The sequence below is a fragment of the Alligator mississippiensis genome, chromosome 1 (assembly GCF_030867095.1).
Source record: "Alligator mississippiensis isolate rAllMis1 chromosome 1, rAllMis1, whole genome shotgun sequence".
Taxonomy (NCBI): Eukaryota; Metazoa; Chordata; order Crocodylia; family Alligatoridae; genus Alligator; species Alligator mississippiensis.
In genome coordinates this window covers 238,685,660-238,746,607 of record NC_081824.1, presented here as the reverse complement: position 1 = coordinate 238,746,607, position 60,948 = coordinate 238,685,660, and the positions used below count along the sequence as shown (strand labels likewise).

Here is a 60,948-nt window from a genome sequence, read left to right as displayed (position 1 = left end):
TTTAAACTGGGATTTTGCTTTCCTGCTTGTTTTACTAATTTGTTAATGATTTGAAGAATTATTCAGCAGACCTTTTTAATACTCTTATATGCTCTTCTTCTTAAATACTCTGATTTAAATATGGCGATCTTTAGAAAAAATAATCTGCTAGATCCCAGTTGCAAGTCTTTATTGCCAGAAATGATAGAAAAGTAGAAGAACCCAGATGGCTCTGGAAGGTTTTATTACACAAGTTTATACCAGTGTAATCCTATTGGCATTACTGGTATCTTTATACAAATTTCCAAAAAGCACTGGGACCTTTATTCTCATCTTTGGCAGATCTGGATGGCGGGGGGCGGGACTACTTCCTTTAGCCTTTTAAACTTGGATCATCTGCCCTGAGTTTCATGAGGCAATTTTTGCCCTGAAACTGACAGAACTTGGCTCCTTTAACTCCATTTAAGAGTCTCAAATCTTCACTTAATAATTAAGATTTGGTTATTGTAAGAAAAATAAAACATGCGCTGATCAGCAAAGTCCACATTTAACAAGGATTACTAGCTTTGTATTACACACATCCAACTGATTATGACAACAGTTTGTTATACTTTAGTTGGGCAATGACCATGGAACAAACCATTGATATATTTCACAGCTGTTAATACTCATTACTTATGAGTTTAAATAATAGTTTTATTTAATTCACATCATGTATAGGGACAATATATTTAATGTACAATAACTGCTCTAAGTACTCACCATTAAACAGCTTTTTGAGAGTGATGATGAAAGCACCACTCTAGGACAGATTTCTTGTGCTAAAGTGGTCAAAACAGGTTAATAATAAAGTGACAAAGTTGTTCCAGGTAGTCAAATCTAAAGCTGATTGTGAAGAATTGCAAAGTGACCTCGCAAAATTGACTGAAGGGTCAATAAAGTGGCAGGTAAAACAACATGTTATATGTGCAAAGTAATGCATACCGGGGGAAAATTGCCTTAATAATCCATATTCACTGACGGACTTTCAATTAACTAATAGCACCCAGGAAAGAGATCTTGGACTCATTTTGGAGAATTTGGAGAAAACATTGGCTCAGTGAGCAGCAGTGGTCAAAAAGGCAAATAGAATTGTAGAGGAATTGTTAGGAAAAGAATTGAAAATAAAACAGAAAACATCTGTATGCCATTATATAAATCTGTGATGCAGCACAACTTGTATACCAGCTGGATTGCTAGACACCACGTATCAGAAAGGATATACTAGAACTAGAAACATAATTGAGAAGGACAACAAAGTATACTGGAGGTATGAAACAGCTTTCACATGAAGCAAGACTGAAAAGATTGGGACTCTTCATCTTAGAAAAAAGTTATGATTTGAGGGGAAAGGATATGTTATTGTAAAAGATGTGGGAAAAACTGAGCGGGGAACTCTTATTTAGTGTGTCTCGTGATACCAGGACTAGGGGGCACCTGATGAAATTATCAGACTGCAGACTTAAATAAAAGGAAGTGATCCATTATGTAATAATCAATATATGGAACTTCATGCCATAGGATGTTGAGGAAGACAACAGCCTAATTAGATTTAAAAAGCAATTACTGGCAGATAAGTTGGTGGAGAACAAGTCAGTCAAAAGTGATTAAACACAACAGTCAGGGGTACAACCTATTGATAGTGACTAGAAGGGTCAGACAGGGAAATAATCATTCTACATGTGCCCTGTTTCCTATATGCTTCTTCTATCTTTCGCAGTTCTTATATTCTTATGTTGTAAGGATAGGAACATTTGACTATACTGATGCATTTAGCTGGTAGGTATGGCAAATGTGTATTGCGTAGTTCTTGGGATGAAACATGCAGTTACAGTCCTGACCTTTTGCTGTCAGCACAACTAGTGCACCAGGCTGTCACAAAAGAGTGGGGCTGCTAATTCCAATGACATCCTCATTCCCTGGTTATTTATTGTTCCTCCCTAAATTTTCCTTGCATTTTAGATTTTATGGAGTCTTTTCCTTTGGATCCTGTGAACTCTTGCTTTGTGGTTATATACCAGTAAACACTTGCTTTGCTATGTTGCTGAGGTGCCTGCATTTTACTAGTGGGTGAAGAATTCAGTTCACAGAATTGATGGAATGCTGCAAGATTATTAGAGAAAGGTACTACAATATTTAGTTGTTTACTTGTTAACTGTTATTACAAAACCATAAATTGAGAAGGGATTGCCAAGTGTCATATACTCCAGACCACCTGCACAGGTACAGGATGCAGTGTTTGTAAATCATCCCAGACAGATGCCTGTCCAGTTGCTTCTTGAAGACTGCTAATGAAGGAGATTCTACAGTTTCCCTGGACAGCTGGTTCCACTATCTTAGTGTCTTTCTACTGTTCCTACTGTAGGAAGTAGTTCCTGAAATTTTATTTAAATCTGTTTTTTGCTGTAGTTTAAACCCACTGTCTAGTGCTAAGGTGGCAGGGAGAGGGGGGTAATTTTTCTCCAACTTCTTTGTGCCAGTCTTCCAGACAGTAGAAAATTGCTATCATGCCGCCCATCTCTTTTCTTCTTATTAAATGTATCTAGTTCCTTCAACTTTTCCTTGTATGATGCACATTCCAATTCCTTTTCATCTTCATCACTTGCCTCTGGATCATCTACATCTTTATTTTTTTTATAATGCAGTGAGTAACTCTAAGTACTACATCCAGTTCTGAGTGCTGAGTAGAGAGGTACTCTCACTTCATGTCTTGCATCTCATGCTTTTGTTAATACAAGTCAAAATTGCATTTGGTTTTTTGCAACAGCATCACGTTGCTGGCTCATGTTAAATTTGTGGTCAACTGTAATCCTCAGATCCTTCTCACCAATACTACTTTTGAGCCACCTATCCCCTTTATTTTAGCATTTGTTTCTTCTTCATGAAGTGTAGCTCCTTACATTTGTCTGCACTGATTTTTATTTTTTTCTAGTGCCCAGTTCTACTTGTCAAGACCCTTTGAATTCTAGTTCTATCCTTCAGAGTATTTATACCCCCTCCCAGTTTTGTCATTTGAAAATCTGATCAGTAAACTCTACTCCTTCATTCAAATAATTAATATAAATCTTAAACAGCACTAGGCCCTGAGCAGACCCCTGTGAAACCCTGGTCTAGACCTCCTAATGGTCTGACTTCAATCCATTAATACTTGTGCTTTTTTCCCAGTTATTCCAACAAATCCTAGGAATAAAAAATTTGTTTCTATATCCAGACCTTGAGTTAAGGGATGGGTCAGTGTCTAAGGCCTTGTCTTGAGAGGTTCCAGCTAGAATGGAAGGAGATTAAAAGGAAGAAAAATTAAAAATAACTTTGGAAGAAAAAAACCCAACTTCCAAATATAACTCAGATCTATATCTTGTCTTGAAAGGAGGGGCACTAGGAATATTGTATTTTCTTACAACATGTACCTTGTCCCCAAAAAACAGCTGCTGGGAAATGGAATGTGCATTATATGCAAAAATATGGTAAGAGCAGGTTCTGCCACATACAGGTAAAACTAAAATTAAAATCTGCAGCAATCCACAGGGAACAGAACAATGAGGTGCTTGGCTCCCCAGCTGCTACTATTCAATTACCTGCGACAAGGAAAGATCTTTTTTTTTTCCTTCATTTTGCCTGGTGTGTATTATATCCTGGCAAATGTAAACAAATTGTATGCGAGCAAATACAGTACCATACCAATTTATTGAGGTAGTGGTGTTTCCTTGCTAAGTAAATACATTTTGAGATGCAGGTTTCCTGGCAAGGTAAACATTAAGACAAGTCTGTTGTCTGATATTTAGATAATTATATTACTTAGTTTTGGGGGCAGAGTGAATCCTAAACTCTCCAGACTTACCTATATTAGGAAAACGTTCTCAAGCTTTGTCTCTTTTGCTAACACCAGTTCAGCTCAAGCACTGTTAGCCCCATTGGAGCGCTGGACTACAGGCTCCTGACTACAGCAGCCTTTTCAGTACTGGTTTTGCTTAGAACTGCTTTGAGCCGGGTTTCATGACACAGCATTATATAGCCTAAGCCACAGTCTTTTCATTTACTGAAGGCCTCACAACATTGCTACCACCAGTTACGATGAATCAGTATTGACAGCAATGTGGAAATTTTAGAAAATTTCCCTGCTGTAAAGAAGGCAAGGCAATGGGTTACTTGTTTAGCAGTTGCTAGGTTTTGACTTCAGGAGGCATATGATATGCACAAAGAAAATGAATGTAAGTTCCTAGATACCATTAGAAGTTATGGATAGCATTTTCCAAACTACCATAGTAACTTAAGAGCTACAAGATGAAGGCTTGCAGTAGCTGTCTTACAGAAATGATAACTACATCATAACTGAGAACAAAAGAGAAAGGAATAAAGCCAGGCAAAAATAGTTGATAAAGGATTTTTGTTTTTGTTTTTGTTTTTTCTTCAGTGAGACAAGTTCCATAAAGAAATTTAAGTTCAGAAACACTCAACATCTCCATGCCTGTCTTTTATGCGCTTACTCTAGGAGCATATTAACAAATCCCAACTAGATTCCTACAAGACTGAACAGAGAGAGGCACCTAGAATGATTCACAATCCTTAGCTGCAGAGCCAGGTACACATCACACCAACATAAAGTGTAGAAGAGAGGGACATCTGGAATCTCATCTCTCTCCAATGCTTCAGCCTCTGACTCAGAGCTGCGGTTCAGTATGAAAGCTCTGCCTGCACTCCTGCCTATGTCATCCTTTTGGGTACAGAGGACTCGCTCATTCTTTTCTTGCCTTTTAAAATACAGCCAGGAGTTATGGTGGTGCATCTACTCTCTTTTTACATAATGGCCTGGTGGTTAGAGAAGTGGTGCTCAAACTTTTGGCCCTGTAGGCTGGATGAGTAGTGTGGAACCCATCTGCAGCTGGGATAGGTTCAGCATGCATTGTTGGGCCCAGTGTGTCCAGATCAGGCCCCAGTCCCCTGGATGGGGTCCTACACCACTTAGGCTAGGCCCTGAGTGTGCAGATTGGGCACTACATGCCTGGGTCAGGCCCTCCTCTGCCCTGATCTAGTGTACAGGTCCATGCTATCTGGCCTGTGGAGATCCTGCAATTCATGCTGCCACCTGTCCCACACTGCCAAATTTTCAGAGCCCATGGAGACCTGTGAGCCCAGTGACATGGCTCTGTAGGCCAAATCTGGGCTATCGGCTGCAGGTTGAGCACTCCTGTGTTAGAGCACCTGCCCAGGAAATGGCAGACTGGGTTCTACATCCTCCTCAGCCTGAGGGGGTTCAAACCCACACCTCCTATCTCCTATGTGAGTGCCTTAATTATGAAGCCAAAGGCTAAAACTAGGCTAATTGAAGCTGACTCACTGTTTAGAAAGGAATGTAAGACTCATCAGACCAGAGGAGGGAATAAGCAAGAGGGAATATGATTCTGTGGCCTAAAAAATGAGAGCAATCCCCTGGGAGATGCTGGGGTCCTGGTTCTGATCTCTGCGTCATTGATTGTTCATGCATTTTGCATTAAATAGTCATTAGATCAGTGATTCTCAGCCAGGGTGCTGCAGCACCCTTGTCCGCTGCCAGATCCTTTGAAGGGTGTGCTGAGGTGTGAGAAAATAGGCAGATAAATGCAGGTTCAGACTTGTGTCTGCCTGGCCAATCTCCTACCCTATTGCCTAGCCCCTCTGTAAGGAGTTAAGCATTGTAGCATATAAATTCATTTTTCATATTGGGCACCACTCAGTTCACAAAAATTATGGAGGGGAGCACAAGTCCAAAAAGTCTGAGAACTGCTGAATTAGATAATGTGTGTAAAAAGTCCTCACATTGGAACCTAGGATTCCCCCAGCCCTCATCACTGGGTTATAGTCAGGCACTCTTTCTTCTTACCATGTTATGGGCTGCAGAGATGTAAAGTGAGGGAATACGAAGGTAGAAGGAGGGGGATAAGCATTTATCTTGAAAGTACAAATGAAATGCCATAAACAACCATGCTTGTCCTCATTGGCCTCTGCTCCAACCCTCGTTCTAAACAGAGTCCCTGAAGAGTTGTATCTATTAGCAGCACCATGTAAAAGCTGGACAGCTCAGAGAGGGTGAGGGGTAGCACCTCCAGGGGAATCATCTTTCTGCTGTGCAGGTGGGGGTTCCCCACTTTGTAGATCCCCTGTATCTGTGAAGTCAGTGGGGATTCACTCTTTTTCTATTTCCCATCCTACCTGAGAGGATAATTGCCAGGAAACCCTGAAGGATGACCTTTATAATATGTTCCATCCTCTCTGCCCCCACTCCCTCATGCCTCTGAATCCCACTCATACCAAACACCAAATGAAGGGAAAAACCTTTAATCTGGTATTTTTGCCTGCGTTCTTTTCTTTCTCTCATCTGTTTTCAGTTCCTATATTACTGCTGTGAGGCAGTCATTGCAAAACAAGCCTTGCTGGTTGTGGTGCACTGTAGATTTTTTATTATAGGTGCCAGTTGCTGTCTTGATTTGCACCCTTGCACCTCTGCAGAAAAGATCTAAAAATGTATTCATTTACTTTATCAAAAGCTAAGATTCTCCTGTATGGAAAGGGAATATGGCTGTTAATAAGAGACTTTTTTGTAGCTCTCTGAAATTCAGCATTACAGAAAGATTATCAGAGCAGCTTCATTTAATAAGGGAGCTCCAGTCTAAGAGAAGGAAATCCCCTTGATAAAAAAATGATACCCTGCAACTTGGGATTTGCTAGCTTTTTGGTAGGCTGAAGCAGAAAGAGAATGACCTACAAATACAGTGAAACCTAAACAGAATCTTATAGGACCAAGAAAAAGTTTTGGCTGAAGCACTTTTCTGTCTTATAGAGAAAACACAGAGGTGTAACTGGGAATTCTGGCACCCTGAGCAGGGTAGAGAGGGGAGTGAGGAGGGTCACAGAGAATTTTTCTTCTGCTACAACCACCAACGATGGTAATGCACAGGGAGCTTGTGTGGTGGCAGCAGCAGAGTTAAGTCTCTTCCCGGCTCAGCACTCACTCATCCCTCCTGCTGCATTTAACTCCCTCTGTGCTGGACAGTTTGTACCAACCAAGTAAATCACTGGGCTGATAAGATGGTAATCTCTCTCACAGACATACATATACACATACAAGTTTTTTATATTCTTGTATTCTTCAGGTTCTTGGATTCTTAGTGCTTAGTGTTAAGCTTTTTTATATTCAGTACTGTATTCAGTCTGCTTCCTGCTGTAAGTGTAAGGACTGCCTGTATTTTGTATGACCGTCTGTGTTTCCTGATGTTTCTTAGTGTGCGGGTTTCTGCTTAGTGGCTTCCTGATGTTTCTTAGTGCAGGGGTTTCTGCTTCCTGATGTTTCTTATATTCAGTCCTTAAAAATGGCTGATAAAAGGAAAAGGCAGTGCTCTAGTGATGGTGAGTGTTCTAATAAGAAATGGAGAAAAGCCATCACATTAGAAGTGAAAGCCAATGTGATCAAACTTAGCGAGAGTGGCTTGTCACCAACTGAAATCGGTAGGTGATTGGACCTAGCTCATACTACTGTGCAAACTATTATTAGGGAAAAGGAAAAAATAAGTGGTGAAATTAAAAGTGCGGCCTCATTGCAATCCACTATTATAAAGCAACATGCAGAACTTGTGGCTGAGATGGAAAGACTTGATTTTGTGGATTCTGGATCAAATTTAGTGCTGTGTGCCTTTGAGTTCAGCCAACATTCAAGCCAAGGCTTTGAGTCTTTTGACACTGTGAAGCAACAACATGGTGAGGGAATCCAAGGATGAAAAATTGGGTGCGAGTAAGGGTTGGTTCACGTGTTTTAAAGGCAGGTATGCCTTGCATAACATCAAGGTGCAAAGTGAAGCTGCTAGTGCTAATAAGTCTGCAGCTCAAGATTTTCCTAAAAAAATGGCTAAAATCATTGAAGAGGGAGGTTATTGTGCCAGGCAAGTCTTCAATGTCGACAAGACTGGGCTGTTCTGGAAGAACAGGACATACATCACCCAACAAGAAAAAACTATGCCTGGTTTTAAAGCAGCTAAAGATAGGCTTACCCTTTTGCTTGGTTCAAATGCTGCAGGTGATTTCAATTCAAACCCTTGCTTGTTTATCACTCCAAAAATCCAAGAGCACTTAAGGGTTATGCTAAAGGCAGCCTTCCAGTCATCTGGAAATCAAATTGTAAAGCTTGGGTGACTAGGGCCCTTTTTGAAGAATGGTTCACTGACTATTTTGTGCTGACTGTTCAGAATTATTGAGAGAGGAACAACCTTGTGCATAAGGCATTGTTAATTTTAGACAATGTCCCTGGACATCCTGCACACCTTGCAGATTTAGACCCTAACATCAAGGTTGTTTTCTTGCCCCCCCAACACAACATTGCTGACCCAGCCTGTGGACCAGGGGGTCATTTCATCCTTTAAGACTTACTACCTTAGAAGAACCTTTGCCCGGGCCATCAGTATCACAGACCAGGAAGGTGGACCAGCCCTCAAGGAATTCTGGAAGGGCTTTAACATCCTGGATGCAGTGAAGAACACTGGAGAATCTTGGAAGGAGGTTAAGGAATCCAACCTCAATGGTATCTGGAAAAAACTGTGTCCAGAATTTGACTATGATTTCCAAGGATTTGAAGGATTTGAATGAAGTCACTACTGATGTTGTGAACATGGCTGGCCAGCTACAGCTAGTTGAAACAGAAGATGCTGAGGAGCTGCTGGCCTCTCATTCCCAGGAACTGACCAGTGAAGAGCTTGTCCATCTTGAGGAGCAAAGGAAGGCAGAAAATCAGGCCCAAATGCAAGAGAGTCCTGCTCAAAGTACCATGACAACAAAGCAGATGAGTGAGGCCTTCAAGCATTTAGAAGCTGCAATGGCAATTTTTGAAAAAAATGGATCCCAACCTCAAACACAGCTCAAGGACCATCAACTTGATCTGTAATGTCTATGCGTGCTACAGTGAAATTTACAATGAGAAAAAGAGGACAGTAAAACAAGCATCCCTGGATCACTTTCTCAAAAAGCCATCAAGTGACCCTAAGTCTCCCCAAAAATCTCCCCAAAGAAGCTCATTCCATGACCCTGGTGAAGGTGTTCCTTCGCCTTCTGATTAAATAAAATTAAATAGTTGATTTAAATATGGTGTTTATGGTCATTTCTATAAAAAGTTGAGCATCAGGCCCTTGGTCAGGAACATAACTCCCTAGTATAACATTGTTTCTATGGGAAAATCAGATTCTACTTACATCGTTTCGACTTACAGCACCTTTTCCAGGAACATAGCCCATTGTAAGTGCGAGGACTGCCTTTATATAATATTCAGTGCTTTCCAGACCTTCATATGTCTGTTGTATCGCTCTTTTGATACACTTCAGGAATTAAACAGATACCAAAAGGAAGTTTGGTAAATCTTTCCCTTATAGAAGAACATAAGAAATATCATATTGGGTTAGACAAATAGTTCATCTAGCTCAGTATCCTGTCTCTGACAGTGGCAGAAGTAGATACTAGAGGAAGAGCATTGAACTGCATAGATTTAAGTGGTCTGCCTCCTAATCCATTACCCTCCCTGGCATCCACAGTTATTGGTTTAGAGATGCCAGAGGAAATATGTCCAACTGATCCATTCAACAGCTATTAATAGAACCATCATGTATGAATTTGTTTGGTCCCTTTTTTAACCTGACAATGCTATCTACCTCTGCCAATGTTTCTTCTACTGTAGGTAACTGGAAATGTTCCCTCCTTGTTACAGTATTTCCCATTATATTGGTTTATATGCATGTAACAATAATAAATCTCTCTATTTTGCAATCAGTAAGGAGATCCACTCGTTCTTACAAGGCACTGTATTCAACATACTTAGAATGGGCAACTGGTGCTGAGTCAGGAAGGGCATGTGGCCCCCCATTGACCAGTCAGCGACTGGGGGAAAAAGTGTCTCCCTGTGACCGATCGCATCAACCGGGAAATACAAGCAGTGCTCCTGGTGGCAGCCACAGCACTCCCAAAAGTGCCAGCAGCACTTCACCTGGTGCCCCCACTCCCCAGCCAGCACTCGCAGGGGATGTACCAGTGCTCCCGCCTGCTTCCCCTGCCCATCACCTAAGCGGGGAGCACTGCCTGGCAGGGGGTGCACTGGTGCTCTCAGGGGGTTCACATGCACCCCTGTGCACTCCCTATCCTTCGCCACTGATACTTAGCAACACATTTTGTGAATTGCTTATCTGTCTCTTTAAAAGCTAAAATCTGCTTACCCTGGGGCTTTTCCTTTCTCGAATGGCATATTTTGGAAAAATGGTTTTAGTCTTCCCCTTATGCAGTCAGTTATGACATGGCTTTGCCCACATTTAAAACATTCTTGATCTCTGTTTTCTCTTTAATTCTTTTTTCCTTTTTTTTTCTTTTTGCCTTCAAGTCTTTGTTGGTGGGAGACTGCTTTTTGGTCCTTGGCTATACTTTTGACTGTTTATTAGATATGAGTTTACTTTCATAGATTCATAGATTCATAGATGTTAGGATCGGAAGGGACCTCAATAGATCATCAAGTCCGACCCCCTGCATAAGCAGGAAAGAATGCTGGGTCTAGATGACCCCAGCTAGATGCTCATCTAACCTCCTCTTGAAGACCCCCAGGGTAGGTAGGGGAGAGCACCACCTCCCTTGGGAGCCCGTTCCAGACCCTGGCCACTCGAACTGTGAAGAAGTTCTTCCTAATGTCCAATCTAAATCTGCTCTCTGCTAGCTTGCGGCCATTATTTCTTGTAACCCCCGGGGGCACCTTGGTGAATAAATACTCACCAATTCCCTTCTGTGCCCCCGTGATGAACTTATAGGCGGCCACAAGGTCGCCTCTCAACCTTCTCTTGCGGAGGCTGAAAAGGTCCAGTTTCTCTAGTCTCTCCTCATAAGGCTTGGTCTGCAGGCCCTTAACCATACGAGTGGCCCTTCTCTGGACCCTCTCCAGGTTATCCGCATCCTTCTTGAAGTGTGGCGCCCAGAATTGCATGCAGTACTCCAACTGCGGTCTGACCAGTGCCCGATAGAGGGGAAGTATCACCTCCCTGGACCTATTCGTCATGCATCTGCTGATGCACGATAAAGTGCCATTGGCTTTTCTGATGGCTTCGTCACACTGCCGACTCATGTTCATCTTGGAGTCCACTAGGACTCCAAGATCCCTTTCCACTTCCGTGCCACCCAGCAGGTCATTCCCTAGGCTGTAGGTGTGCTGGACATTTTTCCTCCCTAGGTGCAGCACTTTGCATTTCTCCTTGTTGAACTGCATTCTGTTGTTTTCTTCCCACTTGTCCAACCTGTCCAGATCTGCTTGCAGCTGTTCCCTGCCCTCCGGCGTGTCTACATCTCCCCATAGCTTTGTGTCATCTGCAAACTTGGACAGAGTACATTTGACTCCCTTGTCCAAGTTACTGATGAAGACATTAAAGAGTATCGGTCCAAGGACCGAACCCTGCAGGACCCCACTGCCCACACCCTTCCAGGTCGAAACCGACCCATCCACCACGACTCTCTGGGTGCGACCCTCCAGCCAATTCGCCACCCACCAGACTGTGTAGTCATCCAAGTCACAGCCTCTTAACTTGTTCACCAGTATGGGGTGGGATACCATATCGAAGGCCTTCCTGAAGTCTAAGTATACAACATCCACCCCTCCTCCTGTGTCCAGGCGTTTCGTAACCTGGTCATAAAAAGAAACTAGATTGGTCAGGCACGATCTACCTGCCATGAGCCCGCGCTGATTTCCCCTCAGCATAATTTGTCCTGCCAGGCTCTCACAAATGTGAGCCTTGATAATTTTTTCAAAGACTTTGCCAAGGATGGAGGTGAGACTGACTGGCCTATAGTTGCCCAGGTCCTCCTTCACCCCTTCTTGAAAATGGGGACCACGTTGGCCCTTTTCCAGTCCTCCGGGACTTGGCCCGTGCACCACGAGCGTTCAAATATTCCCGCCAGTGGCTCTGCAATGATGTCGGCCAGTGCCTTCAGCACCCTCGGATGGAGATCATCCGGGCCTGCCAACTTAAAGGCATCCAGTTCTTCCAAGTGACTCTGCACCGTCTCAGGGTCTATGCATGGAAGTCTGGCACCTTGCTGCTGCCTTTCTACACCCCCAGTGATAGACTTGTCGTGCCCCTCACTTAGGAACACTGAGGCAAAGAACTCATTGAGGAGTTCAGCCTTGTCCCCCCTGTCTGTCACCAATTGTTTCTGCCCATTTAGCAGGGGTCCTATTCCTCCCTGGGCCTTCCTTTTACTCCCTATATATCTAAAAAACAATTTCTTGTTGTCTTTTACTTGGGTTGCCATCCTCAGCTCGATGGTAGCTTTGGCCTGTCTAACTGCCTCCCTGCAAGCACGAGCAGAGGAGGTATATTCATCTTTGGTGATCTCTCCCTGTTTCCACTTTTTATGTGCTCTCCTTTTGTCCCTTAGGCTGCCCTGGATTTCTCTGGTTAGCCAGGGAAGCCTCCTGGCCCCTTTCCCTCTTTTGCCTCACTCGGGGATCGTCTTACTAGTCAATGTATACATTTTTTCTGGCTCCCGCAGTCCTCCTTTTATTATATTTTCCTCTGCTTAATGCTCAATGATCCAAGCAAGTTCAAATATTAAATTAATTTATTTCAATAATCTTGCGCACAATAAGTATTATGCAATCCCACATACAATGCAATCTTCAATAAAGAATTCATCTAGTTCCCCAAATTAACAAGTTTGTGTTGTCAGTTTTAACCCTGTGATATGTTGTTCTCTGTTTTCCCTTTTTGTGTAACTTACAGTGATAGATAGATAGATAGATAGATAGATAGATAGATAGATAGATAGATAGATAGATAGATAGATATCATATATCTGGACTTTAAAAAAGCCTTTGATTTGGTGTCCCACCAACAGAAGTGAATCATCATGGCACTCCATGACCAGTAGTGTCCCCCAAGGCTTCATCCTTGGACGTGTTCTCTTCAACATCTTTATCAACTATGTGGATACTGGTGTCAGAAGTAAACTGGCCAAGTTTGCTGATAACACTAAATTTTGGGGTAGAGCATCCACACCTGAGGATAGGCTGGTGATCCAGGCTGATTTGGATAGGCTTAAAAAGTGGGTGGATACAAACCTGATGACATTCAATACCAACAAATGCGAGGTGCTCCACCTTGGGAGAAAAAGCCCACAGCACACTTATAGGCTCAGCAGCGCTTCACTCACTAGCACCGTGGCCGAAAGAGACTTGGAGGTCATGACTGACCAAAAGATGAACATAAGCCATCAATGCTATTTCACAGCAGGTAAAGCAAACCAAGCTCTGGCTTGCATCTGTAGATGCTTCTCAAGTAAATCTCAGGATGTCATCCTCCCTCTGTACTCAGCCTTGGTGAGGCCACAGCTGGAGTACTGCATCCAATTCTGGGCTCCACAATTCAAGAAGGATGTAGAGAAGCTTGAGAGAGTCCAGAGGAGAGCCATTCACATGATCAGAGGGCAAGAGAATAGGCCTTATGACAAGAGGCTGAGAGCCATGGGACTCTTCAGCCTGGAAAAGTGCAGGCTCAGGGGTGACCTAGTGGCAGTCTATAAGTACATCAGGGGTGTGCATCAGAATCTGGGGGAATGTCTGTTCACCAGAGCGTCCCAAGGGATGACAAGGTCCGATGGTCACAAACTTCTCCAAGACCATTTTAGGCTGGACATAAGGAAAAACTTCTTTACTGTCCGAGTTCTCAAGGCTTGGAATAGACTCCCTCCAGAGGTGGTGCAAGCACCTACTCTGGACTCTTTTAAGAAATGTTTGGACACTTGCTGGGATCCTTTGACCCTAGCTGACTTTCTACCCCTGGGGCAGGGGGCTGGACTCAATGATCTTCCGAAGTCCCTTCCAGCCCTAATGTCTATGAAATCTATGAAATCTATGATAGATAGATACATAGATAGATTGCTATCTCCATCAGAGATAGATCAGATCGCAACCATAACCATGGTATTGCTCTCCTGTCTATAGCTGGAAGATCCTCATCTGCATTCTCATCAATAGACTCACTTTCCTCACTGAGGAGATTCTACCGGAATCCCAAAGTGGTTTCAGATCACTCAGAGGTACAATAGATGTGATTTTTTTTCTAGACAGCTGCAAAGAGAATTGCCTCAAACAACACCAAGATCTTTAAAGGGCCTTCATTGACCTGACTAAGACCTTTGATTCAATTAACATGGAAGATGTTATGTTATCTTATGGAAGATTGTGATGGGATTTGGATGCCCACCAAAATTTGTTACCGTTCTTTCACAATGATATGACAGAAACCATCCTAAGCAATGGCTCAAAAATAGACCCCTTCACTATTAGAACTGCAGTCAAGCAAGAATATATTGCCAGCATTCTTTTCTATCTGTATTGCAGCTATTCCACATCTCAATGGTGACAGACTTTCATCTGAATTCAGCATCCACTATTGCATGGCTGGGTATCCCTTTAACATCAACTGGTTATGTTCCAAATTCAAGATAACCAAGACCTCCATTACTATTCTTTAATATTGTATCATGTGTGCCCACTCAATTGAAGAGCTCCAGGTCACTTTTGATTGCTTCTATGAAGCATATCAGATTCTTGAACTCAACATCAACTTCATAAAAATCAATACTTTGCCAACCCACTCCAACTACCCAGCTGCTCCTCCACACATTACAATTAGAAGGCAATCCTCAGAGAATATTGAGCATTTTCCCTATCTGGGTAGCCACCTTTCCTAAAAGATAAACATAGACAATAATATTCAATGTCAGATAAAATTTGCCAGTGCTGCTTTTAGATACGTTGTCATCCCTACCTGTTGTATGGGTGTGAAACTTGGATGACATATCAGAAACACTGGAAAACTTTGGAATCCATCAGTGGTGTCTTCAGAAAATCCTTAGTATCAATGGGAAAGAAAAGAATGAATGACAGTGTTCTGGCTCAAGCAAATGCCACCAGGATTGAAGCTTTGTTTACACAGCACCAGCTTCATTGGACAGGACATGTCAAACATGCCTGACAACCAGCTCCATAACAGAACCTATACTCCCAATTCACCAACGGTCATCCCTCTAGAACAGTGGTTCCCAACCTGCGAATCATCACAGGAGCGGGACAGGGCGCATGGAGTTGCCTGCTTCCCTCCCAGGGCTGTCCCACCGCCTAGCTTTAACCCCACATGTGACTGCTGGTGGAGGATGCCACTTGCCCGGGCAGACAGGTGGGGGTCTGAGCAGGGGGGGCTTGTGCCATGACCCAGCAGCCAACCCTTCACAGCCCACTTCTGGGCTGTGGCCTGGTGGTTGGGAACCTCTGCTTTAAAGGTGCACACACAAAAAATAATTCAAAAGCAACTTGGAGGCCAATCTGAAAAAATGCAATATTAACACCAACACCTGGGAGACTCAACTAATTAATTGGTCCCAGTGGTGTTGTGATGTACAACAAGACATCAATCATTTTGAGCAAATCACCTCATTATGGAGGCAGATAGATGAGAGAGACAAAGGGAGAGATCTGTGATCCAACATCACCAGGATCAACTCTTTCCTCCCAGAAGTATTTGCCACATATGCAGTTGAACATGTGGATCTCTGATCAACCCCCTCATTATCTAAAGACTCATTGAAGTCTTCTAGTAAATAGGCAAATCAGTTGTGCTTGTACTTAGGGACTGCTGACAATGAATGAAAACTGTATGCCTTGTGCCACATTTTCCCTTGGTGCACAGTATGCCTCAAACACATTTATTAAGATTTCTGTTTTTTCTTTATCTGCTGCATCCTCAGACTGATGAGCATTAAATTGCTCTATTGTTTCTCCTCCAGCCACAGAAAGAAATAAAGCTGGTTTGCAGCCATTCATCTTTGTTGTCTGCACCACTCACAGTACAGGGAATTTGTTCAAACTTTTGCTTCTATTTTCTCCTGACTTCTGCATTTCCTTCAAACACACACTTGCCTACAAGGTTTAGCTGGTCTATTTTTTGCATCTTGTCTTTAGTAGTTCCAGTTTCTAATCAGATGCTAAGGAATATCGGCACTGTATGCACTAGATAAAATACTAAACAATTTTAATCTATGTTATAAACTCTACTAAACATGTAAGTTAACCCATGCACACACATATAGGTGGCTAGCCCTGCCTGCACAGCTCCCCATCTCACATGTAATCTAGCTCCTTTCCATACAACATGCTCTGTTAATGGAAATTCCCACACTAGAGCTAGTATTATTACGAACTTCACTTCATAAATCTATTGAATACAAAAAATCATGGACTTAATATAGGGATGTAGGTTGTAACTTCCTTAGCCTGATGAAGGGTTTTTGAACCCAAAAGTTTGCTTAATAATTGTTTTCCAACTATTTAAGTTGGTCTAATAAAAGATATCAGATTCACCCAAAGAACCTTGTCTGCCTATGGACTTAATATAGACATTGAATTTATAACATGTTACAACCTGCCTTACATCTGCCTTACATCTGACTCTGCCTTTTGCTGACTACCTACATTCCTTCACACTTTTCCCTCTGTCCCCCACTCCCCTCCTATCTCTACCCTTTGTCTTTCAAACTTCCACTCATTTGCATCTTCACAGACTTGTTTAGTTTAGCCTTTTTTCTGTCCTGGAGAACTCATAACAGCAGCAGTCTCCCGGTGCCTGAAGAAGGGTGTTTGTGCCTGAAAGCTTGCAAAGAACTTTTTTCCAACTATTTAGTTGGTCTAATAAAATATATCACATCTACCTAAAGAACTTTGCCTGCCTATTATTACAAAAAGGCATTCTTATTTACTAATACTGTGTTTATGCTAGTTTCAGCATATTTCGAAACAATGGTAATAATCTTTAGTTTACAAGACCATTCATACTCTCTTTCCCATTTTGCCTAAGTAGATGTTTGTTTCTCTTGCCTCCATTTTACTCTATTGCCCCCTGAAACCCTTTATGTCCAGGACTCTTCCATGTTCTATATGACTCAGCCCCATTCTCCTCTTCCCCCATGTTCCCTGTTCCATTCTTTCCCTCTTGTCAGGATCAATGTACAGCCCTCTGACCTCTCCCATATACCTTGGTCTCCTGTACTTTCCATATGCAGGAGTCATGAGGTGCTCTGTGTACCCCTGCTACCCTCTTTGCCACATACTAGGGCTTTGTGTACTCTCTGCTCCCTGTGTGATTGCTCCTGCCTTAGCCTATTCAGGTGTGGAAGGTCTCTTAAACTCTACAGCTTTTGTAGGTTATGCATGTTGCACATGCTGGGGTCTCCATAAGTCCCCTTGTTCTCCCCAGACTTGTAACTTGTTAAATGATTTCTTTCTTTTTTTTTTCCATCTGGGAGATAAGTAATTGAGGGTGTCAACATTTTAAATCCCATTGGAAGACTGAGGAAAACAGAGATGAGGGACACCCCACATTGAAAGGTGTTGATAGCTGCTATCAACCACTACTTACATCTAAGACTTAGACCCAAATTATTACAAGAATTCTATCCCCTGTGTGGATGAAGATAATGTTTTATTTTTAATGTGTGTCATGTGACTTGTGTTGTCATTACAGTGGGATAGACAAGCAGATGATTTGTGCCATTTTTACTCAAAGATCAGTGGGGCAAAATGGACGAGACTCGGGTTCATGTCCCAGACTCTGCTTGCAGTGATCTTAGCCAATGTTCCAGTTACCTCGTTTGTAAAATATGCACAGAATAACCATTTTCCCAATAGGCTGGTGTGTAGCCTTGATTAAAAGTGTTGTGAAGTACATGACAATATTAGGAACAATAAGTAGGACACATGCAATTACCATGGAGTTTTTCTGTTACTCCTCAACTTTCAAGGTGTCAAGATTGTTTAAGGGGTGTAGATTGTTTAACATACTTTTAACTCAGGGAGAGGTAAGAATGGTTAGGACCTTACAGGAGATGCTAAGTAATTTTAGAGGCAGAAAGTATTATTTTTGCAGGCTGTTGAAGAATTTTCAAATTCTAACAGTTTGATTTCTTTTTTTATTTTCCTTTGCACTAGTGCCATGGAACTGTATGAATTCTTTCTTCATTTGATGACATTTCTCCCAGGTAGGAGACACCATTTTAATTGTTAAGACTGTGCTGACTAGCTACATTTGCTGGGCTCCTACCAGTTCCAAACATACTTATAATGATTTCAGTTTTAAAATCAAATCTACCTATTCTATGTGAAACATTATATCTAAATTATGTGGCAGAGCCTCAGTATCACTTGGATCATATATTTTTATGTCAAAATCATTTTTATGCTGCTTTTACATTTTCATTTTTAACATGTCTCAGAAGTTTGCATTGGTGAATAATAATATCATAGCAAATGTCAGGGTGAAGCTAGAAGTCTTGATCTCTGAACTGTGGCAACTGAGGCTGCATTTAGGAAGGTGAGAGTTCTGTTTGTTATCCATGAGGCAGTTCAGTCTTTTGGTTCCTGGGAAAAGATACATCTCTTGTGTTCCTCCTCCTTTTAGGCAGGGCAGAGGTTCCTATACATTCAGAGTAACAGGGGTATAGGTTGTAGCCGTGTTGGTTTAAGGACATAGGCAGACAAAGTTCTTTGGGTAAATCTGATATCTTTTATTAGACCAATTCAAATAGTTGGAAAAATTCTTCTTTGCAAGCTTTCAGGTCTAAATACCCAAAAGTTTACAAAGAAGAATATGGAAAACTATTTGAGTTAGTCTAATAAAAGATATCAGATTTACCCAAAGAACCTTGTCTGCCTATACATTCAGAGTAACACTTTCCATTCCATTACACATTCCAGTAACACTTAACAGCAACTATCTCCCCTCAGTATCTGTCACTATATCCAACAATGGTAGATAAACTTGTTTAAATGAGAGAAATATAAGGCATACTGTAACTAGCAGTGTAAATCAGGGAGTAACTCAACAAAAGTCAGTTTATAGGTGTGCAAACAATTTTTGTCCACCAGCTAGCTATTTCTGATAAAATGATTGGCAGTGAAATTGGGTGGATGTTTAATAGGGGTGTGCGAAGCGGTCCCTATTTGATTCGGATTCAGCCTGAATCAGGGACAGTTGTTTCAGATTACTGCCCCTGATTCAGTTCAGCCGAATCTGAATCTGAAAATTCAATGCTGATTCAGAGAATCAGAGATTCAGACACAGACACAGCGTTAAATGTTTCTTCTACATACCTCAAGGTACCAGCACAGCTCATGACTGCTGTGATGCTGGGGCAGATGAAGCATCCCACGGGAGTGCAGGGGGGCCTCATTGACTGGAATTACTTCCAGTCCACTTCCAGGTCCACCAGGGAGAGTGATGGGGGTCCCTCCTGCCTCCCCGGCTCAGCTATTGGCCACAAGGGGACCCTGGGTGCCCCCCCAGACCCAGGAGATACCAGTTGCTGAGCCAAGGGGGCACAGGGGGCCACCCGCACGCTCCCTGGCAGACCCAGAAGTGGACTGGAAGTACTTCTGGTCCACTTCTGGGTCTGCTGCTGAGTGTGCTGGGAAGCCCCCTGCGTTCCCATGGAACGTTCCATCCACCCCACCATCCCAGTGTTCATGAGCAGCCTGCTACCTAGAGGTATGTAGAAAAAACATTTAAATCTATGTCTATATCTGAATCGCCGAATATTTCCAAATCTCTCTGAATTGAATCAGAGGGTTCCGATTAAAGGGTCCTCTGATTTGGTTCAGATTCAGAGATTCGGCCACCGAATCGGGCTGAATCTCTGCCAAATTGAATCAGGGACCAAAGCTTTGCATAGCCCTAATGTTTAACCTGTTGTTAGACTCCAGGTGAATGCCGCACTGAGACAGGAGCAGTTCATATCTCTAAGAACTATTGTTTCATACAATCTAAAGACTTAGAGCAACATCACTGAATCAGACACACTTGGCTCAAATCCAGTTTTGTACTTAATTCATAAACACTATTGCTAGAGTATCTGGATGAAAAGGAAGCTGAAATGATAGATCCCAGCTAACTGTCTACTTAAAACCAGTTGTAGCTATGTAAACTTTTGCACAGTTAGAGAATCACATCAAACATGAACAGAACTTCATATTTGCTCCTCTTCAGATGAGAATAATAGTCTTTTTACAAGTCTTATTACTTGGCTTTACAACACCTTCATGAAGTTGGGAGGCAGAGACAGAAAGTGAGACTTATGCTGTTCTCACTTCACTGACATGTAACTAGAGTGAGGTAGGTGTTGGTTTTCCCAGAATGGTTTCCTTGGCAAAGCCCATGTGCTGGTATGAAGATACCTGCATGGTGGAGGCTTTACAGCCTACTTTCATGGCATTCACCATGGTGGGAGCAGATCCTAGACAGGGGCTTACTCTCATTTCTGGAAGCTTGATTCTTCTTTTTTGCTCTAAGGTGCTGCTGTCAACATGCTTCAGGAGAAAGCATTTGTCAATCATACTGCATACTTACGATGTAATTTTCACAATCCTGACAACATTGATGTGAAGGAACTGATAGTTTTTTGGCAAAAGGAGTCAGAGGTTGTGAATGAGGTATATCGTGGGCAGGAGCTATCCGACAACCTTGATCCTAAGTACATAAATCGCACAATGATGGATATGAACACATGGACTCTGTGTCTTCTAAATGTTGGGATTATGGATGAAGGGCAGTATGTGTGTATTATACAACACAAGAAAAGCAGCGGATTGGAGAAGATATATGATTCCAAGTCCCAATTGTTTGTTATTGGTATGTATTTACTAGTGTCCTCCATCTATTGGTATCTTTGTTTCCATTTCATCTTTTCGCTGCCCAGGAGAGCATGCTGTACTCTTGAATCACTAGATATATACCTTAATTTCTAAAACTGACAGTCTGCCACCCCAGTAGAATTTCTGAGTCCAGATAGCTGGATATTTTTAGTGGAGGGCTCTCCATTTTGAAATAATATTTACACTTACATAGGGCTTTCTGATACTAACCAGTGAACGTTTATAACACCCAGGTGAGGTTGGGCAATGTTATCATGCCTTGCGAGACAAACTGGGGCACAGAGAGGATAATGATTTGTTCAGATTCATACAGTTCCTGACTCTCCCCCAAGACACTCCACACTTCTTTTTAGGACACTCTGTAACACATGCTTCCTGAATTTGGGTTTTTGCGTTTGATTTGTATTTGCTAGGGTGCCAATGTCTAAGTAGCCATAGGTTTGTAGTGAACTACTGGCAAGAGTCATTGAAACAATTTAAGTTCTTTTTAGGCACTGTGAGATTATGTTGTGGATATGAATAATTGGAAAATAAATCTAAAAATAAAGGGAAGTTTATGCATGGAGGAATAGATGCTTACTCCAAAGAAAAATGGAAGCATTACTGAGAATTACACCGATTTCTGAAGGTTGACAGAGTAATATTTAGTATATTCTATTTAGGCAGTCAGTCTGGCCCTGCACATGGCAGGGAGAGAAGCTCCTGAACAAAAGCCTGAAGAGGAGTGTGTGGCTGACAGCCTTGCTGCCCTGAGAAGGCACTGAGGGCTTGCAGAAGAATACAGTTCAGAGTAGGGGGAAGTTTTGCTGTACAGCCAGCAAGCTGAGGTTTATATTTGGACCCTGTGTGTGGACAGTTTGCATTATAACCAGTAGGCTTATATTAGTGCACTGGATTGTGACTATCAGGGGTGGAGAAGATCACAGTGCTGCATGAAGGGCATGTGGCTATCTTGAGGCCTGCCAGGATCTGGGTTCAAGGCATTGAACAGTGGCAAAGAGGGCCAGGGGTCTGAAGCCCAAGAGGGGAAAGAACCAGGGCCAGACCCAAAGCCGGGGAGAGTGGAAACCAGAACCCAAGAGGGCTAGACTAGGCCTGGAGCCCAGAAGCCAGGTCAGGGCAGTGGGCCTAGGGTAAAAGCCCACCTAGAGCAAATGGGGAGAATCCAGAAAGGCCAAGACCCCAACAAGGGAGTAGAGGCCTGGTGCTGTTTTGAAGGCAGACTGCCCTACCTAAGTTATGACCCATAGCTTCCATAAGGTATGGATGTGGCTGTAGGGGAGGTCGGAGACCACAAAACTAGCTCTTAAGTCAATTAAGCATGCTAGAGTATGGATGGGCTGGGATGACCCCACCTAGTGCCTGTCGGCAGGACGGGGATTAGCAGGGTTCAGGGGGAACCCACAGACTAGTAGTAGACCAAGGCTTGCTCTGGCACCCTGGGGGCAACCTCCCTTTTTCCTCATAAATAATACCAGTGTCACAGGGCACTAAGGTGCCTGCTCCTTTAAGAGCAGAAACTGCCTAGGGAGAGAGCCCTAAGAGCCAAACAGAAACCCCACAGGTGCAGGTTACTATGGCAGCAGGCTAACAAGGGAATTAGCCTGCACTTGCACCCGGAAGAAGGCAGGGCCCTGGGCACATATAAACCCCAGGGCTGAGACCAGCAGGAGTTAGTTCTTTGGCAGCTGCCAGGGGAAGGAGCCTTTAGGGAAGAATTGCCCAGAGACACTAGTGGCCACCTAATATGCTGCATATAGGCCTAATGGGGCTCCAGGAGCTCACCAAGTACCCTGGCCTACAAGACACTTAGTGCTGGGGGGGAAGTTTGACTCTTTAAAAGGGACAGAGCACACCCTGAACTGCTTGTATTATGTTCTGGCCCAGGGCTCATATTTTGGTTGCTGTTTATAAACCAATGGACCAGGCTGAGGCCATTGGGAGAGGAAGAGGCCTCATTGGGGCACACTACATGTGGGGACCCCAGCACCAGTGGGTGCAGTGCCAGGGGGCACAGTGACAAAGGGGTGAGCAGACCCCAGCGCCAGTGTGGGCGCAGAGACAGGGCTGAGGAGAGCCCAGTGATGACAGGAGGCCGAACTAGACTAAGGCCTCAGAGGGACAACATTTAAATACTATCCATGAGGCTTGGGGCATGGTAAAAGGGCAGTTTTGGAGCCACGCATCTAGCTCATAAGGCTGAGGGTGTCCCATGAGGCATCTATTTTAAGCAAGACCCAAAAGGGGTCTAAGAACCCACAGGGTGCAGTGGGGTCCATCAGGACTGTGTCCAAACACAAACTCGAGGGCAGCCTCCCTATTTCTTATAATTACCAGCAAGATGTGGCAGGTGAGGAAAAGGGTGCCCATTGGACAAGATTGACACAGAGCCCTAGGGGTGTCACTGCCATCCCTGGGGACCCCATCCCATGACAACCAGCAAAGTATGGCAAGCAAGAGAGAGGAAAGGAAAGAGGTCTGCCCTGACCCAGAGAGATGGAGCAGGGCAGGAGTCACAAGGCCACCAGGGGGCATCACGGCCACCCCTGGGGCTCAGTCCTGCTATATTTGGGTTCAATAAAAGAGAAAGAATCACAAACATTGTCACTGGGAAGAGAAGACCAGTAACAGAGTAAACTGAAAGAGGCCAAGGCTTGAATATTTTCGCTATCTTTGCACTCTCCTTTTTGGTTATAGTTAATTATAGAAGTCAATACTTTATTGAAATGCCAGCTTCCCTGGCTAGAAGGTTTTTATTCTATCTATATACCAGCTGCCAAGTTTGGGGGATTACATTTTGAATGAAAGAGAATTTTAAGTCTCCTTTGCTATAGATTTTCTCCTATCACAATGTCTGTGAACTAAAGTGTTCAACTGAAGGAAACCCCAAGACAATAAACAGATTTGGATCATATCTTCTTTTACAATATCTTGTGGGAATTCTGCCTTCTATTTGCATGTACATAACATCCCTGGGACAAAAATGGCAATTGCTTACAGTGAAAAAATATTGAGAAACTCATTAGTTATTGTTAGTTGTTTAGCTGGTAGCTCCAGTCCGTGCTTTGGCATCATTCTGTTTCTACAGCAACCTGTACTAATAAAGATGGCAAAACTGGTGGCTGCATTTACAGGCTTCAAGACCATTCTCAATGTTAAAAAAAATAGAATTGTAACAGCAGCTGGAAATGTGGAGAGAGAGAGTATATGATTCACAAACCACTGCTCTAGTGATTGTGTAGTTGGACAGTCTACTCACCTCCAGAAACCTGACTGCTAATCTCAACAGTCTCAGTGATCAACAATGTGGAATGTGGTAAGGCACTTAGGTCTACTGTTTGAACGTCAGTATATTAAACCAGCACCTATATCAATACTGAGGCACCTAAAGACAAATTCAGGAGGAGCTGACATCAGCGAAGCTTTATCTGTGATGAATCTGGCCAGTGTCTGAGCAGGTATTAATAGATGGCTCAGATGTAAGCACAACAAATTCTCTCAAACTTTTCTGGTTCATTTCAGGAGCTCAGATTTAAACCACTTACTGCTGCATTTCTTCTGTGCAGCAGTCAGGAAAGGAGAAATATACAAGCAAAGGTTTATAAAAATTATGCTTTAAAAATTGAGTAACTTTCAATTAGAACTAATTTAATTAGAATGAATTCGTATTTAATTAATCCATCTAATTAGAATTAATTAGGATTGCTATGTATATGCTTCTAAAACTAAATGTTTTGAACTAACTTTTTTGTTAGTTTCCTTAGTAAAATATTATCTCCTACCAGGAATTTTTCCTGTGAAAGAGTTTCACACTTAAAGTGGATGCAACATAAACTGTCACAGAGTGGTAAAAAATAACGCTAGGGCAGTCACACAGACTGCTCTGGATTACTTGGCAACTTGGGCCCATTAAGGAAAAAGAGTATTTTAATACAGTTCCATACAGAGTTATACATCCAAGAACAAAGAATGAAGGCTGCATCTATGGAGTAGAGGCCTGCATCTTTGAAAGGAACAACTTTTGAAAAGTATTTAGAATTACAGTGATCAAGCAAACCAACATGAGCTCCTGATAGCAACCTGATGCTATGACAAAAAGGCTGGGACCCTGGGATGTAACAACCAGAGAAAGGAATAGGAATACCTTCTGTTCTAACAGGAGAAAAAGTGTTTGTAATGCAGTGTTGCTTCCTGATCTTTCTGTCCATTCATTCCACTGCAAGCTGGGCAGTGTGCAGTGACTGTAATACTTTGCCAGATCATGACTCAGACTTTGAGCCTAATAGTAGGTCTGTGCGAAGCAGCTAGTATTCGCTTCGGATTCGCTTCGGTGATTCAAATCACTGTCTGAATTCGATTTGGCCGAATCACCGAATCAGCCAGGCCAGGCCCATCTCCCACCCTTCTCCCAGCCCAGAAATGGCTGCCCCAGCTCCCAGCACTTGTGTAAAAAAAAAAAAAGCAAAAAAAAAGCCCCAGCTCACCAAGTGCTGCTTGGCAGGGGGCGATCCCTGCTGCCTCCACTGCATGGGGGTCTCTGCATGAGCCCCCCCCCCCCCAGCTCTCCTCACATGGGCCAGCTCTGGCCCTTTAAGAAAAAAAAACCCCTGAAAAAACCTCAGTACTCACTGCTCTCTCTGGCAGGGGACAATCCCTGCTGGCCCCCACTGCCCTGCATTACATGGGGGCTCTGGATGAGCCCCTGAAGCCCCAAGGCCACTGCAGGAGCTGAGAGTTCTGGTGCTTTTCTTGTTTTTGTTTTTTTTTCTTAAAGGGCTGGAGCTGGCCTGGGCAGGGCACCCATGTGGGGGCTAGGGGAGCAGGGGGGAGTCAGGGGCTCATGGCAGAGCCCCCCATGCAGTGGGGGGCAGCAGGGATTGCCCCCCCCCTCCCCCCCCCGCCTGGCAGCACCCGGTGAGCACTGGGGCTTTTCTTTAAAGTACTGAGCTGGGGTGGGCAGCAATGGGGGGACTGGGGGAGTGGGCAGGGGGCTGGGGGGCCTGGCAGGAATCTTTTCTGAAGATTTGGAGAGCTTTGAATCGATTCAGACCTTTAAATTGGTCCCCTGATTCTATTCAGATTCAGAAATTCGGCCACGGAATCGAGTCGAATCTCCTCGGAATCGATAGTGTTCATCACCCTCCCACTGCCCCCCTCCCCCAGGCTTCTAGTATACACGTAACTGAAGAATGGCTTTCTAAATGTCTTGATGACTTGCTCTTATATTCATGATCACCTTGATTTACACTGCTTAACCCAAAAAGAACCAGCAAAACAGGGCAGTTCTGATGCTTCCTCATAACTCCCCATCATAGCTTCTGGTCAGTAAATACCTTTCTCTTTTTTCCATTGGAATAAAAAGGTGATGAGCTGAATTTGCTCCTTATAACAACTCTAAACCTTGGCTGGGAGTTAGTTAGAAGAAAACAGTCCACAGCTTGGCTTCAAAAGGCCTTCTCTTGGGGGCACTACAGTACTGAGCCAAAGGAGAGTATGGCTGGGGGACACTGCCAAGAGAAGGCAAAAGAAGTAAATACCCCATGACAGGCTTCAGGACCATTCCCTGGGCAGACCCACTTCTGTCCCTGAGAACCTTTGGCGGCAAGTAGAGATAATGTGTGTGACTCATGGTGCTTTTTTCTGATCTGTTTTTAGCTAACTACAGTCAGCCAGAAATAGTGAAGCTACACAAGGGAACGGTAGAACCTGGCACAGCTTTGAATCTCTCCTGCTCCTCCAGCTGGGGCTATCCAGAGCCCACACAGATGACCTGGCAAGTTTCAAAGGGAAACTTGACTGAGGAACATGTGGACCAAATGGCAGTTTTTCAGGATGACAAAACAAAGCTGTATAAGGTTACCATCACTCGGACCATCCAGGTTCCCATGGATACCCACATTAACATCAGCTGCCTGGTTTACCCAACATGGAAAATGGAAAGCCTTGTCTCAAAGTCACTATGCATTGGTGCGTCTTGCTTTGGCCATGCTGACTTTTCAGCCTTTAGGTGCCATGAATATTGAGGTGCATTGGGACACAACAGTCACTAGTGAAGGTTAAGGCAGTCACCATCAGTGTAAAACTTTTATTTTATAAATAACAAAAAGTGGCAAAAAGTTGAACCTAATATTCTAACATGGTAAGCCCCAAATTATCCACTCAGACCCACTGCCTGTCACACAGAAGTGCTTTCATTAGCCCATCTCTAATAACTGAGCTACATGATTCTTGCTGAATGGAAACCCCTAATTCCAGTATACTGCTGCTGTTCTATAATCCACTATGAAAGTGTATGTCAAAGTCTCCTGTACTGGCTGAGCCAAAGAAAGGCTTACAATTACATCTGTAGCTCAAGTTGGAGACATCTGAGCTGTGGGACTAAACAACTAACACTCAAACCCTGCTGTGTGCACATCAGAAGATGTCAGCGTTGTATATGAGAGAACTTGTTTTTTAATCCCCTCCCCATTAAAAAAAAAAAAGCCCTTTTTAATTCACACTGTGAGGAAAAATCCTTTAGTACCCTTTAGCACATTTTTTAATTTGTACATGAGGACATGAATGGATCAGGTTAGAGGAGCTCTATATGCCAGTCCCTTGTACATATTTGTGTCCCCTTGACAGGTTGGGTGTTCTTGCAGGGTGAAGCATATCTCATCTTCCAGAGGGAATGGCAGTAGGGTAGAAAGCAGGGTTGAGTAGGCATGTTCTCTGCTATTGCTGCTGCAGTTGTCTGTGTCCCATTTAAAAAAGCATGAGGGGGTGGACGGTCCGTTCCTCAAACATCACAATAGGGAAATACGATTCATAGATAAATCTTCCAAGGACAGGACACAGCCTCTTATGCCCTTCACAAAGATCAATACTCCCAAAGATGACTATAGCAGTGAAGGTAGCTTCTCTCCCTGACTGAGGGTCTACCCCAGTGATACACCAACCCTATATTGGCACCCAGGAGTTAAACTCAAGTGAAATTCAATTCAACTTGCCTCAGGATACCCCCAACCAAACCTAAACTTTTAAGGACACGATAATAACAAATTAAGGGAAAACTCCCCTGCATTCTGTGCCTCTTTCATATCCCCCTGCAACACTATGAATAGCACAGTAGAACATATCATATGTTCTATGACTTCCACCTCCAACAGTTACCAAGAAATATTTAGTACAGTTCCTCAAATTTACGCTCTAGCACAAAACTTTAACAGAAGTTTCACATGCACTTATATCAAGAGATCAACACATCTAACTTTTATACATTCCATGCTTTTAGGAAACTATTTTCCCTTAATATTTTTGAGGTGGCCATTAAGATTTCAAGCTCAAATAAAGCAATGTAAAAGCAGCAAGGAATGCTGGAAACGTTTTTGCATTATCTTTTGATTTATGTGCTTTGATGGTTTGGGCTAGATGGGATGGGTCATAACTGTCATTAAATGAGTTTATCATCAGTGTTAAAGATTTAAAGTCTGTACTCCTTTCTTTATTCAGCACCAGAACCAGTAACACCAGTCATGCACCCCATTATTCTGCTTGCAGTTGGGTTGATATCTGGAGTGGTCATAGCTGGTGTGGTCCTTGTGATGGTGGTGAGAAAGAGGAGTAGATGTAACACTTCTACCAGCCATTGTAAGTTTTTGCTTCCCGTTCAGTCCTGCTTTTTTCCACATCGCAGTTCTTCGTTTGAGTCCCTCTGAACATTATCCTTCATCTTACAGTCAAATGGAAATAGCTAGTTGATAATACACTGGCTATCAGCATGCATACTGAACAGCAAGGAATCAATTAAAATTGCAAAACAAAACTTCTTAATATTTTATATCTAAAACACCACTTCATCTCTGGTGTGCACAGAGATGGGAATCTCCTGAGGACACCCTTTCCCCTGAGATATCATATCAGACTCTTCTTATTACTGGCAAAGTGATTTGGTTTTAAATTTTGGTCAGTGACTTAAAGACTAGGAGTATAGGGATCAGGATAAAAGAGGAGATTATGAGATTTCATTTGAACAGCTAGATAGGCAGAGGTGGGAAAACAGATGGGAATAGGAAAGGATTCTTTATGTCAATTAGCATAGCTTAGTCTTGATTAGAAGAAATTATGTTTCTCTAAGCCATCCCCCTTACTGATGATATCTCCAACAGGAGTGGATGGATGTCTTTGCACCCAAGAGGAAAGGTGTGTGTGCCATCCCATATGTTAGCAACTTGGTTACACTCACTATGCTGGACAACTGTGTACCCACTCAAGGGCATCCTCTTTCCAGCAGCATGTCCATATACCAGCATATCCATGTATTCCTCCCTATCCCCAGTTCCCTTATCAGACTGACGTGTTCTTCTCTCTTATCCTGCATGTAGCCCTCACAGTCTTAAAATATTTCCACATCCTCAGTCCCACCCCTCTGCCAGCTTCCCTCCCTGACAGATTTGGCTCATCTGTCATAGGAATTGTGGAAACTTATTTTGTCTAGCACCACTAGACTACTACTGCCAGCTGGAGCAAGACTGTAGCAAAACCAGTAAATGGTAATACTGACAAATTCATAGTAATTAATAGTAATTAATTTGTCAGCTTCCCATATCAGTTACTCCAGATGCTATACTGAAGGACCTGTCTTCTGAATGAGAACTAAATTTAGTCTTCATTTTTAGTCTGTGCTTGAATTCCTCCATACTGCTCCAGCACTGAATCCCAAAAGTCCTGCAGTTACCTCAAATCAAAAGGATCCTACTCCTAATATGGGAGTGCTGTCCTTTCTTGTATCAAGAATAAAATATGTTCCCCAGACAGTCTGGGCCTACATTTGTTCACACAGCCAAACAGAGTGCAGTGCCCAGCAGACATAATTCTCTTCGAGGGGCCTTGTCACGCAAAACACTTAAGACATGTTTTATTTAGATCATAGTTGGCACATCTACATGTGCACTTTAATGTGCAGTAACCTGTTTTACTGAACATTCGAGTATCACAGCAAAAACTGTGTTAATATGCTAATGCAAGTAAAATTAGGCTACTGAGTAATGAGCATCACTAAAAAAGCATGTGCTTTCACTACTGTGCATAGGACAGCCTACTGCACATTAAGTTAGTACCTCATATTAGAGGTGCTAAATTTAATGCATGATAGAAAAAGCGCATTAATGAACATGTAGACTCACCTAGTAAGTATTACTGTGCCATACTAGAAGTTAGAATGTGATCTGAGCCATGGGCGACTGGTGCTGCCTTAGTCGGGGGGGGCCTGTGCCCCCCCACCCCACGACCAGTCTCGCAACTGGGGTGGGGGTTTCCCCTGCGCGATCCTGCGGGGGGGGGTGTCCCCCAGGCAATCCCGTGACGGCTGATCACTGTGATCTCTGTAGCCGCTTCTGGGAGTGGCTGCAGCCACTTCTGGGAGCAAGTGCCGGCTGACTGCTGCAGCCACTCCCATCTTTCCCCCCCGCCCATCGCCTAAGTGGTGAGCGTGGCTGGTCAGGGTGTTCACCAGTGCTCTCAGGGGGTGCACATGCACTCCCTATGCATCACCACTGATCTGAGCAGCCACATGGTAATGTTTACTATGATCTCTAACACAATCTCTTAAAGCACAGTTTGCTGATTGTCAGTCCCAGCCTGGCACCACACCAGAGTCCTGAACCAGGTCTGGTGCACTGCTAGGGCTGAGATTGACAATCAGGTGATTATTGCTCAGTCCCAGAACTGCATAGGGACCTGCTCAGGATTCTGATGAGGTTCTGGGGCCAGGACCAACAGTCAGCTCATTGTTGAGACCAGTCCTAGCACCACACCAGAACCAGTTCAAAACTACAGTGTAGTGCTGGGACTGACAATCAGCTGATTGCCAGTCCTAACCCCACCACACTACAGCTGGTTCAAGACTGCTACCATGTTAGGGCTGGGACCAACAGTGAAGGCTTGGTGCATCAGAGGGGTCCCTTGTAGATGTCATCGCTAGGTAACTGCCACATACTGCTTGTATTATTTCCATGGAACAGCCAGACAATAGCTAAACATATGTTACTTAGTACAACTTGGAGGTAGCCCTTGCACAAAAGGTCCTAACTTTGCTATGATACTATCAATCTTAGCATGTGGTTTACTGCTTGAATGTGCAGACACTTACATTTTAAATACAGGTAAGACCTCCTAAGTGTCCTGTATAACAAGGCCCTTCCTCTACTTCCTAAGATCAGTGGGGTTTTTAACATTGGCTTGTTTTTCCTACTTAACTCCTATTTCTCAGATTTCTGTAAATCTTGCATTTATTTATTTCATGTCTCCTTGCAGCTAGTCAGATGGGAACAGAAGTGAACAGACAACCTAATAACAAGTAAGTATTTTTGCAACTTTGATTACAGTATGTAGCAGGGAATGAGGTAAGCTAAGTCCTTCATCCAGTGCCAGGATGGAGAACCTCTCCGTGGGCTCAAAACAGTGGAATTAAATACTTTAGCCTGCTGACTGAAACACAGTGTATGTCATTTTCTGCTTTAATTTTCCCCTGACAGTGAACAGAAGCTTGCCCTGTGCCTATATGAATGTCTTTCAGTTTTTGCAGGCCGTTATTTTGGTGCACCTAGAATTAGAGTAACTGGTACATTAGATCAGAAGAAATCCCAACTCAGAGCCTCCCATAGGTTGAGATTTTTTCATTCTCATATCAACTAACACTCCTCCTGTTTTCCCCCACCTCTGTTTTCCTCAGAGATGAAGACTTGAAACCAATGACCATACAACTTTGGAAAGGAGAAATGCAGTCCTGCCATTAACTCCCCAGGAGGGATCATCCAGATCCAATAAGAACAGGAAAACTCCCTCCAGAAAGAAGTAGGGTGAAACACAGAGAGAGCTGTGATGCAGACATGGTTAAGGATGAACTAGAAAAGAAGACAGTACTGTCCAAAGAACAGAAATCTCTCAGCCTCTCCAAGAGTACCTGGTGCCCAGCTATGCACAGACAGTGATTGTTCCTGGTCTCTTTTGGACTCATTAACCCCCATCCTGGAACATGTACTCCTCCCTGGACTGGTCAGGGCCACATCAGACTTTGCTAGATATTTGGGAAGACAAGCTAAACAGAAACATTCTTACTCTGATCTCCCTACTTGCTCTGGTCTCACTTCTTAGTCTGGTGACTGGAACTACTATAAGTCTTACTAGCTAAGGAACAGTATTTTTAAGGATAAAAGCCCACATTGGGAAATGGCAAGGATTCTATAAGGATAATATATAAGGATTATATTTTTCATCAGCTTTTTATTTTTCACAGTTGTTTGCAATCTCTTCACTACCCCATAAATGAAGCACTCAAATGCTATATACTCCCTAACCCTGAAATTAAGTGACAAAATTAGTGTCATGTAGGAGACAGTAGGATACCCAATGAAAAAAAGAGGGTTAGATCTGTCAGTGAATCATATTCCTCAATGTAAAGATAGCCTGAAACAGATTCTTGCTATTAATCTTGGGCCATAAGTATTTTGGCAGAGTCAGCTGGTCAGTGACTATACTCTCCTTTGCTCTGAAGTAGAAAGAGCAACTGTAGGTCAGTTGCCTGCATTCTGAGAAAATGTATGCTGTCTTTGATGAACATTTGATATTAGATGTAAGCAAAGGAAAGTAATTAATCTGTGAACAAAATTTAGCAAAACACTTTTTAAAATTAGTAGTAGTAGTAGTAGTATTGAAACTTTACTTGCATGAATTTGGGGAGAATCAATGATTGTTTTGTTAGAAAAGAGCACTGACTTTGATATTCTAACTTGGTTCATTACATTCTGACTTTCTTAATTCCCCTTGCATTGTCTAGAAGGAAAGTGTTGCATACTTTACTCTGTATTTAGGTAGTTGCTTAGCATTCAGAGTAAGTCCAACTTCTTAGCAGGTGACTGCCTGCCTAGCAGTGATGGAGAGGAGTGATCACAGTAATCTAGCCTCTTACGTATCTGTTAGCCTTCAGGAGAACTGCAATAGAAATGACAAGATCTAAATACAGAATCATGACCACCTGTAGTAAAAAAAAAATTAATAGAAACAGGGGTATTAGCACCTCATTTTCTGGTCAGAATGCAGCTAAGGTACTTATAGTCTGTTGACGTAAATTTCCTACAACTTCAGCTGACTACAATGGATTTTTCCTCTCTTAAGTGATTGTACACATCTTCCACATTCTACCCTAGAGAATATTACACATTAGTGCTGGATGAATTTGTCTGAGTGGGCAAGTCTACATGTTGCTGTACAGCAAGGTTGTTACTGCACCGTGTTTTAGTACTTCCTTTTGGAAGTACTAAAACATGGTGCAGTAACTGCCCATACTATGCCATACTGGTGACGCATGAGAAGATTTCTCTGCTACACCGCCGTAGCAGTGCCCTATAATCAGGGAGGGCACTGCTAAAGTGATGTAGCTGGCAATCACATGTAGACTCACATGATCACTACATCACTGTAGTATACCGTACAGTGATGTAGCATGTCACTACATCACTGTAGGGCAACTTGTAGATGCCCCCAGTGAGTAAAGCCATTTGGGATAATGTATTGTACATGTTTATAAGTTATTAGCCATATTACACTAAAATAATTTTGTAAAAAAGTCAAAGGTTTTATTTTTAAGTAAAAGTTTATATTTGCTAACATTATTATTATTTAATGAATTATTAAAGTACACATTTTCTGTACTTGTGTTTCATTTTTCTGTCTTTAAAACCATCAGCATATTGGTAGCTATATGACCTGTTTAATAACAGCTCAAAGAGAAAGCTTAGAGATAGTTCTCTGAGCAAACTGTGGGGGAATTGCTGAATACTGTGCATGTAACTAATGTAAAAACAAGTGAAGGTTTTGCACATAACAAGAAAAGTAGCTAGTGATTTATCAGTAGCAATCTTTGCAGACCTGGCCATACGCATGCTGATGAGGCACCAAACTCCAAGCTGACAGCTGGCCCATTGAAGTTTATTCTTCAAGTTATTGTGAATCTGTCTGGCAGGACATCCCTTTCATTCCTTGGAGATCTCAGAACAACAGCAGAGTCTCCCTATGCCTGAGGAAGGGTGCTTGTGCCTGAAAGCTTGCTAAAAACTTTCTTTCAACTACTCAGTTGGTCCAATAAAAGATATCACATCTACCCAAAGAACGTTGAGAAGACATCCCTTAGGCATTTCTAAATCTCAGTGTAAATGCCATACATAGAAACTCCCTTGAAGAAAGAATATTTGAAAACCATTTGAAAATATTTGAACTATGAAAGCTCAATAGATATGCTTTCAATAGGTTTCCATATTTTCTCCCCTGCTCCTTCCTGCTTATTTTTCCTTGGATTACCCACCTTCAACTCCACACCAACAGTGGAGTTATATCTTGCCAATATTCAGATCCTGCCCCACCAACAAACAATCTCCATTGGTTTTATTTACATACAAATCATACCAATACCTAAATTCCCTTGGCTGAGGCCCAAAACACTGGGTCAGGGCTGAAAGACGGCAGCCAGAATAAAGGAGAGCTAAAGCCAAGAGGGCTGAGGACTCTGCAGGAGCACCACACTGTGGACAAAGTAGCATCTGTGAGGTATGGGCATGGCTGTAAAGGAGAAGGAGGCCAGAAACTTAACCCATAAGACAATTTGGGGCCAGTAGGGTCAGAAGCCCCAAAACTAAGAGACTGTGGGCAAAGGCGGGGGCGGGGGGAGAGAGAAGGTAAGAACCCAAAATTCAGATGGGCCAAATGGGGCCCAAGAGAAGTACTGAGTACAGAGGGACAGCACCCAAGGCTCACCAGCCTCTGAGGGCAGTCTCTCCTCATTACCTCTAACACCAAGGTGTGGCAGACAAGGAAGCAGGGTGAGACCCTGAAAGGCTGAAACTAGAGCTGGGCAGGATCAAGGTAGCTACTGGGGGGGCATCATGGCTCCCCTTGGGCACCATCCTATTACAACCAATAGCCTCTACTAGAGACATCTCAATGCCCACCAGAAGATCCACACCACTCCACCCCCACACATGCATTCTTATCAACCACTGGATTGTCCATACAGAGGCTGAATGCAGGCCTTCTATGTCCACTCACTGTACTTTAATGGGCCTCTCATAGTTATTTGCTCCTTGGAAAGGCTGGCCATCAGAGAAAGAAAATATTGCTTCATCAACAGTATCAAAAAGCATCTCTGATTTTTCATGTTCTGTTACAAGAATATAGATAACTAAGGACTCTATAGCTCTAAATACCCAATGGAATCTACTCCAAGACTCAGAATTGTGCTTTAGTATGAATTAATTTGAAAATATTTCTAATGAAAAGTAGGGCAGGTTTAATCAACTGGTGTTACCTGAAGAAAGTTAACTTTGACAAAGACATTCTGATTAGCTTAGTATAAACTTCACAGATGTTTTTCTGATGTTCCAGACAGGTTGAAACAGTAGGTCTTAGAGGTGGCAACTGATTCATTGATCTCAATTCAAAATAAACTCTGAAACCTAAAGGCACCAGTGTAAATATCAGCATTAACTGCTACATTGCTAATACTTTTTACACTATTCTTATTATCCAGGTAGTGCCTTTATTCCACAATCCCATACTGCCTCACACAAGTCTCCAGGTAACTTTGCCTAGTTATCAAAACCTCCCATATTAACCTGTAACCAGGTGTGAGGCACCATGGTGGTGGGACACAGCTGTGGGCAGTTAAAGTGATAAACTGCTTGTTGTGGGGAGTGGGGGGACACCAGCTGAGAGCAGAGAGTCACTAACCCAGAGAAACCTAAAAGCTCCCAGGAAGAAGAGGAGTGAGAGAGGGATGAGGGCAGTGCCAGCAGAGTGCATGGAGCTGAGTAGCAGCATCCTCTCTCCTGACTATGGTTGTGAGTTAGCCTTTTATTGGTTGTATAGTTTGGACTGAGTATTTAGGTTGTTACGGACATTGGTTTTTCTTGTGGGGACAAGTTTGCCCCAGGAAAATAAAGAACTGAGAGACAACTTGCTCCACATGGTGGAGAATGCAGGCAGACTAAACTGCAATGTCAGTCATGGAGTATAGGAACCTGCAACAATGGATGGAGGGGCTACAATTGCAACAGGAGCAGCTGTTTCTGCAGCTCCAAGCCCAACAGCAGCTGTTTTAGAGTGCAGCAGTAACAACTACGGCAGTTTCAGTGAAAGCAGCAGCAGCAGCAAGAATTCCTGAGGCTGCAATTGAGGCGGAGTTGGATCCCCACCCATGTCAGTGAGTCACAAGGTTCCCTGAGTATAAAAGGAGGAATCCTCACAAAGATGGGATTGACAGATGATCCAGAGGATTTCCTCACCACATTTGAATGGGTGACAGAGGTTTGTCAATGGCCTCAGGAAACATAGGCTGTGAGGGTAGCCCCAGGCTTCTTACTGGGCCTTGGGAGCAGACTCAGCCAGTGTAGACCTCTAGGTGGCATAACCCCTGGCCTACAGTTAAGTCATTTGAGTAAGTTAAGTAACTTGCATAAGTTTCCACATGCTCACAATGACTAGGAGCCAGGAGTTTCTGGAAAAAGTGAGCTTTTGATTCCAATGATGTTATTGACCTTGTTTCATGTGGAGAGCATGCACAGTTGAGTATATGTCATGTAATTGAAGATTGGCATGAAAACTTACCATTTTAAAGAGGTGCACAACCTGTTCACCTGAGGTGACTGAATATCTGATCGGGTGATGAGTAGGGTTCTGAGACAATCACAGATTTCTTGTCGAAAATTCACAGCATGTGCACGGGTACAGTATAATTTTTCATGGAATATTCACAGAACTACTATTGTTCTTGGCAAATGGGTCCTGGTAGTTCTGTGAATATTCCATGAAAAAAGATATTTACCCATGCACGTGTGGGAGGCAGGCACAGGTGGCTGAAGGCCAGGGCTAATGGGGCTTAGCACCCTCAAACTCAGGGCAGCACAGAGAGCTGCAGGGCAGTCCAGGCACAGACTCCAGGCAGTTTCTGTGGTGGGGGAGGGTGCACAGGCAGACACAGAGCTTGCATGCAGCCAGGATTGCAGCTAGATGGCATGCAGACCACTGCCCACCACAGCAGGTAAGTCAGGGAAGGGGCATGTAGGGGGGCACTTCAGGAGAGGCCTGAGGGGCACATGCCCCCTGGATCTGTGTGCAGGACAGAGGCAGGCTGCTGCTGCAGGCTGGGTTCTGCACCCCACTGCTGCTGTCCCAGTAGCTGGTGCCAGGAGCTGGCAGTGGCAGGCACATGGTGTCACACGGCTCCCAGGGCAGTGGCAGTGGGACACAGAGCCCAGCCCGCAGTGGTCAGCCCACCTCTGCCCCATGCACAGATTGGGGGGGTTGGGTATAAGCCCCCCAGGTCTCTCCTGAGGTGTGCGCAGTGGTGGGAGCCCCTGGGGGCACCTGGTTGAGCTACCCAGACTCTGAGCATCTCATAACCTGCCCCAGGGCCTCACTCACCCCAGCTCCTGCCCCTGCCTCTGCCTCTACCTACTCCCTTTCTCCCTCTTTCCCTCTGGGGGCCTCGATCTGCCCCCCACCCCTTTCCCCTTCCCCGACTTATCTGCTGTGATGGGCAATGCTCTGCACACAGTCTAGCTTCAATCCTGGCTGCATGCAGACTCTATGTCTGTCTGTGCATACTGCTCCCGCCCCCCCGCCCTGCTTCAGCCGCCCAGAGCCCACACTCGGGCAGCCTTGCAGCACTCTGTACTGCCCTGCGTTTGGGAAGGGCTAAGCCCCATTAGCCCTGGCCTTTCACCCCTTAAAAATTGTGGTGTGGGGTGAATTTCACAGTTTAGTGGCACAGAATGGGGCCAGGCTGCATGTCAATGCTCAATGAGAGAGAGCTCCCAAAGTCCACCATTTTGAATTCTGATTCTTAGTGAGGGCTAATAACACTCAATCTTTAATTAAGAGAATCACAGCTCCACACCAGGATTTATAGGGCCCTCAAAGCGGTCCTATTGAACTGGCTGGGACTTGAAGAGGAGGCTTATCACTGATGGTTCTGTTCCGAGGCATGGAACCTGAAGGTGTGATCCCAGACTTTAGCGCAGAAGCTTAAGTACATGATGACTCAACCCAGGTTCTTGCTCAGCTACTGAGCTCGTGGAGCTACTGGTGTTAGAACAATTCTGTGCTATCCTCCTAGTAAAAGCCTGGAAAATTTCATGGGGTGGAGTTGGACTGCCAGGAACCATGGGGGAGCTGGCAGCCTACAGGTCCAAGGAAGCTGGGGCACTGTGGCAAAACAGCCAGGGGTCTAGAGAGGCTTGATATAGGGGACATGCCTTCGTTTCCCATGAGGTCCCAAACAGGGGTAGAGCCTTTGAATGGGGAACAAGGAGAAAAAGACCCCTTGGATCAGCCCCACAGCCTGGGCAGAGGAGAGCAGGCACTGATGATATGCTTCCAATTCAGGAAGAAAGGGCACAGATATCGAGACTGCCACAGGATGGACTGTAGATACTCCCACGCCTTGATCTCGGAGGCAAAACAGGGGAATGAAGACCTGAGAGGGTATGTGGTTCCGGTACAGATCAGAAGTATCCATGGGATAGGATTTGTAGATTAGGTTTCTAAACAAATCTTTGTACACGAGCAGTTTGTGAGTCTGGTTGACAACCTGGAAGGCAATCGTGTGCACATCATATACATTCATGGGCATACCTGGCCAAACTGCTGCTTCACCCTATATATATCCTGGGTCTCAAAATGGCCACCGTCCTTAAGCACCTGGCTGTTGCTTGCTCCATTCCTTAAAGTGGCAGGTACCAACAGTGCCCTGCCACAAAATCTATAGTAGTTCTGTGGCCACCATTTGTGCTGAGGCTGAGCAGAGCGTGACCACCTTGGGGTAACAGGTGGCATAGTTCAGGTTGTTAAACTGCCTATGGGGGCGAGGGAGGTCAACTGAGAGCAATGAGTCGCTGACCCAGTGAAAGCTAAAAGTTCCCAGGGAGCAGAACTGACATAAGAGGGGGACGGGCAGTGCCAGCAGAGAGCAACGAGCTGAGCCACAGCATCCTCTCTCCAGGTCTGGGGAAGGACCACAGCCATGAGTTAACCTTTTATTGGTTATCTAGTTTGGACTAAGTATTTTTGTTGTTATGGACAGTGAATTTTCTTGTGGGGACAATTTTGCCCCAGGAAAGTAAAGGACTGAAAAGAACGAACTCGCTACACAACCCGATGTTTATCATAGTTAAGTCTGCCTTATCATCAGTACAAAAATCTACAGCACACTAAAAATGTCAAAAAACAAACAAGCCCCACAACAACTACTATACTGATTGTATTATCTGCTTTCCTATTTAACTCCTGTTTTTTTATTTCAGCTGAAGTTGCTATACAGTTTCTTGTTTCTCACATATGAAGGCTGTGGAATCTAGGAGCATTGCCCAAAGCTGAAATCCAAATTATCAGTGTGGCTATGCAGTCTTGGAAACAGGAATTGGAGCTGGAGAAGAACCGTGAAGTTTCCCCATGAGAGTTGGGGCTAAAAAGCCAACAGCCACATGAGGGAATAGGCTGCTGTCCCTTGCAAAGTAGCAGTGCTCCACTGGGAGAGCGCATTCTGGGCATATAACTGCCCTTAAGGCTGGGAGAACCTTGCAGTCACAGTGGTTATCACTGGGTTCACACCAGCAGAGTCTGCAGTTGCTCCTAGAACAGGGGTACTCAGCCTTTGTCCTGTGGGCTAAATCTGGTACATGGAGCTGTGTAACCTGGCCTGTGGGCTCCCCAAAGGTCTGGAAATATGGCAGTGGGGGAGCAGTGGCAGCATTAATCATCAGTGCACAGCATTGTTGCCTGGTCAGTTGCAATGTATGGGGTTACTCCATGGCTGGATGGGATGCCAAGGATCACACCTGTGGACTGACCCTGCATGTTGACCCCACTTAGGATGCAGTTTGCAGACCAACCCTACTTCCAGAATCTGGCACCTGTGCTGGCCTCATGCCAATTATATGGCCTTGGAACAATGATGGGCTAGATTGTATATGCTCAATGCTGGGCCAGAGGATCCATAAGGCATGAGGCTGGGTCAGGCATTTAGGTGTTTATTTTTGCTGTCACCACAAAAGGAATTGTGCCATGGGCATTAGTCCTATTTTACTGGCAGGCCTAGTAATGCAATTCATGCACTGCCAGTTCTCATGGTTGTGGCCCCTGTTCTCCCTAAAAAACTCCATCTCTCATGTGATTTTTTTCAATACCGCCCAAGGGAAATCCCATCACAGTTGTTATTTTCCCCATTTCCCTGCTATCAGGGATGCTTGGGAAACAGAAAGGCCCTACCCCTTACCCTCAGAAGCCAGAGATGTTTTGGAGTATAGGAGGAGGGAAATGGAGCAGCTAACACCACTTTTGATGGAGGGAATAGGGGAGCAGAAAGTAGTCCAGCAGTTTCATAGTTTCATAGTAGCTTGGGTCAGGAGGGACCTGAACAGATCATCTAGCCTGACCCCCTGCCACAGGCAGGAATGAATGCTGGGTTCACAAGACCCCAGACAGGTGATCATCCAACCTCCTCTTGAATTTGCCCAAGGTAGGGGCGAGGACCACTTCCCTGGGAAGTTGGTTCCAGATTTTGGCCACCCTAACTGTAAAATATTGCCTTCTGATCTCCAACCTAAACCTATTCTCCATCAGCTTATTACCATTGTTCCTCATCGCCCCAGATGGTGCTGGGGAGAAAAGGGCTCTACCTATTTGCTGTTGATCTCCCCTGATGAGTTTGTAGGCAGCCACCAGGTCCCCCCTTTTGAAGGGTGGCACCAGGTCCACCCCAGTTGAGGATGGCTTCACCCTTTTGCAGAGGAATGAGTCTTCTTCATCCCCGCAATGCACAAACTGGGAAAGGGGAGAAGAAGACCTCATTCAGCCATCTCCCAAGCAAAGAGCCCCTAAGCTTCTGGAGGAGCATTGGGTGTGTTGAGAGCTGGATTGACATGTGGCTGAAGTAGGTGAAGGCAAAGGGCAAAGCTGACATAGAAGATGGGATGTGTATGATTAACTGCTGAGCTTGGGGACAGGCATGGAGTAGTGGGGTAGAGAAATAATTCTTGAGATTTTTTGGCTTCAGGAAAAACTGAAAACTCTGCATCATCACTAATGTAATTTGATCCTATCTGGGTCTTCTAGGAAGAGCTTTTGCTGTTGCTGGATGAAAGCAAAGAAATAATCGTGTTCAGCTTACAGAAAAAGTGATTAAGGGTGGACTTGATAGCAGTCCTCAAATATCTGAAGGCCTGCCATCAAATAGAGGGAAGATAACTTTTCTCCCTGGCTGCAGAGAGTAGGAAGTGCAGGAATGGCTTGAAGTTGTAGCAAAGTAGGTTTCAATATCAGGAAAAATTTCTTTAAAGTTAGAATAGTGAGGCAGTAAAATAGACTGCTTAGGGAAGTAGTAGAATCTCCCTCATCAGGGGCTTTCAGGATGAGATAGGATAAGCATTGGTCAGGGATGATTTCACTGTAGCAATGTTTGCAGCGTCATGTAAAGAGCAATAGTTGGGAGGCCCAAGGGACCCTAACACATGCATCACTCAGAGATCATGAGAAGCAGGGATTGTGGTTTTCTCTGATAAAAACATTCCAAATTTTCTGATTAAAAAAAACCCCAAATCCACATTTTTCCATGATTAAAATTAAACACAATTAATATATATAGTGGTGTTTCATTTTAATCACAGAAAAATGTGGATTTGGGGTTATGTTTTTAATCAGAAAATTTGGGATTTTTTTTATTAGCGAAAACCAGGATCCCTGAGGAGAAGACCTCTACAGTATATAGCAGGTAGAAATTAGAGAGAAGATTCCTCAGCATCAAAGAATGAAGCAGAGTTTCACTATCATTCTGCTTATGAAAAAAGATTATTTAATCTTCTGGGATAATTTTATGAAGGAGATACGATAATAGACAGGGGAGTGTTAGCTCCCCAGTCAGGGTATGCAATGCATGGAGCTGTATGCAGTCCCTAGGTTACAGTGCAGTTTGGAGGGGGGTTAAATTCCCCCTGCTTTGGAAGTTGTGAGATGGGGTGGGAAGGAATTTTTTTTCTTCTCCCATTGCTATAGATGTCAAAGGGGGGGGGGGGGGTTCCACCTTCCTCAGAAGCATTGAGTGTTGACTGCAACCAAAGCTGGGGATTTTGACTAGGGTGTGTTGGTTCTGCTGGGATTTTAAAAAAAAATCAGAGGTTTTTGGCTAGAGGGTCTTCCTCGTCTGCTTAGGGTCAGAACGATTGCCATATTTGGGATCAGAAAGGAATTTTACCTCATCGTCAATCAGCTAGTCAGCATGGATTGGTGGGAGGGAGGAGGTGCCTTTCTCTGTAGTCTTCTTCCTGGCATCTCTTGAGTGTATTTTAACAACTACTTACTTTCCCCACAGTGGCAGGAAACTGGCAGTGCCCTTGTCCCCATGTTTTACCTGTGGCAAGTTATAGTGTTTTTGATGTTTTCAGGAATTTTTCCTGGTAGCTGTATGAGAAGGTTATTTGTTAAACTTTGCAAACAGGTTAGACCAAGGTTGTTAAGTATACAGCCTATGGACTGAATCTGAACCAAGGAAAGTTTCCTCCAGCCCCTGGGGCTTCTGGTAGACCTAGGAGTTCAGAAGCAGGGTAAGCAACAGCAGTATCTTTGGTAGTGGGCCAGCAGGAGAGGGGTCAGGAGGTGGAGCCCAACGTCCATGCCAGCACTCCATTTTCATTGCCAATGCTTGCCTCCCTGCCACTTGCTCTAATGCTGCCACTGTTTGCCCTGCTGCCATCACCACTGCTTGATCCACTGCCACCAAGTCCAGATTCAGCCTGTGAGTAGCCCCACAGACCAGACCCGACCTGGATAAGGTGGTGTGAGTTTGACACTCCTGGGTTAAACAAACACTTGTCTAGCATGGTTTAGGTAGGGATGATCCTGCCTTGAATAGGGGGCTGGACTAGATGACCTGATGTAACAGGGAACCCCAACCCTGTTAACACCATAGGGAGGGAAGAGCAGGATCCCCAGGGGAATAATACTTTTGTGGTCTGTAAGGGAAGAGCTCTACAACAACCAGCAGCCACATAAGCCCCAACACTGAAGCCTAGGACTGAGGAGGACTGCAGGACAGGTGAATCAAACTGCTCATTAGGCTGAGCAGAAACCTCTGGGCCCATTGTCAATGGCTGTGGCCAGGTGACCAGACAGAAGCAGCACTTGTCTGCATATAAGCCAGCCCCAGGGCTAGGGGTGGCAGTCAATGCCTGCCAGCCTGAGCTGCAGGGTGATATGTTGTGGATGGAGCTGATTGCCAGAAAAGAAGGAAAAGGTACCCTGAGGATTGAGGAAACTAGCCAGCTCTTTAGGCAACTATTGGAGATCCAAGGTAGAGTTTAAATCTGAATTGCAGTCTGATGGTTTATGCTTTGTGTTATAGTTGTTTTTTCTTTAGAGTTTATGTTCTAACCAAAGGACTGGGTTGTAGCTATGGGGGAGATTTGGAGACCATATAGCAGGTTGTCAGGGAGCGCTCTACATGTTGAGACCTGCTGTGGGCAGGAACATGAGGAGCTAAAACCCAGAGGCCAAGTTCTGAGGCAGTGGACCTGAGCTTCTTGGAGATGGATTCAGCCTTAACGCCCTCCTGAGCATGCACACTTCAGCTAGAGGTGCGAGGGCTTCAGGACATCTGAACTTTCCCCCTTGATGATGTCGTTGGCCTACTTATGCCTATGGGACATGCACAGTGCATAAAATTCTTGGTAGGAAAACTGCCTGAGGTAAAGCGCTAACTGATAGATCAAGTGCCATGTGCAGTGAGAGTGATGAGTGCAGAGGTGGATTGACAGGGGTGTGGTATAAACCAATCACTGTCCTTCAGAACATAAAAGGTGCCTGAGAGACAGGTCCAGGGAGTCTTTGGGAGGTGATTTCATTGTGACTTCAAGACTGAGGAGGCTGAGTGAAAGTGTGTGCCTGAGCAAAAGAGCATGGTAGGTGTGGAGTTGTTTTGTCTTACACAAACTGGAGTCTGTCATGGGTCTGAGGGCGTGGGGATCTATCGCTACTGTGGACTGAGTGATGTGTAAAGGCAATGGGAGTGGAGCCTTACCTGAGGAGAGGTGATCCTGAGGGACTGCCCACCCGTTCTTCTACATAGCATTTGAGGTGATGAGTAAGTGAGGTGCTGAGTGCCCCAAGCAAGGGGAAAGGCTTAAAAATCCTCACCAGCTCTGTATCATCCCTAAAGGGAAGAGAGCTGAGACAGGACAAGTTGCCACTTCAGGGTGAGCTGAGGTTGCTGTTTTGTATGTGTGTTTTCTTACTGGTTTCTGTTTGTTTGACACTGCTCTTACTATTATGCTGTTACAAGCTGTTCTTTGGGGTTTTTCTGAATACAAGTTGTTTAACGTAACTGGTGACTGAGATTTATTGTGCCTTTGCGTGGGGGTGGGCTGTAGCTCAATGCCCAGAGGTAATTAATCCCAGCAAAGAAGCAGTTGAATAGTCATAACGTGGCTCTTTCTTCCTACAGGCTGAGGGGCTCAGCCAGAGACTTCATAGACATTAGGGCTGGAAGGGACCTCAGAAGATCATGGAGTCCAGCCCCCTGCCCTAAAGGCAGGAAGGCAGCAGGGGTCATAGGATCCCAGCAAGATAAGCATCCAAATTTCTCTTGAAGACGTTCAAGGTAGGTGCTTGAACTACCTCCAGCAGCAGTCTATTCCAAACCTTGGGGGCTCAGACAGTAAAGAAGTTCTTCCTTATGTCCAGCCTGAAACAATTTGTGACCATTCAACCATGTCATCCCTTGGGGCACTTTGGTGAACAAACGTTCCCCCAGATCCTGATGAGCACCCCTGATAAACTTATAGGTGGCCACCAGATCACCCCTGAGCCTGCGCTTTTCCAGGCTGAACAGTCCCATAGCTCTCAGCCTCTCATCATAAGGTCTGTTTTCCTGACCTCCTATCATGCGCATGGCGCTCCTCTGGACTCTCTCAAGCTTCTCCACATCCTTTTTGAATTGTGGAGCCCAAAATAGGATGCAGTACTCCAGCTGCAGCCTCAGCAAGGCTGAGTACAATAAGAGAATGACGTCCCAGGATTTGCTTGAGAAGCATCTATGGATGCAAGCCAGCATTTTGCTTGCTTTACTAGCCACAGCATCACATTGAAGGCTCATGTTCATCTTGTCATCAATCGTGACTTCCAAGTCCCTTTTCTCAGAAGTGTTAGCTGGTGTAGCGCTGCCAAGCCTATAAGCATGCTGTGGGTTTTTCCACCCAAGGTGGAGAACCTTGCATTTTTCGGTGTTAAATGCCATCAGGTTCTCATCTGCCCATTTCTTGAGCCTGTCAAGGTCAACCTGGATTGCCCTCCTGTCCTCAGGTGGGGACGCTTTACCCCAAAGTTTGGTGTCCTCGGAGAACTTGGCCAGTCCGCTTCTGACGCCAATGTCCACATCGTTAATGAAGATGTTGAATAATATAGGCCCAAGAACAGAGCCTTGAAGGACGCCACTGGTCACAGGGTACCACAACGATAGACTTCTGTCAACCACAACTCTCTGGGTCCAACCACGGAGCCAATTCCCCAGGCAGCTAATCATTCATAGATGCATAGATTCATAGATGTTAGGGTCGGAAGGGACCTCAATAGATCATCGAGTCCGACCCCCTGCATAGGCAGGAAAGAGTGCTGGGTTCAGATGACCCCAGCTAGATGCTCATCTAACCTCCTCTTGAAGACCCCCAGGGTAGGGGAGAGCACCACCTCCCTTGGGAGCCCGTTCCAGACCTTGGCCACTCGAACTGTGAAGAAGTTCTTCCTAATGTCCAATCTAAATCTGCTCTCTGCTAGCTTGTGGCCATTATTTCTTGTAACCCCCGGGGGCGCCTTGGTGAATAAAAACTCACCAATTCCCTTCTGTGCCCCTGTGATGAACTTATAGGCAGCCACAAGTTCGCCTCTCAACCTTCTCTTGCGGAGGCCGAAAAGGTCCAGGTGCACTACTCTCTCCTCGTAGGGCTCGGTCTGCAAGCCCTTAACCATACGAGTGGCCCTTCTCTGGACTCTCTCCAGGTTATCCGCATCCCTCTTGAAGTGCGGTGCCCAGAATTGCACGCAGTACTCCAACTGTGGTCTGACCAGCGCATGATAGCGGGGAAAGTATCACCTCCTTGGATCTATTCGTCATGCATCTGCTGATGCACGATAAAGTGCCATTGGCTTTTCTGATGGCTTCATCACACTGCCGGCTCATGTTCATCTTGGAGTCCACTAGGACTCCAAGATCCCTTTCCACTTCCATGCCACCCAGCAGGTCATTCCCTAGGCAGTAAGCGTGCTGGAAATTTTCCTCCCTAGGTGCAGCACTTTGCATTTCTCCTTGTTGAACTGCATTCTGTTGTTTTCTGCGCAGTTGTCCAACCTGTCCAGGTCTGCCTGCAGCTGTTCCCTGCCCTCCGGCGTGTCCACTTTTCCCCATAGCTTTGTGTCATCTGCAAACTTGGACAGAGTACATTTCACTCCCTCGTCCAAATCGCTGATGAAGACATTAAAGAGTATCGGTCCAAAGACCGAGCCCTGCGGGACCCCACTGCCCACACCCTTCAAGGTCGAAACTGACCCATCCACCACGACTCTCTGGGTGCGACCCTCTAGCCAATTCACCTCCCACTGGACTGTGTAATCATCCAAGTCACAGCCTCTTAACTTGTTCACCAGTATGGGGTGGGATACCGTATCGAAGGCCTTCCTGAAGTCTAAGTATACAACATCCACCCCTCCTCCTGTGTCCAGGCGTTTCGTAACCTGGTCATAAAAAGACATCAGATTAGTCAGGCACGATCTGCCTGCTACGAACCCGTGCTGGTTTCCCCTCAGCATAATTTGTCCTGCCGGGCTCTCACAAATGTGAGCCTTGATAATTTTTTCAAAGATTTTGCCAAGGATGGAGGTGAGACTGACTGACCTATAGTTGCCCGGGTCCTCCTTCCTCCCCTTCTTGAAAATGGGGACCACATTGGCCCTTTTCCAGTCCTCTGGGACTTGGCCCGTGCGCCACGAGTGTTCAAATATTCCCGCCAGTTGCTGTGCAATGATGTCAGCCAGTGCCTTCAGCACCCTCGGATGGAGATCATCCGGGCCTGCCGACTTAAAGGCATCCAGTTCTTCCAAGTGACTCTGCACCATCTCAGGGTCTATGCTTGGTAGTCTAGCGCCTTGCTGCTGCCTCTCTACAACCTCAGTGAGAGCCTTGTCATGCCCTTCGCTTAGGAACACTGAGGCAAAGGACTCGTTGAGGAGTTCAGCCTTGTCCCCCCTGTCTGTCACCAATTGTTTCTGCCCATTTAGCAGGGGTCCTATTCCTCCCTGGGCCTTCCTTTTACTCCCTATATATCTAAAAAACAATTTCTTGTTGTCCTTTACTTGGGATGCCATCCTCAGCTCCATGGTAGCTTTGGCCCGCCTAACTGCCTCCCTACAAGCGTGAGCAGAGGAGGTATATTCGTCTTTAGTGATCTCTCCCTGTTTCCACTTTTTATGTGCTCCCCTTTTGGCCCTTAGGCTGCCCTGGATTTCTCTGATCAGCCAAGGAAGCCTCCTGGCCCCTTTCCCTCTTTTTCCTCGCATCGGGATCATCTCGCTTTGTGCCCGAAGGATCATTTCCTTAAGGCACGGCCACCCTTCTTGGGATCCCATCACTTCAAAACTCCTACTCTGCAGTGCGTCCTTGACTAATCGCCTGAGTTCATTGAAATCAGCTTTCCTAAAGTCTAGCACTTTCACCCTACTAGTTACCTTACCCACTCAACATTTTATGAAGAATTCTATTATTAGGTGATCACTGTCCCCCAGATGGCTACCAGTCTGTAGGTCCCCTACCATGTTATCCCCCATTGCCAATACCAGATCCAGTAAGGCATTCCCCCTAGTGGGACCGTTAACCTCCTGTGTCAGGTGGAGGTCCTGTACACAGGTTAGAAACCTGCGTGAACGGTGGGACTTTGCCGTCTGCGTCTCCCAGCAGATGTCTGGGTAGTTTAGGTCCCCCATGACTACCGCCTCTTTAGCTTTTATGGTCTCCGAGAGCTGCCTTAGGAGCCCCAAATCTAGTTCTTCCCCTTGGTGTGGGGGTCTGTAGCAGACCCCTACCACCAAATCCCTTTCTCCTTGCCCCCCATGTAGCCTAACCCACAATCCTTCTACTTCCTCATCCTTCAATTCCGTCTTGATGAGGGTTGATGTATATTGCTCATTGAATAGAGCACAACCCCTCCCCCCTTTTCCCCCACCCTGTCCTTTCTGTACAATCTATAACCCTCAATACGTACCGCCCAGTTGTGGGATGAATCCCACCAGGTTTCCATTAGCCTTACCAAGTCATAGGTGTTTTGTGCAAGCAGGAGCACTAGTTCATCCTGCTTGTTCCCCATGCTCCTAGCATTAATATATAGACACTTGAGCTCTGCGACTGGTGCCTTTGCTGCCCCCCCGCTCCGAATCCCAAGGGGCCCCTTATTTCTTACCTTCTTGTTGCTTACCTGTGCTGTACTGCTGGCCGCCCCATGGCTTGCAGGTTCCCAATGTTCTCCTTCTTCAGGCTGGGCTGTCCTTGTGGGTGCCACATGGTTTGGTGGTCCACAGCTTCCCCCGCCCTCATCTTCCACTCCCCCCGACGAGCCCAGTTTAAAGCCCGCCGGAGGAGATCCGCCAACATAGAAGAAAACACACGCTTACCTTTGGGGAACAGGTGAAGCCCATCCCAACTGAGCATGTCCCTCGTCGTAATGTGTGGGTCGTTATCCAGGAAGCTGAAGCCTGCCTCGAGACGCCACTGCCGAAGCCTCCAGTTGGTCTCTCTGATGCAGTTCTCATGCCATCTTCCACGTCCATTCACTGGTAGGATGGAAGAGAATACCACCTGTGCACCGAACTCCCTCAGCACGCTGCCCAGAGCACTGTAGTCCGCCATCAGGTGATCTGGGGTTCTCCTGGCCGCATCGTTAGTACCCACATGGACTAGGACCATGGGGTAGTAATCGGTGGACTTGATCCTGGCCTGGATTACTTCCATCACATCCCGAATCTTTGCTCCGGGCAGGCAGTAGACCTCTCGTGTTGAGGGGTCCTGGTGACAGATGGGCCCTTCCGTACCTCTCAGGATCGAGTTGCCTATGACGAGCACTCGTTGCCTCCTCCTCTGGGTCCGCTTGGATCTCGTGACCTGTTTGGAGCATGGAGAGTGTGGTGTTCCTTCCTGCCCAAGGGTTTCTTCCTCTCCTTCTGTCTCCTGCAGGGTCGCCAGGGCCTCGTACCTGTTCTCCAGTCGGACTGGAGGAACTGGTACCTGTTCGTTATGAGCGGCTCCAGTCCTGGATGTGACCGTCTGCCACTCTGCTGTGGAGGGCATTCCCCAGGCTGCTTCTTCCTTAGGTGCCTGGTCCTGCAGGGAAAAGAAATAGCCGTCAATTTCATCCTCCGCCTCCGTGATACCCCTCAGCCTGCTAACCTCCTCCAGGAGCTCCCTCACCTGCGCCTCCAGAGCCCTAAGACGGGCTCCTGCCAGACAGGTGTGGGGGCCCCCAATCTCTGCCCCCCCTGGCCCTGCTGGGGATCCCCCGCAGGCCAGGAGGTAGGGGGACATCAGCTCCCCCATGGGTTCGGTCTGGGTGGAGGCCTCAGACCAGCCCCGGGTGGGCTGGGCCCCTGGGCAGAGGCCCTAGCAGCACTCCTTGTCAACACCATTCTATAAGCTGCTGTTTGTATATCACCCTACCCGTACAGGAGTCTCTCTCCTGGCCCTTCCTGCCCGCCCACTGGCGTGAACACCTGAGCAAGCGCTGGCACGCTCTTACAGAGCCCACCCTGTTTGCGTGCTCTGCTCGCGCTGCACGGCTCGGGAGCGCGGCTCCCTACCGGCTCAGCTATATGGGACCCGGGGGGCTTCCCCTCCGGATCCAGCTCAGCTGTGCCGGGTCCCTCCGCCCCACTTATCTTCGGGGGATCAGCTGTTGCTGCCTCCGCTGCCGATTTCTCTGCTGCTGCTGCTGCTGGTGCTGCTGCTGCTGCCTCTGCCTCCAGTCAGCAAGTTAGTAAGGGGGCACACGTGCGTGCGGGACACACGTGTGCCTGGCTCCTCTCCTTCCCGCTGCTGGTTCCCGAGTGCCATGGAGAAACCGAGGCCGCAGTTGGCCAGTTTTGCCAAGAGGTGATCCTGGGATACCAGATCGAAGGCTTTTTTAAAGCCAAGATATATGATATCAATCTCTTGCCCCTTGTCCAGGTGATAGGTCACCTGGTCATAAAAGGAAATAAGATTGGTCAAGCAAGACCTACCTGCAACAAACCCATGCTGGCTATCCCTCAGGATTTTGCCCTCAGCCAGTCTGTTTAGAATGGTCTATTTGATAATCTTTTCCAAGATCTTCCCCAGGATAGAGGTCAGGCTGATGGGCCTGTAGTTTGCTCAATCCACTTTCCTCCTCTTCTTGAAGATAGGAACCACATTGGCCTTCTTCCAATCATCGGGCACTTCACTGGAGCACCAGGAGTTCTTAAAGATCCGTGCCAGGAGCTGGGCTATGATGCTTGCCAGCTCCTTGAGTACCCTGGGGTGTAAGCTGTCAGGGCTGGCTGACTTGAAGGTATTCAGCCTCTCAAGGTGTTCCTTCACAAGGTCAGCATGGATGGAGGGTAAGGAATCTCCCTCACCCAGGCCTCCCTGTCCCATAATGGGCTGGTGAAAGACCAATACAAAGTACCCATTTAACAAGTTGGCTTTTTCCTGGGCGTCAGTTGTCCCATCTGGTTTAGCAGGGGTTCAATGTTGCCCTTACTTTTCCTCTGGCTCCCCACATATCTAAAAAAGGACTTTTTATTGTTCTTGATACCTGTAGCTAGTTGGAGTTCCGTCACAGCCTTGGCTTTCCTAGTTCGCTCCATGCAGGTCTGAACCAGTGCAGAATATTCCTCCTTGGAGATGGATCCAGTCCTCCATCCTTTGTAGGCCTTTCTTTTTAGATGCAGGAGGTCTGCTAGTTCCCTGTAGAGCCAAGGGGGCTGCTGTGCCCTTTTGATGCCTTTCCTCCAAGACGGAATAGACTTAGCTTGTGCATTCAGGATCCCTCCCTTGAGCAGCAACCACTCATTCTGAACTCCCCTCCCCTTTGGGCTGAGGCCCTTTAGGGCCTCACTGACAAGCCTCCTGAGCTTGTCAAAGTCAGCTTTCCTGAAGTTGAGGACTTCTATATTGCTGGCTGACTTGCCAGCTTTACTATGGATAGTGAAGGTGATCAGCTCATAGTCACTGTTGCCCATCTTCCCTTCTATTGTTAGGTTGCTGATAAGGTCATCCATAGCCAGTACCAGGTCGAGCAGTGCTTTACCTCTTGTCGGCCCGTAGACTTCTTGCATCAGATAGAGGTCATCCACGCACATGAGAAATCTTTGTGACCGTTCAGATTTGGTCAAGTGCTCTTCCCCCAAGATGTCCGGGTAGTTTAAAGTCTCCCATAACAACCATTGACCGGGAGCGTGCGGCTTCGGCCAATTCCCTGGCAAACTCCAGGTCAAGCTCTTGATTCTGGGTAGGAGGTCTGTAATAGACTCCCACCATTGTGTCCCTTGTGCCATGTTTCCCATGGATTTTCACCCAGAGGGTCTCCAGTCATTTACCCTGGGTGCCAAATTTGGCTTGCAGGGATGCATAGCTTTCCTTGCAATAGAGAGCTACACCCCCACCCCTTTTGTCCACATGATCTCTCCTGTACATCTATACCTGTGGTCATCTGTACCTGTGGCCCAGACCTCAGTGGAATCCCACCAGGTCTCTGGTATCCCTATGACATCATATTTATTTGTGTTAAGCAGGAGGACAAGTTCCTCCTGTTTTATTCCCCAAACTCCTGGCATTCATGTATAGGCAGGCAAGTGTCCCTTTGGGGGGGGGTCCCTGCCTTGCCTGCAGAGCGTGCCAGGGCTGAGGGAGGGGTGGGCTCCCTAGAGTGCCTTGGCCTGCTGACTTTGCAAGGGTTGCTCAGTGGTCCAGCCATAGCAGTAGTGCCCCCATCCCCCGATGGGCTTAGTTTAAAGCCCGGTGGAGCAGGTCAGCCAGTCTGACTGAGAAGAGCCTCCTCCCCAGCAGAGAGAGGTGGATGCTGTCCCTTGCCAGCAGCTTACTGCCTCTCTCTCCAAAGAGCAAACTGTGGTCATGGAAGCTGAAGCCTTCCTGATGACACCAGCACCTCAGTCTTTGGTTCACTACCTCGATCCGCCACAGCCCATAGCCCGAGACTGGGAGGATCAAAGAGAACACCACCTGTGCCTCCAACCCCTTAAGCCCCACTCCCAAATTCCTGTAGTGCTTCATGACCCTGCTGGGATTGCTCCGAGCTATGTCATTGGTGCCCACATGGATAAGGAGCGTAGGGTAGTGGTCAGTGGGCCGGAGGAGCCCAGGAATCTTCTCCACAATGTCTTGGATTTTGGCTCCCAGGAAGCAGCAGACTTCCCGGGCTAAGGGATCAGGGCGGCAGATTGCCCCTTCACTCCCCCTCAGGATGGAGTCTCCCACGACAAGGACTTTGCATTTTGTCTTGGGGAGAGCAGGAGCAGTAGCTGCAGTTGAGCCTGTGTTGCCTGTGGGAGCTGGCAGCTTGGCAGGCTCTGCTGGGGCTGCAAGAGGTTCGTACCTGTGGCAAAACTCCAGTGGGGTGGGGACCCTGGTGCGGCAGGCCTTGGGGCCCTTGACTACTTTGGTCCAACCCCATGGCTGGACAGAAGGGGAGGTCCCGGAGTCCTCCCTTGCCCTGGGAGGTGACCTAGGTCGACCCTCAGCCTCCAGGGGCTGAAGGGCCTGGAAGTAGGAGTCTATCTCCTGCTCACCATCCCTCATGGCACACAGTCTCTGGACTGCAGCCTGGAGCGCCTCCAGCTGGCACACCAGAGACCCCAAAAGGGAGCAGACCTCACAAGGGGAGGTGGCCATGCTCCCAGACCCCAGAGCCTGAAAAAGTGACAGGCAGCCCCCACAGCCAAGAGCTAGGGGCTCCATCTGCGTGGAGCCTGGAACCATGGGCTCCGTCTGGGTAGAGGCCTCTGAGGCACCAGAGGGGGAGGCCACAGGCCCCGAGGGGACCCGAGGAGTGTGGCGTGTGCCCATCCGTGTCATGCTGTTGGTGGGGCCAGCTACGGCTAGGACTGGCTTCCCTAGGGGGGGTGCAGTGGCAGGGCCTCAGTCCCTCCCGCTTGCTTTCCTGTGCAAACTCCGCGCTAACTCATGTGCTGGGTAGACAAATGTGCCTGTTTGTGCAGCCTGTTCATGCAGCTCCAGCTGCATAGCTCTCTGTGGGATGGGCAAAGCAGGGGCCGGAGTGGAGCAAGACCCTCCTCAGCTCTGGCTTAGCCACCTCCCCACAGCTGGGTTGAGCTAGTCCCTCCCACCACGGGGCCCCACTTACCTGTGGCTTCTGCTGGGGGGTTGGTGGGGACATTCCACAGCAGTTGGGGGTCGCTGGGGGGCTTCAGGGTTGAGGGCACAGTGGGCTTTCACCCACTTGTCTCACACCACTCCCAGGGCCAAACTGAGGGGTTTTTTTCTGTTGGCGGGCCCTTTTAAACTGTACGCATGTGCAGTGGACCTGCTGCTGGTCCAAATTACTCCTGGGCAAGGGGGGGGCCCTGCCTAGGATCTGCTGGGACCATGCCTCAGTAGAGAGGGGTTGGTGAGTATCCCCTCTCCTCTCCTACTCTCTCCCTGGGGGGCTGGCCAAGCAGGGGCCAGGGCAGTACAAGACCCTCCTTGGCTCCAGCTTAGCCACCTCCCCACAGCTGGGCTGGGCTAGTCCCTCCCACCACGGGGCCCTGTTTACATCTGGCTGCTGCTGGGCGTTGGTGGGGGTGGTCCGTGGCAGTTGGGAGGCTTCGGGGTGCAGGGGCACAGCGGGGTTTCACCCGCTGGGGGACTGAAGCCCTCACAAGGGCTTTGAGTTCCAAAGGGCCAAGTTTTGGTTTGGGATTAGGGGGTCCCACTCCAAGCTGTGACCAGTTAATACCTGGATGAGTGTGGCTATGGCGGCAACTAAAGGCCATGATTATAGCCCCTAAGGCACAGTCAGGGCCAGTGGACATGTGTAGGTCTGCAAAACCACCTTTTGGAATTGATAAAGCAGAGACTGTCTTAAGGGAGAAGCACCACTAGAAAAGCATAGAGACACAGGACTGAGTTTGGGGATGAAGAACCCCTGAGGATTGAGTTTGGGGTGGAGAACCTCAGGACTGGGATGGAGCTAAGAGGGTCGGAGCACCAAAGAAGCTCTTTTTGGCCGCTAGAGGCAGCCTACCCAATGTCTCAGTGGTAACATTAAAGGAATGGCAGGCAAGAGATAGGATGTGAGGCAGGCCAGAGAGTGCAGCAAGCGAGTCTGACCACCAGAGAGCTTCAGAGCTTCAGCAGACCCTGCTGAGCCTGCTATACCTGAGGTCCATTCCAGCCCAACTTTTCTATGATTCATTAGTCCACAAATTTGGGAGAATCAGCAGCACAGATTACCTTACTGGCACCACTATTTCTGGGGCATAGCAAATGTAAAAATCAAAGGATAACCAAAAAAAATCCCACCAACATAAATATTTGACCCTCCCCCAAATCAAAAGATATTTATAAAAATCTCAGTTGGAAGCAGGTGGGATGCCTGACTCTCACTTTCCATACTGGGCTGGGGTAAGTCAAAACTTATTTGCTTCATGGAGAAATATAAATGATGTATGCCAACCAAGAGTGTAATACATTAGTTGATGTTTAGGCAGCTGTTTTTTCCTGCCAGTTTGTTATGTTGAAGTTGGTGTCACTAATGGGATTTTATATTGCTATAATACTGTAGTTAAGGCCTGTTGCTATGGCTCCAGAGGTAAGAGTTTGAGTCTCATTCTAGTCACATTTCAAAGACTGCCCCTTGCTGGCCCAGCTGTAGGTGGGTACCTGGCCATTTGAGTTGGGAAGTTAAAAATGACTGGATGAGAATCTAACCACTGCCTACAAAAACTGGTGTTCCTTAACCAGGCTTGTGGTTCTTGGGCCACAAGAACTTGGGACAAATCTCCAACCTAATAAAATGTTATAACTTGGCATGAGCCTTGGACTAAAGTTTGGAATTGAAATCTGACCACCAGCAAAGACAAGGAAGGGATGCAAAGTGTGTGCATATTATGCATGTATTATGCATGTATTATTATTATAGCTCTTTCTTAGTTTATCCATTCTTATCTCAATCACTGCTTCTTTTGTGTGTAGCCTAGGCATTTGTTCGCATAAACTTATATAAACAAGTACTAAATGACTACACCATAACCTGCATTATTGTGCAGTAGTGCCAACAAATGTCTTGTTTTGTGATGCTGACTACGCAGTAGCCCAAGGCTACTGCGCAATAGTGTCACATCATGGTTTCTGCCACACAATGCTACTGTGCAGTAGTCCCAGGCTACTGCACAGTCAGTGTCTCATGCAGACACAGCTACTGACACTTGAGATGAGAGGATCTCTTGCAAATAGATAAATATGCTTTTAATAATAAATCATTATTGGCATTTTGAGAACTTGCATCCAGGTCTCACTGACCTCCATAATCAGTGTTTGCAACCAGGCTGAAATAGCTGTAGAGGACAGCAGAAGCATAAGCTAATTTATGTCTTATGTTATTTAACTCTAATACATCCACCTGTTGCTTGGCTCCTGGTTTGTGGAACTGTTGCCTTTTCCTTTCCCTGAAAGCTTTGGCATTCTCCACTTTGGACAGCCAGTCTCTTCCTGCCCCCTCACTTTTCTCCATCTCCCATTTTATTCTTTGATAACTACCCTCTTATTCTGCCTCTTGCAAGCAAAAAATGAGCATCAGGAGAAAAAAATGGATCAGTGCAGAAACCCCAAAACTTTTTTTTTTATTGAAATAACATGTATAATGAGCACTGTAGGCAAGATGTTAAGAAAGTGCAATTGATCTACTGCAGACAAGGTTCTTTGGGTAAATCTGATATCTTTTATTAGACCAACTCAAATAGTTGGAAAAATTCATCTTTGCAAGCTTTTGGGTACAAACACCCTTCATCAGGTGCATCTGCAGTTGATCTGTGCTCTTCCTGGATGAAATAGAATAGAAGCCAGAGACCAGTATGCATGTGGGAATGCCAGTCAGTGAAAATGCAAATTGAGGCAGTCGATGGGTGAGAAACAGATGGGAGGGGGAGGGGGAGGGGAATGTATACCTAGGGTTGCCAGCTCTGTTTTAATCTATTCCAGGAGATTTCTGGAATGCCAATGGGACCATGACACAACACGAATGTATCCTTGTACTTGTGTGTATCAGTTATGGATTATGGTATGTAGGGTTATCATATTTTGGGGCCCAAAAAAGAGGATACCTGTCACAGGGGGAGAAAGTGGGGGCAGGGAGAATATGATGGTAAGGGGGCAGTGACATGCCAGTGCCCTGCCCCTTCCCATTCTGTTGCCCCTCACTGACAAGCCACCCTCCCAGCCCTGCCCCTCACCCCTTGCTGGTGTCCCTCACTCCCGACCCGCAGCCCCCTGGTGCTGCCAGTGCCCTGCACACCCAATCCACAGTTACCTGTCCTGTCCCCTTGCTCCTCACTCTTGATCTATAGCCCCTGCCTCCCTGCCAGTGCCACTCACTCCCAAATCACAGACCCCAGCACCCCCCAGCCCTGCTGCCCAAGCAGCTCCTGCATTGTGCACGCACATACGCATGCTCTCTCTCTCCCTCCAGCTTGCTGAAGCGGGCAGCATGTGACCCTTGTCAGCCAATTACTTTGCCTGCTGCTCACAGCCCCAAGCAGCTAGCCTGGGAGAGCAGAAAACCTGGACATTTGCTCTTATTTTAAAAACCTGCCCAGACGTAGCACAGGAGGCCAAAAAAGAGGACATGTCTGGGAAAACCCAGATGTATGGTAACCCTGAGTAGACTTTACATCAGGAAGGCAAATGTACATTACTATTACATTTGAAATATCCACTGGACTACTGTATAAATCGGATTCAACATTTAATATTTATTTAAATGAATGCCCTATCATTTTTCTCCTGGGTGACTCTCAGCAGTCTCCTGGATATTTATAGCTAATTCCTGGAGACTCAGAGTAATCCTGGATGGCTGAGAATCCTACCTATACCCCCAATTGATGTACTTGCATTTCATCATGACTTTATAAAATGCAAGAATCAGTAGCCTGTACCACAACCCACATGATAGATTTTCTTGGACAGCATGTGATAACTCAGCATAAGCAAATAAATGAACAAATGCTTGTTAGATACCACAGCATTCAGCTGCCTTATTTCAAATACCTTTTCATATTTCAGGCACAGGATTATGCAACTCCTGCATTGAAAGCAGAGTGAAAATATTTTATGATAGTGCATTACAGAAATGAGAATGATCTCAGTTAATATTTGTCATATTTTCGGTTTTACAATGTATAGTAAAATGAACTATTCCAATCTAGTGCACAGACTTATAAGTACCAAAATGTATTAAGTATAACTTGGACTTCCCTCGTGTCAATTGGCACTGTTTTGGAGAACTTCTAAAAGATGCAAGACCTTAATTTTGTCCTCTCAGAGCAATGAGGATTTGCCAGGTAAACTGCAATACCAGATGTTTCCACACCAGTCTGCTTTTGCTTCTGAGGGAATCCACATGGAAACCAGTTTCACACTGAATGTCCTTGGGTGGACTTTGTCCCTCTTATACTATTGCTTTTCCTGCTACTTGGGGGATCTGCCAGAGAGATGTAATGCCAGAAATAGGGTGGTTTCATTCAGTAAACTTGGTTTGTGTATCCCAGGGACTACACACTTTTAGCTGTACCTGGAGTTATGTGCTGAACTGGTCTCATTTAACAAAGTACTCACCTTTTAGGACACAAAGAGAGATTGTTTACTAAGGGTGTGGGAATCTTGATGTAGAAGAAAACTGTGGGAATGAAAAGCTAGGTTTCCATATCTGTTGAAGTTAAATGGCTTTTTCTCTTTGCTTATTACTCATCAACACCAGAATGAAAAGAAAGAATCCCCAGAAAGAAGTGTTTTCTGAGTTCATGAAAGAGTATGAAAAAACTGTCAAAGGAAATGATGTTAAGAAAGCTTAGGGCCTAGGCTAAGAGGAGCAAACTTGAGGAACAGGAGAGTTAGCAGAAAGAAATGGGAAACAATAATAGAAGGACCAATAGATGCAAAAGGAATGTAAAGGGGAGGTTTGGCTGTTTAAGTGTGGCAGCCAATCCTGGGGTTGAAGCCCAGCTGTGGATGATTTAGCTAGCAGTTAAAAGTCCAAGTCGGGGGGGGGGAGAGGGGGGGGGGAAAGAGAGAGCACATGCATACGCAGAGAGGTCAAACTAGGGAAGGAGCAGTTTATGGCCAGGAGCAGACCAGAACCCAGACAAGCTCACCAGAGCTAAAGAGGCCTCTCCTACCATATGGAGGAGAGATTGCAGGCACCCAAGCCTGCTTATGGACTATTGTTTGTAGTAGAAGGATTTGTCTGTAGGGATCCCAAGGAAGCAAAGCACACAACAGCAAGCACCCCAACCCACTTGCAGGCACATGCTAGAGACAATGAAATAGCAAGCTGGGGTGTTACAGAGTATGTATGCACAGGGAGAGCAAAACCAACCCCACGCAGTGCCTTGCTTTTCAGAGTACTGGAAATGCAGTGTATTAGCATTGCACCTCTTGTCCATGCCTACAGCAATCCACTCCATTGAGATATGACACCAGCCACCAGGAGAACTGTAGCGACTGGGAGTCCTGCAATCTGTAAAGCTGTTGTATGCTTTGGGATTACTGCATTCTTTACACTGTTCTTGGTTTGGCACAAGACTGTGCAATGAGAGTTATCACCAAGTGTCCAGTGGTGATATGGCTGAGGTTCATGCTGTCATATGTACTCTTTTTTGTTAGTATAGTTCTTTGTTTTCCTCAAGTTTAACTCATGCTGGTGGTTTTCAAAAAATAGATATAGTTATATATTTCATAGCACTGGCCTTAAGAATGACTAAGGTCACAGTATATAGAAACTGCCCACTCAGCAAATACATAAGAATTGCCTATTGTGCTATTACATGTCAACTTATAGATAGATTACCTCTTATTATCACTGCACCTCTTCATCCTCTCACCCCCAACATGTACAGGCTAACAAAAACATATAGACTGTTTTCAAAACAATTTTCTTGGAGGTTCCCTCATGCCAGCTGCTTTGCTGTTATCAGAGGAAACTGTTCTTACTTCAGGCTATTCAGAATGAGCAAATAGCCTCCTTTCTCAATAATCAGCTCTTTCCCATCCCTTTGTGTCATAGGTACTATACACAATGCAGGAGTATCTTTAGATCTATATAGAAAGGGCTTAGTCCATCTGTCTGTCTGTAATGCTCGGGGGGGGGGGGGGGCATGGCTCCAGCCAGTGCTACGTCAAGGATGCCCATCAAGAATGATAGGTGAGGTGGGTGGGGATGGAGCAGTGCCACCCACCAGCCTGTGCTGCCACCACCTCCCAGGAGTGTGGGGGGGGGGGGAAAACTTGCATACAGCAGCCACTGCTCCCACCAGCTACCGCACTGCTACCACTTCACATCCAGCCACATGCAAGCTCCTCTTCCCCCTCCCTCCCCTACTCCTAGGAGGCAGTGGTGGCACAGAGCAGGGTGGGGGGTGGCGCTGGGCTGGACGTGGAGCAGAGGGGAGGGGATAGTGCAGGGCCAGATGAAAAGCAGGGAAAAGAGGGTGGCGCATGGCTGGATGTGGAGTGGTGGCAGCACGGGGTGGTGGGTGGTGGCAGTGGCGACCACATGCAACCTATTAAACAGAATGGACTGGGATATATTGTCTGGCATATCTAAACCAATGCTGATGCCAGCGAGGGTAATGACCAGGGAATAGATCACTCTAGATACGCACTGTTCATATACCATATTCATATTCTTCTCCCTAAGTATCCACTGCTGCCACTGTTGGGAACAGGTTGTGGGCTAGATGGACCATCAATTTGACTAAGTATAGCTGTTTTTATGTTATAACTGTTTGCTCTTGAAAACATAGAGTGGAAACTGGCAAACATGTCTGTAAGATGGTGCAGCAGGGGCCATTTCTCTCATCCAGGTCTCCCGGGTCTCTTCTTCCACTTCCTCTCACTCTTGCCTGTCATGCTTTGTTATTTACAAAAAAATTAGAGGGAGGGTGGATGTTAAAGGAAGAGAAAAAATTGGCCTGACTGGGGACAGTTCTCTTTGTAGGGTTTCTCTCACCTCTGCATCCTGCTCCTTACCACTCCTGGCTGGGCATCCAACTCGCTTCAAACCTTTCCTGGTGTAACACTCATATTTCACAGTTTGGTCAGGAGTTAGTCACCAGCTACTTCTGTTCACAGTGCCATAATAGCCCAATTAATTGTCAGTGAATTTAATGCCATCTCTTAATTCTTAGGAGGTCAATTAATTTGTCAACAGAAATAGACAAAAATTGTGACATAGTTGTCAGCAGCTAGAGGTGCAGGGCCCCAGAAGCCAGAACTTCTGCACTGATCTCCTCAACAGCTAGCAGGCTTCATGGCCACAGCAGGGGCTACCATCCCTGCAGCTTTCATGCTGCTGTGCTTTAACACACAGAGTTTCACCCATGGCATGAGTTTTGCTTGTCCACAGCTTGAGGTGCAGTTCCCCCCCAAACCCCTGCACCAATCTTCTTGAAACTTGGCAGGCTTTGTGGCCTCAGCAGGGGCCACCACCCCTGCAGTTTTCACCCCCTGTGATGTAACACATACACATGACATCAGTTTTGCTTTCAAGAATTTGGGGTCAAGTTCCCCCCGAACTCCTGCACTCATCTCCTTGAAACTTGGCAAACTTCATGCACTCAGCGGAGGCTACAATCCCTGCAAATTTCATTCAAATCAGACAAAAAAAACTAAGTTATAGATAGTTCATTGTTTCCCCATTATACCCTATGGCCGGATCTCCAAAGTGGCTCCGAAGCTTTTCTGAAGCACTTCGGAAGCTCTGAACCACTTCAGAAAGCCTAAAGAAGCCAGTGCTTTGATCTGGTTATGCTGCTTCAGATGCTGAAGCATCCAAAGCTTCTCCGGATCTGAAGCTCTGTCCAAAGACTTGCACAGCCCTAGTAGC

At 45.8% G+C, this 60,948-nt stretch overlaps 1 protein-coding gene across 1 annotated transcript; it reads left to right on the top strand.

Moving 5' to 3' along the window:
• Positions 1-18,044: 18,044 nt before the first annotated feature.
• Positions 18,045-28,073, top strand: CD86 (CD86 molecule). Its single transcript, XM_019480062.2, has 3 exons — positions 18,045-18,090; positions 20,397-20,735; positions 26,414-28,073. The coding sequence occupies exons 1-3, from the start codon at positions 18,045-18,047 to the stop codon at positions 26,779-26,781; spliced, it is 753 nt and encodes a 250-aa protein (XP_019335607.2). The 3' UTR covers positions 26,782-28,073.
• The last annotated feature ends 32,875 nt before the right edge of the window (positions 28,074-60,948 follow it).

What these genes read in the sequence shown, in the direction of transcription:
- CD86 (XM_019480062.2), top strand. Translation starts at nt 18,045, where the DNA reads ATGGAACTGTATGAATTCTTTCTTCATTTGATGACATTTCTCCCAG. An exon ending in TTTGATGACATTTCTCCCAG is followed by an intron (nt 18,091 to 20,396) that starts GTAGGAGACACC and finishes TTTTGCTCTAAG; the next exon opens with GTGCTGCTGTCAACATGCTT. An exon ending in GTCCCAATTGTTTGTTATTG is followed by an intron (nt 20,736 to 26,413) that starts GTATGTATTTAC and finishes ATCTGTTTTTAG; the next exon opens with CTAACTACAGTCAGCCAGAA.